Raw genomic sequence first — 72,089 nt, 5'->3', positions numbered from 1 at the left:
GCTGAGGATGAGTCCCCTGAGTGGCCCTCCCGGAACGTAGAGCCGGTCACGATAATACAAGAGTCCATCCGTGACCGTCCAAGGAGAATCTGGCCCCACCTCCTCCTTCTGCTGAGCCACCCACACCTCCTGCTGCTGTGCCTCCCGGATCCGAGCCCGTATATCAACCGGCTCCCGCACTGCAGCAAAAGACTCGACAGGGATCACTGTCCTGGGCAGAAGCTTGTCTTCCACTCGGGAATATTCGGGCTTCCTGGACAGAGCATCCGCTCTTTGATTGTGCCCGCTAGGTATGTACCGAACTCGGAATTCGAACCTCGCAAAGAAAAGAGACCACCGGATCTGGCGTTGGTTCAAATTCCGCGCGGTCTGCAGGCTTTCCGAATTCTTATGGTCCGTCCGGACCTCGATTTGATGCCGCGCTCCCTCCAGATGATGCCTCCAGGCCTCGAACGCCACTTTGATGGCCAGCAGCTCCTTCTCCCAGATTGTATAATTGTGCTCCGAAGGGTTCAGTTTTCGTGAATGGTACGTGCAAGGGAAGAGGGTACCGCTGGGCGTCGTTGCCTGGAGTAACACCGCCCCAATGGCAATGTCGGAGTCATCCGCCTCCATGACAAACCGCTGTTGCGGGTTAGGATGCTTCAAGATGGGCTCCTTCATGAAGGCTTCCTTCAAAGTCTGGAAAGCCCGTTGTTCTGGAGCGTTCCACTGGAACCGAGTCTTCTTCTGCAGGAGCCGGGTGAGGGGGGCTGTCAAGGCAGCAAACCCAGGGATGAAAGTTTGGTAATAGTTGGCGAACCCAAGAAGTCGCTGAACATCCTTCACGCGACGCGGGGGTTGCCAACTCTGCAAAGACTCAACCTTACTCGGCTCCATGGCGATGCCCTCAGGAGAAATGCGGTGACCCAGGAAATCGATGGTCACCCAGTAGAACTGGCACTTCTCCAACTTGGCAAACAGCCGATGTTCTCGGAGTCGCTGCAGGACCTGATGCTGATGGTGCACCTCACGTGACGGGGAGTAGATCAGGATGTCATCCAAGTAGATCACGACAAACTGATCCAACAAATCCCGGAAAATGTCATTCATGAAATGCTGAAACACAGCGGGGGCGTTGGTCAGGCCAAACGGCATCACCGTGTACTCAAAATGTCCATAGCGAGTACCAAACGCCGTCTTCCACTCATCACCCGGCCGAACCCTGATGAGGTTGTAAGCTCCACGCAGGTCCAGTTTCGTGAAGATCTTAGCCTCCCGGAGTCGGTCCAAGAGTTCGGGGATGAGGGACAGCGGGTAACAATTGCGCACCGTGATGGCGTTGAGTTTCCTATAATCGCAGCAAAGCCGCAATTCGCCCGACTTCTTTTTGACGAAGAGCACGGGTGCAAACACTGGCGAGGACGAGGGCTGGATGAAACCGTGAGCCAAATTCTTCTCCAGAAAGTCCCGCAATGCAGCCAACTCGGGGTCCGACATGGAGTACAAACGCCCCACTGGGAGAGGCGCATCAGGGACTAAATCAATGGGGCAGTCATAGGGCCTGTGCGGGGGTAATTGATCCGCCTCTGTCTCGCTGAACACATCAGCAAAGTCAGACAGTTCGGGAGGCAAGGAAACCCCTGGGGAACCCTCCACCTGGCCGGCACAGATATGGCGGGAGTGGTCCACACACTGCAAGCTTGGGAAGGTGACCAAGTTCTGTGACCAATAGATCTGTGGGTCATGCGCCTGGAGCCACGCCAGTCCCAAGACCACGGGGAAATGCAGATCTGAGGTGATATAGAACTGGATGGCCTCCACATGGGAACTGATGGCCATACATAATGGTTGCGTGGCGGCCGGAGGCTGGAATTACGCCTGCCAAATTTATTGCTACAAAAACAAATAGAACAAGACACGAACCAAGAAACAGGAGCTTTTCAAGCGGTTGCCTTCAGCAAACCAGCCGTCCCACGCATTCCCCCTTAAATACAGTTCAGGGCGTGGCTTCTCTCTGCCTCCTTCCGAGGTGCCCCATTGCCTTCCTCTGTTTACTCCTGATTGACTGCCTCCTGCATCGGGCGTCCTTGAACAGGGCCAGCTGTGGGTCATCTTCATCCACGCTGTCAGGCTCACACAGCTGGGTCTGCGTCCTTACCACATGAGAGGGGCCTGGCTGAGGGCTCTCATCAAGCTGTCCAATCCCCTCAGCAAGCTCTTCAACACCCCCCTCCTCCTCCTCCTCTGAGTCGTCCGACCCAACTGCCGAACCCACAGGCTGACCCTGAATCACAACAGCATGTAATGAGTCTATCTCATATATTAGTTTCCCCTTTTAAGTTGCATTACTGAAATAAATGAACTTTTGCACGATATTTTAATTTTTCGAGTTTCACCTGTATAGGTTGTAAATTCAAAAACTAATAAAAATTGTTTAAAAAAATAGTCGCTGAACGAGTGGTTGTTAACCGAGGACTACCTCTATGTACATATCTTCACAACCACTTGTCTGCATTGATGGTCCCAGCAGTAGCATTGTCTGTATATACACACATGCAGACAGCTGGAGAAAGCCTTCAAAAAAGCAGGCACAGGAAATATATGTAGCTATTACTGTATAGCACTTCAAGGAGGGATGGTTTGCTCACACTCACACACTTTTTCAGTTGCTTGGCCCAACCTTATATATTTAGTTCTGTTATGTTAATGCTACTCCACTCCAAATGGCTCTGAGCCATATACAACAAAAAGAGAGATGAAATCAACAGAACAAGCAGAATACAGTGGAAACCATTATGCCATAATCTAACAGGTAAAGACTCCAAAGTTAGCATTCTCCAAATCCTCTTTCCCCAAACCAGGTTTTCACCTCTTTGTGGAAGTGCATTGGAGAAGTGGTGGTCCATATGTATGGAGTGGGAGTTATTCCAAAGGAGGATTACTACCATTGAGAAGGCCCTATCTTAGAGTTCCCACAGATGGAACTGGGACATGGGACTTTCGGTAGAGCCTCTCTCCCAGGTCTTAGAGGAGAGGAAAATTCATTTTGGAGCAGGCAGTTTTGAAACTAACTAGGCCCTGAGCCATGTAGGACTTTAAAAATGATAACCAGTGCCTTAAATTTGTATCCTGATGCTGACTGGAAGCCAGTGCAGATTCTGCAGTAGAGGTGTTATATGAGCAAATCTAGATATGCCTGGGCACTTGCATGCTGAGTCACTTTAAACTTCTGAATGGCTTTGCAGTAGTGCATTTATGAGATGGCAAGGGCATGAGTGTGGGCACCACCTCCTGGTCCAAGCAAGTTGAAACTGGCACAAAACACGTAACTATGCAAAGGCTTTCCTGGACATGATCTCCATCTGTGAGCCCAAGAAGACCTCACAGATTGCAAACTGGCTTTGTACGTGGGAGCACAACTCCATCCATTGGAAGATGATGGTATTGAATACCCACCCTCCTCAACCAAAGATTCTGACACAAAAGAGATGGGGACACAAACCAATCCACCCTATTTCAGTAGATCTCCAATGAAGGTTACATTGGATGAAATCCTACTTGGGTTGCAGAAGATCCAGATAGCTTTGGATTGCAGAAGTAAGCAAAAATGTTTTTAATATGATTTGATGAAGAATTTGAGGGCAAACATTGATTGTGCTGAAGGGGGATTTAAGGGCATTGGTTTTTAATTAAGTTTTTGTTCCATATTGACCTTTTTTGTCTCCTTCAAATTCACTTCAATCCTATATGAAATCAGCTAACATAATGTAGTATATATGCTAAAAACAATATTATGGTACATCTGTTCATTTAGTGACTATTCAAAGTTACAATGGCACTGAAAAAAGTGACTTATGACCGGTCCTTGCAGTTATGACCATCACAGCATCCCCACACTCACGTGATCTAACTTCAGGCTCTTGACAACCGGAATGTATTTACAGTGGTTGCAACATCCTGGGGTCATGTGATCACCATTTGTGACCTTCCCAAGCTGGCTTCCAAAAAGCAAAGTCCATAGGGGAAGTCGAGTTTGCTTAATAACTGCATGATTCCCTTAACAACTGCCAAGATTTGCTTAACAACCATAGCAAAAACAGGCAATAAAATTGGTGCAACTCATTTAACAACCCCCCTTCATGGATTACTGCCTTGTCGTGGCGAAGGGGCTTGCGTAATTCAATGAAGCTATGAGCTATGCCGTGCAGGGCCACCCAAGACGGACAGGTCATAGCTGAGAGTTCTGACAAAACGTGATCTACTGGAGAAGGAAATGGCAACCCACTCCAGTATCTTTGCCATGAAAACCCTATGGACAGTACCAAAAGGCAAAACGATATGACGCTGGAAGATGAGCCCCTCAGGTCGGAAGGCGTCCAATATGCTACTGGGGAAGAGCAGAGGGCTAGTACTAGTAGCGCCAGAAAGAATGAAGCGACTGGGCCAAAGCCGAAAGGACGCTCAGCTGTGGATGTGTCTGGTGATGAAAGGAAAGTCCGATGCTGTAAAGATTTTTTCTCCATAGGAACCTGGAATGTAAGATCCATGAATCAAGGAAAGCTGGACGTGGTCAAACAAGAGATGACAAGACTGAACATCGACATCTTAGGTATCAGTGAACTAAAATGGACAGGAATGGGTGAATTTAATTCAGATGACCATCAGGTATACTACTGCGGGCAAGAATCCCTCAGAAGAAATGGAGTAGCCTTCATAGTCAATAAAAGAGTAGGAAAATCAATACTGGGATACAATCCTCAAAATGACAGAATGATCTCAGTTCGAATCCAAGGCAAACCATTCAATATCACAGTAGTCCAAGTCTATGCCCCAACCACCAGTGCTGAAGAGGATGAAATTGACCGGTTCTATGAAGCCCTACAGCACCTTATAGAAGTAACACCCAAAAATGATGTCCTTATCATCATGGGGGATTGGAATGCTAAAGTAGGAAGCCAAAAGATAACTGGAATAACAGGCAAGTTTGGCCTTGGAGTACAAAATGAAGCAGGGCACAGGCTGATAGAATTTTGTCAAGAGAATACGATGGTCATAGCAAACACTCTTTTCCAACAACCCAAGAGACGGCTCTACACATGGACATCACCAGACGGTCAACACAGAAATCAGATTGACTACATGCTCTGCAGCCAAAGATGGAGAAGTTCTATACAGTCGGTAAAAACAAGACCAGGAGCTGACTGTGGCTCAGACCATGAGCTTCTCATTGCAAAGTTTAGGCTTAAACTGAAGAAAGTAGGGAAAAGCACTAGGCCACTCAGGTATGAATTAAATCATATCCCTGTTGAATATACAGTAGAGGTGACAAATAGATTTAAGGAATTAGATCTGATAGACAGAGTGCCTGAAGAACTATGGACAGAGGTTCGCGACATTGTACAACAGGTAGCAACCAAAACCATCCCAAAGAAAAAGAAATGCAAGAAAGCAAAATGGCTGTCTGAGGAAGCTTTGCAAATAGCTGAGGAAAGAAGGAAAGCGAAAGGCAAGGGAGAAAAACATAGATATGCCCAATTGAATGCAGAATTCCAGAGAATAGCTAGAAGAGATAAGAATGCCTTCTTAAATGAACAGTGCAAAGAAATAGAAGAAAACAATAGAATAGGGAGGACCAGAGATCTTTTCAAGAAAATTGGAGAGATGAAGGGAACATTCCATGCAAAAATGGGCATGATAAAGGATCAAAATGGCAGGGACCTAACAGAGGCAGAAGAGATTAAGAAGAGGTGGCAAAATTACACAGAAGAACTATACAAGAATGAGCTTAACGTCCCAGATAATCACAATGAGGTGGTCACTGACCTCGAGCCAGACATCTTAGAATGTGAAGTGAAGTGGGCCTTAGAAAAGCTGAGCAACAACAAAGCTAGTGGAGGTGACAGTATTCCAGCTGAGCTATTCAAAATCTTAAAAGACAGTGCAGTAAAAGTGCTACACTCAATTTGCCAGCAAATTTGGAAAACTCAACAGTGGCCACAGGATTGGAAAAGATCAGTTTACATTCCAATTCCAAAGAAAGGCAGTGCCAAAGAATGTTCAAACTATCGCACCATTGCACTCATTTCTCATGCTAGTAAAGTCATGCTTAAAATCCTACAAGCTAGACTTCAGCAGTATGTGGATCGAGAACTACCAGAAGTACAGGCAGGATTTCGAAGAGGCAGAGGAACTAGAGATCAAATTGCCAACATACGCTGGATCATGGAGAAAGCTAGGGAGTTCCAGAAAAACATCTACTTCTGCTTCATTGACTATGCTAAAGCCTTTGATTGTGTGGATCATAACAAACTGTGGCAAGTTCTTAAAGAGATGGGAGTACCAGACCATCTTATTTGTCTCTTGAGAAACCTATATGCGGGTCAAGAAGCAACAGTGAGAACTGGACACGGAACCACTGATTGGTTCAAAATTGGGAAAGGAGTCCGGCAAGGCTGTATACTGTCACCCTGCCTATTTAACTTGTATGCAGAGCACATCATGAGAAAGGCAGGGCTAGATGAATCAAAAGTTGGAATTAAGATTGCTGGAAGAAATATCAACAACCTAAGATACGCAGATGATACCACTCTAATGGCAGAAAGTGAAGAAGAACTAAAGAGCCTCTTGTTGCGGGTGAAGAAGGAGAGTGCAAAACTTGGGTTGAAACTTAACATTAAGAAAACCAAGATCATGGCATCTGGCCCTCTCAATTCCTGGCAAATAGATGGGGAAGAAATGGAGGTAGTGACAGATTTTGTTTTCCTGGGCTCCAAGATCACTGCAGATGGGGACTGTAGCCAAGAAATTAAAAGACGCTTGCTCCTGGGAAGGAAAGCCATGGCAAATCTAGACAGCACACTAAAAAGCAGAGACATCACCCTGTCAACAAAAGTGCGTATAGTCAAGGCTATGGTCTTCCCAGTTGCAATGTATGGCAGTGAAAGTTGGACCATAAGAAAGGCTGATCGCCAAAGAATTGAGGCCTTTGAACTATGGTGCTGGAGAAGACTCCTGCGAGTCCCTTGGACTGCAAGGCGATCAAACCGGTCGGTCCTAGAGGAGATCAATCCTGACTGCTCTTTAGAAGGCCAGATCCTGAAGCTAAAACTCAAATACTTTGGCCACCTAATGAGAAGGAAGGACTCACTGGAGAAGAGCCTAATGCTGGGAAAGATCGAAGGCAAGAGAAGAAGGGGACGACAGAGAATGAGGTGGCTGGATGGAGTCACTGAAGCAGTAGGCGTGAGCTTAAATGGACTCCAGAAGATGGTAGAAGACAGAAAGGCCTGGAGGAATGTTGTCCATAGGGTCGCGATGAGTCGGACACGACTTCGCAGCTAACAACAACAACAACATTTAACAACCACCTTGCTTAGCAACGGAAATGCTGGTCCCAATTGTGGTTGTAAGTTGAGGACTATTTGTACCTTAAAGATTTAATATATTTATTATTGTTACTACAAATATAAATATATTGGCTACCCAACATCAGTGCACTCTGGAGTTGGGAGGGCAATAAATTTAAATATAATAGGGTATAAATACATGTGGACTAGAGTCTTCATAAGATGTGTGAACTCTATTGAACAGGAAATCGAGCTGACTTTAAAGTAGTATTGAACAAAGGAATTTCAAAAGGAAACCAGCATGAAACTGAATTTTCAAGAAATTCTTCCACTAAGTCTAAACTGAGAGAATCAATGTTGTTCCACTTGATGTATTAACTCAGGGCTTTTCAACCTTTTCACCCATTGTACCACTTTTAGGATAAGGCAAGATCCAAGTGCCACCAGTTGCCCAGCAAGGTGTCAAAAACTTGACCAAAAAAAAGGGGGAAAATGATAAAGTACAGGTAGTCCTCGACTTACAATTCTCTTAGTGACTGTTTGAAGTTACAACGGCACTGAAAAAAGTGACTTATGACCATTTTTCACACTTATGACTGTTCCAGCATCCCTAGGGTCATGTGATTTACATTCAGATGCATGGCAACTGATTCATACTTATGATGTTCAGTGTCCCAGGGTCATGTGATCAACTTTTGCAACTTTTTGACAAGCGAAGTCAATGGCTGGGTGGGGGCGTGGCCAGGTCATCACTCAGGTTGCAGGGTGCCTGTGGGGGGGAAATCCGTGGGTCTCTGGTGGAGGGGGGTGGGTGCCTTCCTTCCCTCCCTCTCTCCCATTGTCCCTTCCTTTCTTCTTTCCTTCCTTTCTTCCTTCCTTCCCTCCCTCTTTGTTCCTTCCTCCTTTCCATTGTCCCTCCCTCCCTCTCATTGTCCCTCCCTCCTTTCCCTTTGTCCCTTTCTTCCTTCCCTGCCTTCCTCCCTCCCTCCCTTCCTTCCCTCTTTGTCCCTTCCTTCCTTCCCTACCTCCCTCCCTCCCATTGTCCTGCGCTATGCCGCCCAGACCCCAGCCTGGTTTTGGCACGCAGAGGCACATTCTCATCACACGGAGTAGCCGGGGGCGAAGTCCACATGCAGAGGCGGAGGAGAGCGCATGCTTAAAGGTGGCTGTGTGCACGCCCCTCCTTTGCCCAGGGTTCCTACTTGACCCGCTGTGGCCAGGCGTGTCACGTGGCTGGCAGCTTTGCGTGGCGCTGCCAGGGTGGCAGGTATGCAAGGGGGACTTCTCTCTCCAGGGGTGGGGGAGAAAGATGCATTCTCCAACTGGCTCTTCCTTCCCCTTCTCTGGGCTGGGCTGCAATCTCGCCCGCTGCTTCTGCGCCTCCTCCTTCCTCCTCCAACTTGCACAAAAAAAGAAGAAGGCAGGTGGTGGGGCAGGGGGTTTCCCCATCCTGGATGCTCTGAGAAGGGGTTTCCCTTCCTTGCCTGCAGCCCCACCCTGTATTGCTGGCATCCTCCACTGGAGAAATCCCTGTGTTTGCAAGAGAGGCAGAAGTGATCGCCCTTTTGCAAGCAGGAAATCTTGTACGGGAATTGCAGCCAGGGATTCCCCCTCACACACACACACAGTCTTTCCCTGGCTTACCCCACATCTGGGGTTTCCTTCCTTTCGAGGAGACCTGCAAGATTTCCTGCTTGCAAAAGGGCCATCACTTATGCCTCTTTTGCAAACACAGGGATTTCTCCAGAGGAACAAAGAAGAGAGGCGAAGAATGTGGAAGTATGGTAGGAAGGCAGTTCGTTAGCTTCGGTAACCATGCCTGAAGTCGAACATTTCCCATTTCCATTCCCAGCAGGGAAAAGCAGCCAGCTGCCTCTCCGCCTTCTTGCAAGGGGTGGGACTCTGGCCACTGTCAGCACGGCCTGCGGGAGGCTATGGGTATCCCTGGCGGCGCCTCTGTGGACTGGCGCCAAGCTCCTTGTTCTGGGCGGCCCTCCTGCTATGGTTGGAGGGAGAAGACTCTCATGCCTGGCTCTGTGTGAGGCCTGATCTCTGACTGTAAGCACAACTGGGAAAAGAGGGCCCCGTGTGCTGGGCTCGGATGCAAGAGCACAGGGCTGTTTGGGCCACCTGCACTTTGTTAGCAATCTTGGCTGAAGGACAGGGAGCGCGGGGCGCTCAGAAGCCAGGCTCGGTGTGTGCAGCTACAGCTGAGCTGTGCTCAGTAGCCGCCCGCATGGGGCGCTCAGAAGCCCCGTGCAGGGGACTCGGAAGGCGCTCAGAAGCTCTGCGCCGGGTGCTTGCACGGCGCTTGGAAGCCCTGCACGTAGTGTTCGGAATCCTCGTGCGGGGGGCTTAGAAGGGGCTCGAAAGCCCTGAGTCGGAGGCTTGGAAGGCGCTCGGAAACCCTGCACGGGGCGCTTGGAAGGTGCTCGAAAGCCCCACGCAGGGGGCTCGGAAGGCACTCGGAATCTGTCCCGCTCACGTGCATGTTCGCCTTCCGCGCTGCGCTGCCACCGCTGCCGGCATCCGCAATCTGCCTGGCCTCCCCTCCACCTGCTTTGCGCAGCTCCTCCTGGGGCCCCCTGCGCATGCCATTAACCCTCCCACCACCATGCAGGGTAAGGTTGGCACCCCTGCCCAGATGCCCTCACCTCCCCCAAGCATTTTTTTTACTAACCTGCTTTCAGCTGCATTCCGTTTCTCCGTTTGCTTCTCAGCCTTCGCCACATGTTTGTGGGAGTATCAGTAAAAAAGAAAAAAAAAGTTCCATGAGACTTTCTAACTTCTCGTGAGATCTCAGGAGAAGTTATAAAGTCTCATGGAACTTTTATTTTTTGTCCCACAAATGAGTGGCGAAGGCTGAGAAGCGAATGGAGAAAGGGAATGCAGCTGAAAGCAGGTTAGTAAAAAAACACGCTTTTTTACATTTTTTTACATTTTTTTTACATTTTTTTAAAAAGTGCTGTTCAACCCGTCCTACGCATACCACCAGCCAGGTGCTTGCGTACCACTAGTGGTACGCGTACAACCGGTTGAAAAGCCCTGTATTAACTCACCAATAATAATGAATTTGTGATAACTTTAACAGTACTTTATTAACAACTATTGTAACAATTGCAGACATTTAGACTTTTATATAATTATTACAGCTTGTATAAATGCAATTCATTTCCCTTGTTAAAACTTCAGCTCAAATATCTATGTCTTGTCAACCTAGAATGTTTCTGATAAAGTGGACTTTAGTTTAAACTATTAATAAAATTGTTAAAACTACAATCTTTGTATCTGATCCCTTGGCAATAAAAAAGCCACATGGAACTCAGGGTGATTTATTTCTGAGCTGACAAATATAAGGTTGTACTGTAAGTTTTAAAAAGATATTTTAAAACTGGTTTTCTACAATTTGCTAAATGATTGCCTCTTTGAAAATAGTTAAAAATAGTTCTGGCTACTAAAAAACCCCCTATTGTTGTTTTTTACAGTGAGAGATTTTGGGCAGTGTATATCCCACTTGGAGCGGATAGTTTTAACAATGAGTAATGCGTGGATCCATTACAGAAACTGCCATTTAAAAGGTCTGTAATATGATGAACAGGAAAAATCATTTTGAAACTGTATTTCTTACAGTTGGTTTTGTAATGGCTTCGTATGCTTGTAAATTAAAATCCTTTCCTGCCCCTAATCAACATTGTGTATTTAGGAATTCATGAGATTATACTTTTCTGTTAAAAAACATTGCATTCAGTAAAAAAATATTTATAATCTAATTAAAAAACAATGTTCTTAATAAACTATATTTCATTATTTGTCAGGATGACTTGTGATTGGTCTGGGATGTAGGTTGGATACAAGTAGTCGTTGCTTACCAACTGCCTCATGCTTAGGGACTTTCTTGTTGTGATATTGCTGACTAACTTTGGAGATGAGGCAGGTTGCAAGTCTTTAAAATCAAAACCAATAATATGAAACTTGAAATAAATGGGGAAAATCACAGGGGAATGAATGGAGTTGGGAAATGTGGTTTGCCCTGTCATGCTGAATTCTCAGTGCTGGAAGTAAAGCCAGGCTGAAGCAAGTATTATAATAAAGTTAGATCATGGTATTAACAATTTGGTGCCCAGTGGTAATTTGCAAGCTTGTCCTGGAATAATGCAAATGTGTTGTTTTGATAATTAGGGCTGTTAGTAGGCAAAATCTCAAGGACCCTTTAAGCTGGTCAGATGAAATTTACACTATATACAGTAGTTATATTAATTAGTGCTAGTAACACCAGTCATATATGTTCTGTGATAGCTACAGGATAGACCAGGGGTAGGCAACCTTGGCTCTTTTGTGACTCGTGGACTTCAACTCCCAGAGCATGGCTGGCTCAGGAATTCTCGGAGTTGAAATTCACAAGTCACAAAAGAGCCAAGGTTGCCTACCCTTGGGATAGACCAGGGGTGTCAAACTCAATTTCATGGAGGGCCGCATCAGCATTGCGGTTGCCCTCAGGGGGATGGGTGGGCGTGGCCTGAGTGGGCGTGGCCTACCGGGTGGGCGTGGCTAGAGCGCGTATGGCCTACTGGGTGGGCGTGGCCAGCTCTACATCGTTGGCATCAAGGGTGCCTATGGGGGCCCGGGCAGGAGTGGGACAGATCTGGGGGTCTCTGGCAGAAGGAGGGTCTCTGGGCCAGGGCCAAGGCAGTGGGGGCTGTTCCCTCACTGTTTCCAGGATGGCTTCGCGGGCCGCATGAAACCACTTCGCGGGCCGGATCCGGCCCCCGGGCCTTGTGTTTGACATGTCTGGGATAGACAGAGGTTTGTGAGCAGTTCTTTCTGGAGAGGCGGTGTAATGCTGTGGTTAAAACTATGTGTTTGGGTGTGAGGATGATCTGTGATATCTGTCCCCCAATGGATCACCAGGGTTGGTTTGTCTGACCCAGCTGACTACAGTTGCTTACATTTGAGGTAAAATAAGATTAGATAAAATAGATCAGATAGATCCGTAGTCTCTTGAGCACAGGGTCCTCTTAGTAACAATAGGCCAGGTGAGAGGCAGGCATAAGGGGAGCATAAGAAAAATCATTTGTGGTCAAAAGACTTATAGGTGCCAATTATTTAAGTATGGCAAAATCCCTCACTCAGGGGACTTGTGCTCTCTGATCAATCCATGAAAGGATGATCTGGATACCCCTTTCTCAACAGGTTGAGAATGGATCCAGAGACCTTTCCAACAACTGCCCTATCCCTGTGCAATATGCTGGCCTCTGAAATCTGTATGGACTCGATACTGTTAATTTTACAGGTGAAACTCGAAAAATTAGAATATTGTGCAAAAGTTCATTTATTTCAGTAATGCAACTTAAAAGGGGAAACTAATATATGAGATAGACTCATTACATGCAAAGCAAGATAGTTCAAGCCGTGATTTGTCATAATTGTGATGATTATGGCGTACAGCTCATGAAAACCCCAAATCCACAATCTCAGAAAATTAGAATATTACATGCAATCAATAAAACAAGGAGTGTACATACAACAATATCGGACCTCTGAAAAGTATAAGCATGCATATGTACTCAGTACTTGGTTTGGGCCCCTTTTGCAGCAATTACTGTCTCAATGCGGTGTGGCATGGAAGCTATCAGCCTGTGGCACTGCTGAGGTGTTATGGAAGACCAGGATGCTTCATAGCGGCCTTCAGCTCTTCTGCATTGTTCAGTCTCATGTCTCTCATCTTTCTCTTGGCAATGCCCCATAGATTCTCTATGGGGTTCAGGTCAGGTGAGTTTGCTGGCCAATCAAGCATAGTAATCCCACGGTCATTGAACCAGGTTTTGGCGCTTTTGGCAGTGTGGGCAGATGCCAAGTCCTGCTGGAAAATGAAGTCAGCATCCCCATAAAGCTCGTCTGAGGAAGGAAGCATGAAGTGCTCCAAAATCTCCTGGTAGACGGCTGCATTGACCCTGGACTTAATAAAGCACAGTGGACCAACACCAGCAGATGACATGGCTCCCCAAATCAACACGGACTGTGGAAACTTCACACTGGACTTCAAGCATCTTGCAGTGTGTGCCTCTCCATTCTTCCTCCAGACTCTGGGTCCTTGGTTTCCAAATGAGATGCAAAAGTTGCTCTCATCAGAAAAGAGGACTTTGGACCACTGAGCAACAGACCAGGTCTGTTTTTCTTTAGCCCAGGTAAGACGCTTCTGATGTTGTTTGTTGTTCAGGAGCGGCTTGACAAGAGGAATACGACATTTGAAGCCCATGTCCAGGATCCGTCTGTGTGTGGTGGCTCTTGATGCACTGACTCCAGCCTCAGTCCAACTCCTTGTGAAAGTCCCCAACACTTTTGAATGGCCTTTTCCTGACAATCCTCTCCAGGCTGCGGTCATCCCTGCTGCTTGTGCGCCTTTTTCTTCCACACTTTTCCCTTCCACATAACTTTCTATTAATGTGCTTTGATACAGCACTTTGGGAACATCCAACTTCTTTTGCAATTACCTTTTGAGGCTTTCCCTCCTTATGGAGGGTGTCAATGATGGTTTTCTGCACAACTGTCAGGTCAGCAGTCTTCCCCATGATTGTGATTCCTACTGAACCAGACTGAGAGACCATTTAAAGGCTCAGGAACCCTTTGCAGGTGTTATGGCTTAATTAGCTGATTAGAGTGGGACACTTTGAGCCTAGAATATTGCACCTTTTCACAATATTCTAATTTTCTGAGATTGTGGATTTGGTGTTTTCATGAGCTGTAAGCCATAATCATCACAATTATGACAAATCACGGCTTGAACTATCTTGCTTTGCTTGTAATGAGTCTATCTCATATATTAGTTTCCCCTTTTAAGTTGCATTACTGAAATAAATGAACTTTTGCACGATATTCTAATTTTTCAAGTTTCACCTGTATGTAGTATTGCTCCTTTATTAAGTATTTTGAGAGTAATATCAGCAGTATGGATTGTCTCTAACCCTCATATGTTCTCTTTTTCTTATCTTTGTATTATTGTGATATTTAGGTGATTTTATTTGGATGTTAGCCAGCTTGATTGTTGGAGCTGAATGAGATATGTTAACATATAAGTTCTTCAGCCATCCTTTCCTATAAATTAATACAGCCACCAAACACTACATTTTTACAGTGAGGGAAAAATATTTGATCCCCTGCTGATTTTGTATGTTTGCCCACTGACAAATGATCACTATATAATTTTAATGGTAGGTTTATTTTAACAGTGAGAGACAGAATAAGAAAAAAATCCAGAAAAAACATTTCAAAAAAGTTATAAATTGATTTGCATTTTAATGAGTGAAGTATTTGACCCCTTTGCAAAACATGACTTAGTACTTGGTGGCAAAACCCTTGTTGGCAATCACAGAGGTCAGATGTTTCTTGTAGTTGGCCACCAGGTTTGCACACATCTTAGGAGGGATTTTGTCCCACTCCTCTTTGCAGATCCTCTCCAAGTCATTAAGGTTTTGAGGCTGACATTTGGCAGCTCAAACCTTCAGCTCCCTCCACAGATTTTCTATGGGATTAAGGTCTGGAGACTGGCTAGGCCACTCCAGGACCTTAATGTGCTTCTTCTTGAGCCATTCCTTTGTTGCTTTGGCCATGTGTTTTGGGTCATTGTCATGCTGGAATACCCATCCATGACCCATTTTCAATGCCCTGGCTGAGGGAAGGAGGTTCTCACCCAAGATTTGACGGTACATGGCCCCATCTGTCAACGCTGTGACAATTAAGAAATTGCAGCCATTTTACCTTTTGCTTTCATTGTGCTTTTTTAAAAAGAGACTGGACAATCACCTGAGATGGTATAGGTCCTCCTGCTTGAGAAGGGTTAGGGTTAGGGTTAGAAGACCTCCAAGGTCCCTTCCAACTCTATTCTATTCATTGGCAAACTTCAGAGGGGCCTGTACAAGTGCTTTCTTGAGCAGGGGGACCTTGTGGGCACAGGAGGATTTCAGTCCTTCACAGTGTAGTGTGTTACCAATTGTTTTCTTGGTAACTATGGTCCCAGCTGCCTTGAGATCATTGACAAGATCCTCCCATGTAGTTCTGGGCTGATTCACCATTCTCATGATCATTGAAACTCCACGAGGTGAGATCTTGCATGGAGCCCCAGACCAAGGGAGATTGACAGTTATTTTGTTTCTTCCATTTGCAAATAATCATGCCAACTGTTGTCACCTTCTCACCAAGCTGCTTGGCCACAGTCTTGTAGCCCATTACAACCTTGTGTAGGTCTACAATCCTGTCCCTTACATCGCTGGACAGCTCTTTGGTCTTGGCCATGGTAGAGAGTTTGGAATTTGATTGATTGCTTCTGTGGACAGGTGTCTTTTATACAGGTAACCTGTATAAAAGAAACCTGGGAGCCAGAAATCTTGCTGATAGGGGATCAAATACTTATTTCACTCATTAAAATGCAAACCAATTTATAACATTTTTAAAATGCATTTTTCTGGATTTTTTTTGTTATTCTGTCTTTCACTGTTAAAATAAACCTACCATTAAAATTATAAATTGATCATTTCTTTGTCAGTGGTCAAACGTACAAAATCAGCAGGTGATCAGATATTCTTTCCCTCACTGTATGGTCTCAGGTCTTTAGCTTTTAATATTGTATTGGTTATACATAAGACAAGTTTCAAAACTGGAGCATAACAATATGGATTTTTCTTTCTTGCCTGCCTACTTAGATCACTGCTTTTTTACCAAGATGGGAGAAAATGTGTGAGAATCCCTGAGATGTTGAGGGTTTCAAGCTTTACAATGACAGTCAAAAGTGAGAATTGCATTATATATATTCTAAGTCCCCAAATAGAAGTTGGAAGATTTGACTTTCTGACAACAGCTTGTGTAAATGGTATATAAGGTATATATGTTTTACTTTTAAAAATCAAGGCAGCTTGAAATGGCATTCCATGATGATTCACTGTTACTATTTTATTTATTTATTTATTAGTTGAATTTATATACCGTCCTATTCCCGAAGGACTCAGGGCGGTTCACAGGGCAGTTAAAACAATACAAAAAAGAGAATAAAATGGAATTAAATTAGTACAAGCCCACAATTAATAATAACAGTAAAAATTAAAATTTTAAAATTAATTTAATTTAATTTAATATGATTTAATTAAAATAATTTAAAATTTAAAATCCCTCAGTCCAGGCCAGACAATTCAAACAACCAGGTTTTTAAGTCCCGGCGAGATGAGCGAAGGTCGGGGGCAGTCCGAAGCTCCATTGGCAGTTCGTTCCAAAGGGCGGGCGCACTCACAGAGAACGCCCTCCCCCTGGGAATCACCCGCCGGCAATCTCTAACCGGCGGAACCCTAAGGAGGCCCTCCCTGTGGGCACGCACAGGACGATGGGAAGCTGATGCTAGTAGCAGGTGCTCCCTAAGGTAATCCGGACCCATGCCATTTAGGGCTTTATAGGTCATCACCAGCACTTTGAATCTCACCTGGAGGGCAACTGGAAGCCAATGCAGCTTGCGGAGAAGAGGTGTTACATGAGAGTATCGGGACACTCCCATTACTACTCGCGCAGCTGCATTCTGCACCAGCTGAAGCCTCCAAGTGGTCCTCAAGGGCAGCCCCATGTAGAGAGCATTGCAGTAGTCTAACCGGGAGGTCACGAGCGCATGAGTGACTGTACATAGGGCATCCCGGTCCAGATAGGGCCGCAACTGGCGCACCAGGCGAACCTGGGCAAAAGCCCCCCTGGTCACGGCTCCTATATGATCTTCCAAACTGAGCCGTGAATCCAGGAGGACGCCCAGGTTACGAGCCCTATCGACGGGGGGTAACACCTCACCCCCCATCATTAAAGATGGAGAAGAATGATTCACTCGAGATGCCGATACGCACAGCCACTCAGTCTTGGCAGGATTGAGTCGGAGCCTGTTTCTCCCCATCCAAACCTGAACCGCCTCCAGGCAACGGGACATCACGTCGAGGGCATCACTGAGTTGGTTCGGGGTGGAAAGAAAAAGTTGGGTATCATCAGCATACTGATGATACCCCACCCCGAAACCACGAATGATCTCACCCAGCGGCTTCATATAGATGTTGAAGAGGAGGGGAGAGAGGACTGACCCCTGAGGAACTCCACAAACGAGAGGCCTCGCGGTGGACCTCTGCCCTCCCGTCAACACCGACTGCAAACATCCCAGGAGGTAGGAGGAGAACCGTAAAACAGTGCCCCCCACTCCCAACCCCCTGAGACGTTGCAGCAGGATACCATGGTTGATGGTATCAAAAGCTGCTGAGAGATCTAATAGGACTAGGACAGAGGAACAACCTGTCCTGAGCCCGCCAGAGATCATTCATCAGCGCGACCAATGCCGTCTCCGTGCTGTACCCGGGCCTGAAACCCAATTGGTACGGGTCAAGATAATCAGTTTCCTCCAGGAACAGAGGAAGCTGATGCGCTACCACACTCTCAACAACCTTCGCCAAAAAGTGGAGGTTGGAGACCGGACGATAGTTATTCAAAATGGCTGGGTCCAGGGCAGGCTTCTTGACAAGGGGTCTCACCACTGCCTCCTTCAATGTGGCAGGAAAGACACCCTCACTCAAAGAAGCAGATATCACTGCCTGGAACCAGCCTCGTGTCTCCTCCTGAGCTGAATAAACCAGCCAGGAGGGGCACGGGTCCAATAAACAGGTGGTAGAGCTCAGCCTCCCCATAATACTGTCCACTTCCTCGGGAGTCACAGGATCAAACTCAGTCCAGATAATACTACTCTCAAGACTGCTCGATTCCTCCCTGTCAGACTCTGCCCAGTTAGAGTCCAAACCGGTCATAATCTGAGCAATTTTGTCCGTCAGATGCTGGCTGAACTCCTCGGCCCGCCCCTGTAAGGGCTCCTCCCTCACCTCCTGATTAAGGAGGGAACAAGATTACCCTAAACAGGGCGGCCGGGCGATTATCTGTGGATGCGATGAGGGCCGCGAAGTAATTAGACTTCGCTGTCCTCATCGCCGCAAGATAAGACCTAGTAAAAGATCTTAGTCGCAATCGGTCAGATTCAGATCGGCTGGATCTCCAACAGCTCTCCAGACTCCGTCTCCGACGCTTCATCTCCCGTAGCTCCACAGAAAACCATGGAGCCCATCGGGATCTGCACCGGGTCAGGGGTCGCAAGGGTACAACACGGTCAAGTGCCTCAGTGGCGGCCCTCTCCCAAGCCTCCACCAAGGCATCGGCCGGGCTGTGAGTGAGGGAGATAGGTATAGACCCAAGTGCTGTCTGGAGCCGTTCTGGGTCCATCAGGCGCCTGGGTCGGCTCCGCAGCCCAGCAGCGAGGGGTAGCGTATTGGAAGACCAGCCGTAGGAGGTGATGATCGGACCATGACAGGGGGACAATATTTGGCGAGCCCCCTCCCAGATCATCAAACCACTGCCCAGATAGGAAAACCAGGTCGAGGTGTGACCCCCTCCATGGGTCGGACCCTGAATTATCTGGGTCAGGTCCATGGCCGTCATGGAGGCCATGAACTCCCGAGCTAACTCTGATGACCAGCCCAGGGATGGAAGGTTGAAATCACCCAGAACCTATGAATTAAGCATGACAACAACATTATGATCTACATTATAAACATAATAGCACTGCATGCTATGTAGTGAATATAACAGGTCAAAGATAATTATCATATACAAAGTTTGCAAGTGCGTTTTTTGAAAGTTACTTTTTTATGAAGGGAGTGAGGGGGTAATGAGACATATTAAAACCAAAACATTTTGACCAACTTTTTGTATTTGCATGAGAAAACAATCTGAGCATGAAAATGCCTCTGGGCAGTCTTTAATGAGTAAAAATTACTCATTACATCTTTATTGTCAGCAAGCCACCCATTTTTCCATTCTCATCCTCTTAAGAAAAATAATCTTTTGTTCCCAAATTATGATTGGGTGTGATTCTGACATTTCAATTCATCAAGAGATGGATGGTTCTCCCCCAACCTACCACACCCTTTTAGGCAAGCTACATGCAGCTCAGACATGTTATGGCATTAATTAAAAACAAGAATGATTTGCCATTTAAAGAAACATACTTCAAGCAGTTACAACTTTAAAAAAGTGGATTTTTGTTTTAATTTAAAAGCTCAAAACAAATGGCATATTTTTGAAACAAACACTTAAATGTATTATATAGTTTATGATACAATATACACTATAATACACAAAAGAAGCTGTATCAGATATAAAAAAGGGGAGGGGGTGAAGGGAAAAGAATTAAGACGAAGGGAAAGGAATTCAGACCCGGGTCGATAGAGTTGTCCTGAACCAGCAGGGCAGCCTCGTCTCCAAAAGAACTCTCTGGAGAGTCCACTGCCCGCTGAACTTTTATTCACCTCCAATAAAGATTACATCAGTCTCTCACAACCAGGATACACAGAAATAATTGGATACTCAGGTGCTTATGAGATCACACAAAAACAAGATAGCATAAGATGCATGTGAAGTCTTTATCATAGCGTTTCCCAAACCTCCCACATGCCAGGCCCCCCTCCTAGCCAGGAGAGTGTGCTCTGCACTGAAGCTACAGAGAGGCCCAACTAGGAAAGCACGGAAAGGCTGAAAGGTCAAAAGCCAAATTCTTGGGAGACCAAATTCTGGCCGTTCCCACATGTCCCCTTTTTTTGTGTAATGACAGAAGCAGAATGTTTGATATAAGCTTGCATAACATGTAAATCTTTGGCATTGAAGGTAGAGGTGTGAGATCGTTTAACAAAAAGCGAACGGCACAATGCCAGCAAAGAAGGAATACATTGGATACAGCAACACAAACTAATCAATATAACTATAGTTAAAATACCATAAACAAATAAATGCTTAAGCCAAGCAAAATCTGGTAGCCAAGATGTAAGCCACTGCCAAATACCCCATCCTTTATCCTGACGAATTTGGTGAACTAATGTGTGCAAAGCAGATATATGGTTACGAATGGCATTGGAATTATCAGTTATATTAAAACAGCACATTTCTTCCACTGCTTCACACCCTGTATTATGTAAAAGCATAAGATAATCTATAGCAGCTCTATTTTCTAAAATAGCATGGCGTAACTCCCTCTGTTCATCATTTAACTGTGCAATAGCAGAGGAAGTATGGTTCAAGGCTTTAGCTACAAGACATGCAAGAGAATTAATATTTCTGCTATTTCTAGCAGCCAAAGCACGAGGAACAAACAAAGCCAGGGCTAAAATTTCCTCCTTGTTGAAAAGACGTGTGGAAGAGTCACAGGTGGAGTCTAACTCATTGCCACTGTACGGACGCCTTTTACGATTGACCGGAGATGCTTGCCTGATGGTTTTACTGTCAGGCATGATGAGCGCTAGACGGCTCAAACAACAAAAGGTTGGACTGGACAGATTGGCCGGAATATAATTAAACGTTCTCTGTCCACATGAAAAAAAAACCATCCACTGGGAAGAGGAATGTGACCTAAAGTGAAGGATACATTAACAATCTGAACACAATTAGTTAAAGCTGAATTACCAAAATTATAACAGTTATGGGTACAATTAATGATTCTAGCACAAGTGATATTCTCGTGGTGAATAACATTTGGAGTAATAATAGAAAAAGCATTTTTCTTAAGTTTATAAGTGGGAGAGCCCCAAGAATACATAGTATCATAAGTAGTAGATATATTAAAATTGGCAAAAAGAGTATAATTTTGAATAACAGTAGCTGGAGCACAGACAGGAACAATGCAAGAGCTAGTGACTTCATGAGCAGAGGCAGACATTTTTAAGCAAAAGTTACTCTGACCAGAAATATTGGCCAGTTGCAGCCACAAATTGAATTGTCCTCTATCCGCTAAATCTTCATGAATTCCTACAGCTGAAGGAATAAAAATCAAAAAACACAGCAACAGTCCAAGTGCTGAATTGATGTTAAGTTGAGCGTGATAAATGCCGACAGGAATCCTGCTGGCCGTGAAGGTCTTTTACGCCTTCGTGGTGTTTCACCCACCGGGTTCAGGTTCAATGTCAGGGCTGGATTGAACTCTGGGAGTGGACTGCTCAGCTTCTGGTGCCAGCTCATGTTTGGCTCGGAATGGCTTCACACACCTGGCAGGCACCCACACCGATCCTGTAGGAGTAAGAATAGATGCAAAACCCCTTCCCCAAGTAATCAAGTCAGCTGGTCCCTTCCAGGTTGGTTCGGGCAGCTCCTTATATAGCACTTGTGGTCGCTCCAGGGAAAGCTCCTTCCTAAAATGTCTCTCTGCAGGAATATAAGCTTGATTAGTGATAGTTAAATGATTCAAAAGAAACAACAATACTGGAATCAAGGATTTAAGATCTGAGGGAGTAATTCCCCTTTCTTTTGAATGTTTAAACAACAAAGCTTTAAATGTACGATGTGCACGTTCCACTATAGCTTGGCCTGAGCTATTGCATGGAATGCCATGTTGGAGAGAAATATCCCAAGTTCTGCAAAATTGAGAAAAAGCATTAGAAGTATATGCAGGAGCATTGTCAGTCTTTAAAACAAGTGGTCGTCCCATGACAGCCATGGCAGCGAGAAGGTGCTGAATTACATGAGAGGTAGTTTCCCCGCGAAGGGGGGTAACCCACACATCTGTTCCTCTTGGATTAACAGCATCAAAGGGAAAAGAGAGGGGGGAGGAAGAGCAAGGAGGACAGGCTGAGATAATATCACAAGCTTGAGAAAGTGGAATGTTAAAGGTAGCACGAAGAGATTTAGCATTCTGGTGAAAAAAGGAATGGCTAGTTAAAGGGTCAGTAAAAAATGGAGCCACCTTAAGAGAATGTAAAGCAGCGTCTGCTCTGTGGTTGCCATCAGAAATAGTATCAGAAAAACCTGTATGGGAGCGAATGTGAGCAACAAAAAATGGAATAGTTCGGTCACGCAAAAGAGTTTGAAAAGTAAGGAATAAAGAAAGCAAATTACGATCCAAAAGTGGAGACAGGTAAGCGAATGCCATATGATTAAAAAGGTTATAAATATATTGTGAGTCTACAATAAGATGAAAGGGAATTGAATCATGCAATTGAAAGGCTAAAATCACTGCAGAAAGTTCAGCACGCTGGGCTGAGGTTTGAGAAGCTGTGAACTTAGTTTGCCATTTTCCATTAATTTGCCAAACAACCACCTCACGGGTATGAGATCCATCTGTAAATAATGTAATAGCATTAGGAAGAGGGGTAAAAACCTGTGCAGATTGAAAAACAAAAGGTAATTCCTGTAATAAAGTCAAACGTTGGTCCTTGGGGGGGTTAAACAATACAGCTCCCACATAATCTACAAAAGCAATCGCAAAAGCATTAGACATTTGCATAAAGAAATTATGCTGATCTTTGGTGCAAGGTAAATGAATGACTAAAGGATGAAAGCCAGAATATAAGACCTTGATGGGAAATACATTTTTAGCTGGTGTGTGTAGCAAATACAACCATTCTACAATGCAGATAGATTTAAGCGTTTCAGGAAAAAATAAGATAGCAGTTGGCTGCAAAGGAGTATGAAAAAGGGCTGCTGACATTAATCCTAAAACAGGGGCTCTGTTAACCATAACTTTGCGAAAGGCAGAATTGATTTGATGAAGGCAATGTTGCATCGCTGTGGAGACTGGAATCTGTGCGTCAGGGGTTAAATGACCTTGCAAAGCAATAAAAAGTGGACGCAACAAAGCAGTAGTTAACCCTAAAAATGGTCTAGCCCAGTTCAGATGTCCTAAAAAGCTTTGCAATTGTACCAGAGTAAAATGAGATGGAATGCGCAGAGCCGGAACAAAAGGAGAAAAAGAAGATTGAAGCATCCGAAGACCTAAATATAAAAAAGGAGGTTTATTTTGAACCTTCTCAGGGGCAATGACAAGTCCCGATTTAGCCAAGATTTCCTGTAAGGTTAATAAGCAGTTAACAGGCAAAGGCTTTCCAGTTAGCAAGTTATTATCCATAAAATGGTAAGCAAAGCATTTTTTGTCTTTGGCTGCAAGAGCTGTGGCCAAAAGTTCTGTCTTATGAGATTCAGTTTCAATGTTCTGACACAAATTAATCATTGGAGCAATGGTAGTCTCAGGTTTGGAATCATTTGCTTTCAGGGCTGTTTTGCAGTTCTGATTAGTATTTTCAAATGCCAATTGTTCCATCAGAACATCAGCAGCAGCTTCATTTTGAGCCTTCTCAGGGAGAAGCTCTTGGGTGAAACTGCTTTGCAACCCATTTTCTGTAACACTTCCTTCCAGCTCTTTGTGAACTGCAGATGGAACAGACTCATGGACTTGCTGATTTTGAGCATTTTGGACCACGGGGCAGACAGCCATTAATGGCAATGCCTCCTGGACGTCCTCTGAAGTTCCAGAGGCCAAAGCAGACTGTACCATTTGCTGAATAGCAGTCTATGCTTGAGGCTGAGGAGGGTCTGAATTTTGCTGACTCTCAGAGCTCCACTGCCGAGAAGAATTATTATGAGACAGTGGTGGCTGAGGGTCTGGGGGATACAGAATTGGTGCCTCAGGAATTATTAATTTTGGAGGATACAAGATTGGTGCCTCAGGAGTTATTAATTTTGGAGGGTACAAGAGAGGATTGGACCACTCAACAATAGCTTTACCACAAAGTTGCCAAGTGTGCAGTACTGATATTGGAGTGGTTGCAGCCCGATGCAAATTTTTCTCAATTTCTTGCCAATCTTTGGGATTAAGAGATCCATCTGCAGGATACCAAGGGCATAACTTACCAATAATCTTAACCAGCTCTTCTACATCCTCCTTATAAACTTTAACCGTTTGCGTAGTCCTTGTCAACAAATTCCAAAGATCAGATACCTGTTTTTTCTGTCCTGTTGAAAGAGAAGTCCCCATACTTACCTCGTTGATACCTCAGAGGGAATGAAAAGTTGAACACGTTCGTTTAGCTCCTGCCGAGCGAAGGTAAGCTAGAAGGTACAGTTGGCCTCACAGCCTCACACGGGGACACCAGAAGAAGGGAAAAGAATTAAGACGAAGGGAAAGGAATTCAGACCCGGGTCGATAGAGTTGTCCTGAACCAGCAGGGCAGCCTCGTCTCCAAAAGAACTCTCTGGAGAGTCCACTGCCCGCTGAACTTTTATTCACCTCCAATAAAGATTACATCAGTCTCTCACAACCAGGATACACAGAAATAATTGGATACTCAAGTGCTTATGAGATCACACAAAAACAAGATAGCATAAGATGCATGTGAAGTCTTTATCATAGCGTTTCCCAAACCTCCCACATGCCAGGCCCCCCTCCTAGCCAGGAGAGTGTGCTCTGCACTGAAGCTACAGAGAGGCCCAACTAGGAAAGCACGGAAAGGCTGAAAGGTCAAAAGCCAAATTCTTGGGAGACCAAATTCTGGCCGTTCCCACAAGGGGGGAAATCCAGTGAAGTAAACATAATATAAAAAATGGGGAAAGACTGAGAATATTCCATTTTTTGAAAAGGGTTCTTGCATTTCAGCCACATCATTAATGATGTCTAACAGAGCTTGACTGTACAAATCTGCATTGGACTGTAATTCCAATTCATCTATGTAACCGAACAATGCAAAATTGCAGATTGCCCTAGATCAGACATGTCAAACACAAGGCCCGGGGGCCGGATCCGGCCCGCGAAGTGGTTTCATGCGGCCCGTGAAGCCATCCTGGAAACAGTGAGGGAACGGCCCCCACTGCCTTGGCCCTGGCCCAGAGACCCTCCTTCTGCCAGAGACCCTCAGATCTGTCCCACTCCTGCCCAGGCCCCCATAGGCACCCTTGATGCGAATGATGTAGAGCTGGCCATGCCCACCCATTAGGCCATACGCACTCTAGCCACGCCCACCCTGTAGGCCATGCCCACCCAGGCCATACCCACCCGGCCCCTTGAGGGCAACCGCAATGCTGATGCGGCCCTCAATGAAATTGAGTTTGACACCCCTGCCCTAGATTTTCCATATGGCTTATACATTGCTTTTTGCTTGCACTTTTTATTGTCTACATCAGAATATATGGCTACAATCCCACAGCTCTGCAACACATATATATGTGAGTGCCTTTTCATATATGAACATCTTCCACTTCCTTGAACAAAGTGCGGCTGCTACTACACATACCCTAGAAATCTGTTATGTCTACAAACACACCTAGTTTGTAGACCACCATAAGATCACAGAACTGCTTTTTGATAGTGAGAGAAAAAAATTATTTGATCCCCTGCTGATTTTGTATGTTTGCCCACTGACAAATGATCACTATATAATTTTAATGGTAGGTTTATTTTAACAGTGAGAGACAGAATAAGAAAAAATCCAGAAAAAACATTTCAAAAAAGTTATAAATTGATTTGCATTTTAATGAGTGAAGTATTTGACCCCTTTGCAAAACATGACTTAGTACTTGGTGGCAAAACCCTTGTTGGCAATCACAGAGGTCAGATGTTTCTTGTAGTTGGCCACCAGGTTTGCACACATCTCAGGAGGGATTTTGTCCCACTCCTCTTTGCAGATCCTCTCCAAGTCATTAAGGTTTTGAGGCTGACATTTGGCAGCTCAAACCTTCAGCTCCCTCCACAGATTTTCTATGGGATTAAGGTCTGGAGACTGGCTAGGCCACTCCAGGACCTTAATGTGCTTCTTCTTGAGCCATTCCTTTGTTGCTTTGGCCATGTGTTTTGGGTCATTGTCATGCTGGAATACCCATCCATGACCCATTTTCAATGCCCTGGCTGAGGGAAGGAGGTTCTCACCCAAGATTTGACGGTACATGGCCCCATCTGTCAACGCTGTGACAATTAAGAAATTGCAGCCATTTTACCTTTTGCTTTCATTGTGCTTTTTTAAAAAGAGACTGGACAATCACCTGAGATGGTATAGGTCCTCCTGCTTGAAAAGGGTTAGGGTTAGGGTTAGAAGACCTCCAAGGTCCCTTCCAACTCTATTCTATTCATTGGCAAACTTCAGAGGGGCCTGTACAAGTGCTTTCTTGAGCAGGGGGACCTTGTGGGCACAGGAGGATTTCAGTCCTTCACAGTGTAGTGTGTTACCAATTGTTTTCTTGGTAACTATGGTCCCAGCTGCCTTGAGATCATTGACAAGATCCTCCCATGTAGTTCTGGGCTGATTCACCATTCTCATGATCATTGAAACTCCACGAGGTGAGATCTTGCATGGAGCCCCAGACCAAGGGAGATTGACAGTTATTTTGTTTCTTCCATTTGCAAATAATCATGCCAACTGTTGTCACCTTCTCACCAAGCTGCTTGGCCACAGTCTTGTAGCCCATTACAACCTTGTGTAGGTCTACAATCCTGTCCCTTACATCGCTGGACAGCTCTTTGGTCTTGGCCATGGTGGAGAGTTTGGAATCTGATTGATTGATTCCTTCTGTGGACAGGTGTCTTTTATACAGGTAACAAGCTGAGATTAGCACTCGCTTTAAGAGAATGCTCCTAATCTCAGCTTGTTACCTGTATAAAGGACACCTGGGAGCCAGAAATCTTGCTGATTGATAGGGGATCAAATACTTATTTCACTCATTAAAATTCAAATCAATTTATAACTTTTTTGAAATGTGTTTTTTCTGGATTTTTTTGTTGTTATTCTGTCTCTGTTAAAATAAACCTACCATTAAAATTATAGACAGACCATTTCTTTGTCAGTGGGCAAATGTACAAAATCAGCAGGGGATCAAATAATTTTCCCTCACTGTAGGGGTTTTAGGCTGTTCCTGCACTGTTAGGTAGGGCAAAGGATTGTTTTGTTTATAAAGAAATTATCAAATTTTTAAAATGTTTACAATACATAATTTGCAATGCGTGTGCATGCGTTTTTGTGTCTGTATTTATGTATATATTTTTAAATAAAAAATAGGAATGTGCCAGGGGGACAGAGTCCCATTTTGGATGGTTTCCCTGTCTCTCATTCAAAAGCTTCACAAGTACAGTGGGAAAAGGAACCAAAATTACAAAAGTGGGGTATATTTTCACTGGTGCTACTCTCAAACCCATAAGGAGTTCCTTTGGTGCAGCAGAGGACGACACTGGCTCTGCAAGCTCCTGAGGAAGGTGCATAAATGAGTTTTGCCTTGAATTTCCAGGTCTGCTAATGGGCTTGTGCTGATGATAGCTTATTTGGAGATGGAGTTGCTCCTCCATCTGAGGTTCAAGCCTTGAAGTCTGATGCATTCTCCAAGAAGTTCCAAAGGAATGTGCCAGTGTGAAGGCAGTTTGATTGACGGAGCAGCAGCCACTACATTTTTCCTTGGGCAGATATGACTGGGAAAGCTTTCACACAGCCAGGACAATTATTTGGGCATTTTTTTCTGTCCTTCGCAGAGAACATCTCTCATGATGAGGGGTGAAAAACCTCACATCACCCTACCGTTTCCTCACTTTTCCTGCTTGCATCCAGCCCTACAAGTTCTTAGTGACCAAGTGGGTTTTATAGTGCTTTGTCAGATGATCACTCCTAATGAAGCGCTTTTGGCACTGGGCACACTCAAAACGTTTGTCACCTGGGCAGAGAAAGGAAGAACAGTGAGCACACATGACAAGGGCCATACACATGAAAGTCACTGACAAAATACAGTGGATATAGAAAGTCTACACACCCGTTAAAATGCCAGGTTTTTGAGATGTAAAAAAACCAGACCAAGATAAATCACTTCAGAATTTTTTTCCACCTATAATATAACATATAAATTGTACAATTCAATTGAAAAACTGAAATCTTTAAGGGGGGAAAATTAACAATGAAAAAGTACAATAACATGTATTGTACCCATGTTATCTACAAGTGTGACGAAGACTATCTCTGTACTAAATTCTGGCCTAAAACCCAACTGAAATGGTTCCAGATACTCTGCTTCCTCCAGGGTCCTCTGCAACTAAAGTCTGACCACCATTTCAACAACCTTCCTTAAAAAGGAAAGATTGGGAGACAAGACAATAGCTGTCTTAAACTGTTGTGTCCAAGGCTGGCCTGTTGAGGAGGGGGACACCACATTGCCCACTTCAAGGTTGAAGGTACCACCCCTAGCCTTGTTGTCATAGAATGGACTCAACTACAACTCAACCTGGTTCTAACAAACAACTGGCTGAACTAACAGCATGGAAACCCCTGCATCATACCAGTCCACAAGGGATATCTCATAGTGATGTACTCCTCCACACAAAAAATGCAAATACCAACACAACAAATGTAAACACAGACGACTAATCTGGTACCTCACTTCCTACATGGAACATTTAAAAATTATTGGGAAAATACTAATTGAATATATTAAGTAGTATGATATGCCACTGTTAGACCTGCACTCTGTGAGGTGCAATAGCTTCTAGTGTGCTTCCAAGTACAATTGAAGGTGCTGATTATAAAGCCCTTTACGGCATAGGACAATATTTGCAAGACTGCCTCTGATTATTTCTACCCACCCCCATTAAAACAAAAGAAGGGGCATGCTCCAGGTCCTGTTTATTAAAGAATGTCATTGAATGAGACCAGGAAGCAGGCACTTTTGTTGCAGCATATGCCCCATGGAACATCACACTTTCCATGATCCAACTCTGCCAGTATCCCTTAAAAACATGACCATTTTCCCAAGTGGGGAGGTTAAAAGGCCCATGGGACTGATGCAATTGTTGCTTTCTTGATTTTATGTATATTATGATGACTGGTTGTTTTTATTGTACTTTCAATTCTGTTAGACACCCAGAATCACTGTTTGAGAAAGAAGTGGCCATATAAATTGATATACCCGTATATACTTGAGTATAAGCCGACTCGAATATAAGCCGAGACCCCTAATTTTACCCCCCAAAAAATGGGAAAAGTTAGTGACTCGAGTATAAGCCGAGGCTGGGAAATGCAGCAGCTCACCTTATGCTCCTCTCCAGAGATCTTCCCTCAACCTGGTGGTTGTAGCGGCATGCAAGGTCTGCGAAGCAGCCACCCACACTCTCCAAGCCGCCATCGGACCCGAAAAGTCCCGTGAGGCCCGTGCGACCGTCGGCGGCTGTTTCTAGCTGCCGCTCAGTTGATCGCGCTGCGTGACCACCGGTAGACGTCCCCGGCTGCCCCTTAGCTGTTTGTGCCGGCGCGGAACCTCCGCAGCCGCTCGCAGTCTCCTTCAGCCGCCGATCAGCTGTCTGTGCTGACGCGGACCCTCTGCGCCCGTCCACAATCTCCGGCCGCCGATCAGCTGTTGATGCGGCCGCGGAACCTCTGCAGCCGCTCGCAGTCTCCTTCAGCCGCCGATTAGCTGTTTGTGCCGGCGCGGAACCTCCGCAGCCGCTCGCAATCTCCTCCAGCCACCGATCAGCTGTAAGTGCGGCAGCGGGTCTGGCGTTCGCACGCCGAACAGTTGGGGGATGCGGGTGCCAATGGGCCTTCGGTGCTGCGCGGGCATTGTTGGAAGTGCTCCCCTGGTCCCCGTAGGGCTTGACACCCCCATTTCGGCTGCTTCGCAAACTGCTTCCTCCACCCCACCCCACCCCACCTCACCCCTTCCCGCAAAAGATGCCGGGGTCGACAGCGTTTTTTCTACCCGGAACAAGCAAACACGCAGGCAACCCTGCACTATTCAGCTCAGTGAAGTCACGCTTGAAACGGCTTGAAATGCCCGATCAGCTGATTTTCGGGGCGGAAAGCATGCGGTGTTGTTGTGTTTTTTTTTCCTCCCCCCGAAAGTGAACGGCAGCTTTCCGTACTAGTGAATTTGTACTGCCGCGAGTGACAACTGACAAAGCTTGCCGGTGTGATCTTGATTTTGGAACTGATGAAGTCTGTTAACTAATTGATTGGCACTCCGGTCGCTCATCGCCGTGAAACTAGACCTTGTTTTTGGGGGGTTTTTTTTTTACTTTGGGCTGATCAAATGGAATAAATGGAATAAATAAAAACACTGGCATGTCAAGACACCAGCACAAAGACCAAGGTACAAGCAGCTCTCCTTCAGTCATTATTGAAACATTTGATCAGCCCAACTTCTTCTTCTTATTATTATTATTATTAAATCTGTTTTTTAACCAAGCGTGACTTCACTGAGCTGAATAGTGCAGGGTTGCCTGCGTGTTTGCTTGTTCCGGGTAGAAAAAACGCTGTCGACCCCAGCATCTTTTGCGGGAAGGGGTGAGGTGGGGTGGGGTGGGGTGGAGGAAGCAGTTTGCGAAGCAGCCGAAATGGGGGTATATAGAGGATGGGAGGTTCCCACCGAGAGAGCCAGCAGAGTTGTTGTCGAAGCACGTCACACGCCTTTCCAACCACCAGAGAAGGGAGGAATAAGAAAGAAACACACACACACACACACCAGGAAATCGAGGAAGCTTGCGTAAGATCTGAAGGAGACACGATCGTGGGAAAGGCACCGAGCGTGCCGTGGAAAAAAAAGAAAGGGTGGACTTGGGCTCGGCTGGTTTCGCAACGGGAAATGGGAAATCCCCGCAAAAGATGCCGGGGTCGACAGCGTTTTTTCTACCCAGAACAAGCAAACGCTGCCCCAAAACTGGGGCGTTTCAAGCCATGGCTCCTCCGGCAACAGTCGCTTAAGCTGCAGTTCATCCGGTTCCCCCAGCCTTTCCAAATATTCCAGGCTGGAGCATTCACTCCCTCCGCAGTTCCTCCAGCCATTACGAGCCATTTCTGGTTAAGTTCAAACAAATACAAGCAGATTCAAGCCGTGGCTCTTTCCGCCCCGAAAATCAGCTGATCGGGCGTTTCAAGCCGCGGCGTTTCAAAACGGCCACAATCTCCCGGCAAGACCTCCTCTGCAGTTCCTCCAGCCATTACAAAGCAACTCTGGTCAAATTCAGGCCGTTTCGGTCTAATTCAGGCAGATGCAAACAGATATTTTTTTTTTTGAAGATGGCGGACGTGTCGGGCTGAGCTCCGTGAGCTCCGGCTGTTGGGCGTCCCTTTGGAGTCCCTCAGGGGTCTTTTGGGCCCGCTGGGTAGGGGATGTGGATTGTTAAATCCATGAAGTTGAATTTATGAGGCAAATAAGGAGGTAGTTTTGCTATTTGCCTGTTCCATCTGCGTGTTACCTTTTCCTTCGCCTGTTCGTCTCCCGCGGTGTTGCTGGGTTCGGCTTCTTCGGCCTGCCGGTTCCTGCTGCCCTGGTGTCTCCGGGCCTCTCCTGGGAGGCTGCAGTCGGCGGCGGGGGTGTTTCCAGCTGTTCTGGGCTGCCGTGGGCCGTCGGGTCGGCGCTGCTGTTCTGGACGGTTTTCGGCCGTTTTCGGCGGTGTTCTCGGCGTTTCTGGAGTTTTCGGCGTCCTCGGAGCCCCAGCTGATCGGCGCTTCCGTGAGAGGGGAGGAGAGCCTGTGCGAGATGCCTGCAGACCATTCTGGCGGCAGCGGCAGCGGCGGCGGCAATGGCGGCAATGGCGGCAGCGGCGGCGGAGACACTTTGTTGTTGGACCTGCCTGTGCTGTTTCTTCGGTGGCTGCGGCGTCTTCGGGCCGTTTGGCAGCGGAGAAGACGGCCGCTTGTTACTTTATTGACAAGGCTGCCCTTTGTGCTGGTTTTGAGCTGCTGCCGGCGATAGAGGTGGTTATGGCGACGGCGTCCTCGGGCTGCTCTGGGCGGTGGAGAGGACGACCATGGCGACAGCGACTCGTTGGGTTCCAGCTGCTTGAGGTGATGGCGGCGACGGTGATGGCGATGGTGGCGTCTTCGAGGCCCACTGGCCTGTTTTACCGGCAGCGACGATGTCTGTGGCAACGGCGGCGACATAGCGGACTACCAACTTATTTATTAACTTATTTATTAACTTATTTATTAATTTTCCATCTGCCTCCTTTTCTCCCCTTTGGACTGGGACGGACCTGGGTACAGGCCACAGTGGGAGAGTGGCTTGTTTTACATCGGCAGCCCCATAGAGGTGGGAGCTCTGTGGGTGCTGCCCCACCCAGGGTGGGCATTTTGGACCATCCCCGGGAGCAGACTCGCGGCCCGTTGTGAGAGGACGGGTTGTGGTCTGCCCCTGGGAGTATCCAACCGAGTGGCAGTAGGTTGGTGGATGGCCCAAATGTTCCACTCCTTACCTTCGAACCTCCTGTTGGATTTTTAATCATTGGACTGCCCTCCCTGGACTTGCTCGGACTGTATGCATCGATATTCTGATACGGACTTGCTCGCCCTTAGGGGCGCCCCCCTCTCCTGGGTGCGTCCCGCCTTCTTCTCTATCCCCAGTCTCGATGAGGGGCCCAATTATTGGGACCCTGAGAGATGGCCGGGTAAGGCCAGGGGCTCTCGATATAAATTTAATAAGAGGCCCCTGGTTAATTTTTTAGTCAAATTTTTTAGGGGGTTGGGGAGGGGGGTGGGGGGTAGTGGTTGTCTGGCTGTGGGGGGTAGCCAAACAACTGTGTTGCAGGCCAGGCCTGGGTCTGACGGCGTTCGGTGAGAGCGGGGTGTGGTTACATCTGGGGCTCCGGAGCGGGTCGTGGGATTGCCGATTCCCACGACATTGGGGTATGGCAGCAGGCGTATGGACAGAGGGCCGTATCGTTACTGGGAGGGCCGTCTCCGCTGTTTACAAGCGGTGAGGCGCTCCGACCCTCTGGTTCTTCCCCGAGGTGCCGGGAGCGAGGATGTGCAGCCTCCTGAGCTCCGGCTGGTGTACCTGAATGCTAGGTCCGTGGTTAATAAAGCTCCCCTCGTTAGGGATTTAGTTGAGGGTGAGCATGCGGACCTGGCCTGCATCACGGAGACTTGGTTGGGCCCAGAGGGTGGGGTCCCTTTGGTTGACCTCTGCCCACCAGGCTTCCGGGTGCTACACCGGCCACGAGCTCATGGCAGGGGTGGGGGAGTGGCGGTTACCATTAGGGAGACCTTATGTCCGCGGGAGACCACCGTTTCTCAGATAGTCGGGTGTGAGTCTCTCTTTATGAGATTTGGTCCTGGGGCGCAGTTGGGCTTGCTGCTGGTGTACATTTCGCCTAGTCGCACAGCGGCAGCCCTGCCCGAGCTGCTCGATATCCTCTCGGGTTTGGTGGTTGAGTTTCCCAAACTTATAGTTTTGGGAGACTTCAATCTACCATCCCTGGGAGGTTCATCTGAGCTAGCTCGGGAGTTCATGGCTTCCATGGCGGCCATGGACCTGACGCAAGTAATTTCAGAGCCAACTCATGAGGGAGGCCACACCCTTGACCTGATTTTTTTATCTAGACGGTGGTTGGATGATCTAGGTGGGGGCTCTCCATTTATTATGCCCCTGTCATGGACCGATCATCATCTCCTGCGGCTGGTCTTCCGTTTTGCCACCCCCCGCCGTGGGGGTACGGAGCCAATTAGATGGTACCGCCCCAGACGCTTAATGGATCCTGATAGATTCCAAGCGGCGCTGGGGTCCCCACCTGCCTCCACTGCTCACAGCTCGGCGGATGCCTTAGTGGAAGCCTGGGAAAGGGCAGCCACTGAGGCACTTGACCGGGTTGTACCCTTGCGGCCCCTGACCCGGCGCAGATCCCAGCGAGCTCCATGGTTTTCCGCGGAGCTCCGGGAGATGAAGCGTCGGAAACGGGGCCTAGAGAGCTGCTGGAGGTCTAGCCGATCCGAACCCGACCGGTTGCGGTTAAGAACCTATATTAGGTCTTATCTCGCAGCGATGAGGGTGGCGAGGTGCAATTACTTCTCCACCCTCATCGCGTCCGCAGATAATCGCCCGGCCGCCTTGTTTAGGGTGACTCGCTCACTTCTTAATCAGGAGGTGAGGGAGGATCCCTTGCAGGGTCGTGCCGAGGAATTTAGTCAACATCTGTCGGATAAAATCGCTCGGATTCGGACCAGTTTGGACTCCAGCTGGGCAGAGTCAGGCGATCAGGACACGGGCGGTCTTGTCAATGTTATCTGGGAAGAGTTTGATTCTGTGACCCCTGATGAAGTGGACAGGATTATGGGGAGGCTGAGCTCCTCCACATGTTTGTTGGACCCGTGCCCTTCCTGGCTGGTTTATTCAGCTAGGGAGAGGACACGAGGCTGGCTCCAGGCGGTTATATCTGCTTCTTTGAGTGAGGGTTATTTCCCCACCGTCTTGAAGGAGGCGGTGGTGAGACCTCTCCTCAAGAAGCCTGCCTTGGACCCAGCTGTTTTGAACAACTTTCGTCCAGTCTCCAACCTTCGCTTTCTTGCGAAGGTTGTCGAGAGTGTGGTGGCGCATCAGCTCCCTCTGGTCCTGGATGAAGCGGATTATCTGGACCCCTACCAATCGGGTTTCAGGCCCGGGTACAGCACGGAGACGGCATTGGTCGCTCTGGTGAATGATCTCTGGAGGGCTCGGGATAGGGGATATTCCTCTGTCCTAGTCCTATTAGACCTCTCGGCGGCTTTCGATACCATCGACCATGGTATCTTGCTGCGGCGTCTCAGGGGATTGGGAGTGGGAGGCACAGTTCTTCAGTGGTTCTCCTCGTATCTCCTGGGACGCACGCAGTCGGTGTTGGCAGGGGGACAGAGATCGGCCCCTAGGTCTCTCGTTTGTGGAGTTCCTCAGGGGTCGGTTCTCTCGCCTCTCCTGTTCAACATCTATATGAAACCGCTGGGTGAGATCATTCGTGGTTTTGGAGTTGGGTATCATCAGTATGCCGATGATACCCAACTTTTCTTTTCGACCCCAAACCACCCCAGTGATGCCCTCGCTGTGATGTCCCGTTGCCTGGAGGCGGTTCGGGTATGGATGGGGAGGAACAGACTTCAACTCAACCCGGACAAGACTGAGTGGCTGTACATTCCGGCATCCCGGGACATTCAAAATGTTCCATCTCTTTCTATGGGGGGTGAGCTCTTACCCCCCGTGGATAGGGCTCGCAACTTGGGAGTCCTCCTAGATTCACGGCTTACCCTGGAAGATCATATAGTGGCCGTGACTAGGGGGGCTTTCGCCCAGGTTCGCCTGGTGCGCCAGTTGCGGCCCTATCTGAACCGGGATGCCCTGTGTACGGTCACTCATGCGCTCGTGACCTCTCGCCTTGACTACTGTAATGCTCTCTACATGGGGCTTCCCTTGAAGACCACTCGGAGGCTCCAACTGGTACAGAATGCGGCCGCGAGAGTTGTCTTGGGAGTTTCCCGGTACTCCCATGTTACACCTTTGCTCCGCGAGCTGCATTGGTTACCAGTTGTCTTTCGGGTGAGGTTCAAGGTTTTGGTTACGATCTTTAAGTCCTTACATGGCATGGGTCCGGGATACCTCAGGGACCACCTGCTGCCGGCGTCAACTCCCCTCCGCCCTGTGCGTTCCCACAGAGAGGGCCTCCTCAGGGTGCCGCCAGTCAGGGAATGCCGACTGGTGGCCCCCAGGGGGAGGGCCTTCTCTGTGGGCGCTCCGGCATTATGGAACCAACTGCCGGTGGAGCTCCGGATGGCACCAGACCTCCGAACTTTCCGTCGTGACCTGAAGACCCACCTATTTGAAATAGCTGGTCTGGCCTGACGGGGATGGGTTTTAATAGTTGTTTTAGATTTGTTCACTGTTTTTAACTGGGCATGGGTTTAATCTTTTTTTAATTTTTGTATTGTCTTTTTTGTATATGCCCTGTGAACCGCCCTGAGTCCCCACCAAGGAGAAGGGCGGTATATAAATTAAATAAAACTGAAACTGAAACTGATTCAAGCCGCGGCTCTTCCACCCGAAAATCAGCTGATCGGGCGTTTCAAGACGCGGCGTTTCAAAACGGCTACAATCTCCCGGCCAGACCTCCAGCTGCCTCACCTGACAATCGGGGAGGGGAGGGGAGGGGGGGAGGAAGGAGGAAGAAACCACCGCACCCTTCACCCTTTTATTGTCGCAATCGAAGAGGCAGGAGAATGCGGGGTGGGGAGGGGAGAGAGAGAGAGAGAGAGAGTAGAAATCCCTATTTTCGGAGCCGAGAAGAGAAGCGCGGCTACAGCAGTCGCTAGAGTTCCCCCCAAGGGGGCGGAGAAAGAAGAGCATTCACTCCCTCCGCAGTTCCTCCAGCCATTACGAGCCGTTTCTGGTTAAGTTCAAACAAATACAAGCAGATTCAAGCCGTGGCTCTTTCCGCCCCGAAAATCAGCTGATCGGGCGTTTCAAGCCGTGGCGTTTCAAAACGGCCACAATCTCCCAGCAAGACCTCCTCTGCAGTTCCTCCAGCCATTACAAAGCAACTCTGGTCAAATTCAGGCCGTTTCGGTCTAATTCAGGCAGATGCAAACAGATTCAAGCCGCGGCTCTTCCACCCGAAAATCAGCTGATCGGGCGTTTCAAGACGCGGCGTTTCAAAACGGCTACAATCTCCCGGCCAGACCTCCAGCTGCCTCACCTGACAATCGGGGAGGGGAGGGGAGGGGGGGAGGAAGAAACCAGCGCACCCTTCGCCCTTTTATTGTCGCAATAGAAGAGGCAGGAGAATGCGGGGTGGGGAGGGGAGAGAGAGAGAGAGAGAGAGTAGAAATCCCTATTTTCGGAGCCGAGAAGAGAAGCGCGGCTACAGCAGTCGCTAGAGTTCCCCCCAAGGGGGCGGAGAAAGAAGAACTCTCGGAGCGTTTCTTTCGTAAATACGCGCGCAGGCACACACTCGCCCAGCCGCGCGTTTCGCCCAGCTTCTCGCGGGGAGTTTGCAAGCCCTTCGTTTCTCTTCAGGGCCGTCAGAAGGGCGAGCAAGTCTCTGCCCTGCCCTGCCCTGCCGTGGGTGTGGGGAGCCAAGCGCGCTTGACGTTCCTGGAAACGAGAAGGGCCTGCGGAGACTGACACCAACCCGAGTGCCCAAGCGGGTCTTCTCAGCGTCAGGCAAAGTAGCTCACATGCAAAACAAGCCCGGCAGAGGAACCGGAGCAGCTCCGCTGCTGGGGGCATGTCTCGGCCGGGCCTTGCAGGATCTGGGCCGGGCGCCTCTGCTCGCCGCTCCGGCTCCTCTGCCGGGCTTGTTTCCCATGTGATTCCGGGCCAGGTGCTGCTGAGGGCGAGCAGAGGCGCCCGGGCGACCCCAGCAACGTCAGGCAAAGTAGCTCGGCCGCGCGCAAGTCCTTGGTAAGTTCTTTTTTTTTTGTTGACTGGAGTATAAGCCGAAGTGGATTTTTCAGCCCAAAAAGTGGGCTGAAAAATTCGGCTTATACTCAAGTATATACGGTACATAAATTTCATCCTTTTTGAAATCAAGTCTTTCAACATTAAATCAGCTCAACATATCTATATTGTAAAGATGACTGAGATGAAATTGAGATGTGTTTGATGAAATGCCCTTTGAGTACTTAGTTTTTATACTTGTTCTATCCATCATATGAGTAGAACTACAGCTGAGATGCAGCAGAAGAGAGAAGCAATGACTTGACAGACCTGTATGCGTCCGGGCATGCCGTTGCAGTTCATCACTGCGTGTGAATCTCTTTCCACAAAAGACCCAGTTGCAGACAAAAGGCCTCTCGCCTGTGTGTAGACGTACATGAGCCCGCAGAAGGGAAGTCTTACGGAAGGTCTTCCCACATTCAGGTATGTGGCAGATGTGCCTCTTCTTCCCTTGATCCCCCAACCTACAAAGAATGAAAAATGGGAAAGGGGGGTTCTAAGTCTAGGTTATGGATGCCTTTGTGGATTTTACTGTGGTGACATCTCAGGGGTCAGATCAATTACTGTATCCTCCACCGATAATTTAAGAAGTAGCTTCATACCAAATTGTTCAAAACAGCAAACTAATTTCATATTGACTACCCCTTATGGTTTCTGAAAAAGGATCCAACAAGGATTCACAAGTACTTTTTATAAAAATACAGCAGACATTGGCTATACTGGCATTTACCAAGAATCCTCTTCATTGTGCCAAGCAAAGACCCAAGCCTGCTCAAGTAATTCAACTCCCTCCCACATCCCCAGTCCGTTAACCTTTCAACAGTTCCAGACCTGCTGCCTAGTTTATCAAGGAAGCTGCAGCCTTTTCAACCCTGAGGGTCACATTAATTGTTAGTATTGCACATGTGCATATGGATGCAAATTTACGCCTATTCAAACATCACCCACAGAAAGAATCACAGAATTTCTGAATGCAGTTTCATTCCTCTCAATTCAACCTGTTCAAGATTGCTACCAAGAGCAGTGAGAAAGGAGCAATTTACAGGTGAAACTTGAAAAATTAGAATATCGTGCAAAAGTTCATTTATTTCAGTAATGCAACTTAAAAGGGGAAACTAATATATGAGATAGACTCATTACAAGCAAAGCAAGATAATTCAAGGCGTGATTTGTCATAATTGTGATGATTATGGCATACAGCTCATGAAAACCCCAAATCCACAATCTCAGAAAATTAGAATATTACATGCAATCAATAAAACAAGGAGTGTACATAGAACAATATCGGACCTCTGAAAAGTATAAGCATGCATATGTACTCAGTACTTGGTTTGGGCCCCTTTTGCAGCAATTACTGCCTCAATGTGGCGTGGCATGGAAGCTATCAGCCTGTGGCACTGCTGAGGTGTTATGGAAGACCAGGATGCTTCAATAGCGGCCTTCAGCTCTTCTGCATTGTTCGGTCTCATGTTTCTCAACTTTCTCTTGGCAATGCCCCATAGATTCTCTATGGGGTTCAGGTCAGGAGAGTTTGCTGGCCAATCAAGCACAGTAATCCCACGGTCATTGAACCAGGTTTTGGTGCTTTTGGCAGTGTGGGCAGGTGCCCAGTCCTGCTGGAAAATGACGTCAGCATCCCCATAAAGTTCGTCTGCGGAAGGAAGCATGAAGTGCTCCAAAATCTCCTGGTAGACGGCTGCGTTGACCCTGGACTTAATGAAGCACAGTGGACCAACACCAGCAGATGACATGGCTCCCCAAATCAACACAGACTGTTTGAAGGATGATTTGGAGTTGCGAGACATTTGGAGAGAAATACATTTACATGAAAAGGATTACACTTTTTTTTCTGATAGACACCAATCTTTTTCCAGGATTGATTTTATATTACTGACTAATGATTTTTTTTCTAGGATTAAGAAGATAAAGATTTGTCCAAGAACTATGTCTGACCATAGTCCAGTTTGGTTAGAGATTGATAAGGATAATAGAGATAGGCGCTCTTGGCGCTTAAATGAGAACTTGTTTAGAAATCAGAGTAACGTGGAAGAATGTAAAAAACAGATGAAGGACTTTTTTGAAACTAACATGAATAAGGGCACTCCTGTGGACATGGTTTGGGATGCTAGTAAAGCCTATATGAGAGGGGTGTTAATATATATGAACAATAAATACAGACGTAACTTGGAATTTAGGAGGAAAGAATTGGAGAATGAAATTAGGGAAAAAGAAAAGGCCCTAATTCTGAATCCATCGGATGTGAATATCAAAGAGGTTATTAATTTGCTAAGAGGACAATTTGATAAGTTGATGGCTGATCAGGTGGCAACTAACGTACGGTTTGCTAGACATAACACTTTTTGCAATGCCAATAAACCAGGCAGATGGTTAGCTTACACTTTAAGGAAGAAGCAAAGGGCTTCTAACATAGATAAAATAGAACATACAGGGAGTGCAGAATTATTAGGCAAATGAGTATTTTGACCACATCATCCTCTTTATGCATGTTGTCTTACTCCAAGCTGTATAGGCTCGAAAGCCTACTACCAATTAAGCATATTAGGTGATGTGCATCTCTGTAATGAGAAGGGGTGTGGTCTAATGACATCAACACCCTGTATCAGGTGTGCATAATTATTAGGCAACTTCCTTTCCTTTGGCAAAATGGGTCAAAAGAAGGACTTGACAGGCTCAGAAAAGTCAAAAATAGTGAGATATCTTGCAGAGGGATGCAGCACTCTTAAAATTGCAAAGCTTCTGAAGCGTGATCATCGAACAATCAAGCGTTTCATTCAAAATAGTCAACAGGGTCGCAAGAAGCGTGTGGAGAAACCAAGGCGCAAAATAACTGCCCATGAACTGAGAAAAGTCAAGCGTGCAGCTGCCAAGATGCCACTTGCCACCAGTTTGGCCATATTTCAGAGCTGCAACATCACTGGAGTGCCCAAAAGCACAAGGTGTGCAATACTCAGAGACATGGCCAAGGTAAGAAAGGCTGAAAGACGACCACCACTGAACAAGACACACAAGCTGAAACGTCAAGACTGGGCCAAGAAATATCTCAAGACTGATTTTTCTAAGGTTTTATGGACTGATGAAATGAGAGTGAGTCTTGATGGGCCAGATGGATGGGCCCGTGGCTGGATTGGTAAAGGGCAGAGAGCTCCAGTCCGACTCAGACGCCAGCAAGGTGGAGGTGGAGTACTGGTTTGGGCTGGTATCATCAAAGATGAGCTTGTGGGGCCTTTTCGGGTTGAGGATGGAGTCAAGCTCAACTCCCAGTCCTACTGCCAGTTTCTGGAAGACACCTTCTTCAAGCAGTGGTACAGGAAGAAGTCTGCATCCTTCAAGAAAAACATGATTTTCATGCAGGACAATGCTCCATCACACGCGTCCAAGTACTCCACAGCGTGGCTGGCAAGAAAGGGTATAAAAGAAGGAAATCTAATGACATGGCCTCCTTGTTCACCTGATCTGAACCCCATTGAGAACCTGTGGTCCATCATCAAATGTGAGATTTACAAGGAGGGAAAACAGTACACCTCTCTGAACAGTGTCTGGGAGGCTGTGGTTGCTGCTGCACGCAATGTTGATGGTGAACAGATCAAAACACTGACAGAATCCATGGATGGCAGGCTTTTGAGTGTCCTTGCAAAGAAAGGTGGCTATATTGGTCACTGATTTGTTTTTGTTATGTTTTTGAATGTCAGAAATGTATATTTGTGAATGTTGAGATGTTATATTGGTTTCACTGGTAAAAATAAATAATTGAAATGGGTATATATTTGTTTTTTGTTAAGTTGCCTAATAATTATGCACAGTAATAGTCACCTGCACACACAGATATCCCCCTAAAATAGCTATAACTAAAAACAAACTAAAAACTACTTCCAAAAATATTCAGCTTTGATATTAATGAGTTTTTTGGGTTCATTGAGAACATGGTTGTTGTTCGATAATAAAATTAATCCTCAAAAATACAACTTGCCTAATAATTCTGCACTCCCTGTAAAGGCAAGGTTGTGTATCAGCAGGACCTTATTAAGGAAGCCTTTGTGGACTTTTATTCCAAATTATATGCTAAAGATAAGATCAATGAAGTAGATATTGACGTATATCTGAAGAATGCCAACATCCCGGTTCTTACACAAGAACAAAAGGAGGAGATTAATCAATTGATAACAGAAGAAGAAATTCTTTTAGCAATTAAACAACTAAAGGTGGATAAAGCGCCAGGCACGTATGGACTGACTGCGGTGTATTACAAAAATTTACAATCGGAGGTGTTAAAGCCATTAAGGGAATTGTTTCAGACAATTCAAAGGGGAGGAAGGGTGCCTCCGTCTTGGAGAACTGCTTTTATTTCCCTGATTCCGAAGGAAGATCAGGATGTTACTCAAGTAAGAAATTACAGACCAATATCACTTTTGAATACGGACTACAAGATATTTGCTAAGGTTTTAGCTAATAGGTTTTGCAACAGATGATTCATGGGGACCAAACAGGGTTTATTAGTGGTAGACAAATGAAAAATAATGTGAGGCATATAGTAGACTTGGTGGAATTTTTGGAAAGGAACAACCAGATCCCTGCGGCGTTGATCTTTTTAGATGCTGAAAAAGCTTTTGATCAATTGGATTGACAATTTTTGATGAAAGTTTTAGATAAAATGAATTTTGGGGATAAATTTTTACAACCAATTAGGGCATTATATCAAAAACAAACTGCCCGAATAATACTAAATAATAGTTTGACTGAAGTATGTAATATTGAAAAGGGCACAAGACAAGGGTGTCCGTTATCACCTTTATTATTTGTCTTAACATTGGAGATATTATTGATTAAAATAAGGAATTCAGAAAAAATTAAGGGAATCCAAATTAGAGATCAGGATTATAGACTGAGGGCGTTTGCAGACGATCTGGTTGTTACAGTGACCCAGCCAGAAAATTCTGTTGTGGACCTGATGGAGATAATAACGCAATATGGGAAGGTTTCTGGATTTAAGGTTAATGTACAAAAAACTAAAATATTAGCCAAAAATATGACAGTATCGCAAAAGGCCCTTTTAGAAGGGTTAACTGGATTTGAGATTGTTAAAAGGGTTAAATATTTGGGGGTGTATTTGTTACCCTGAAATGCAAAGTTATATAAAAATAATTATGAAAAGCTATGGGGGAAAATTCAAAAAGAATTGGAGAGTTGGAAAAAATTGCAATTGTCTTTACTGGGAAGAATTGCAGCGGTGAAAATGAATGTTTTGCCTAAATTTCTATTTTTATTTCAAATGATACCTATTCTTAAAAAAGATTCAAATTTGGAGGAATGGCAACAGGGTATCAATAAATTTGTATGGGCAGGGAAAAGGCCACGAGTTAAATTTAAGATTATGCAGGATACGCGCGAAAGAGGTGGTCTTAAAATGCCCAACTTTAAATTATATTATGAAGCCGCTGCGTTGTCAGCAATAAGTGATTGGATCAATTTAACACAAGGGAGATTATTAAATCTTGAGGGCCACGACTTGTTATTTGGCTGGCATGCATATTTATTGTATGATAAGAAGGTAGATAATGTGTTTAAAGTGCATATTTTAAGACAGGCATTGCTGAGAGTTTGGAAAAAGTATAGACATAAGCTAAATTACAAGATACCTTTATGGGCAATTCCGAAACATGCAATAGAAAACATAAATGTTGGCTTCAAACATGATGTGACTACATACAAGGAGATCTTAAGTTTGAAGAGGAACGTATGGTGTTTGAAGCTGTATAATTTTTTACGAGATGAGAAGATTGTTCAAACTTGGTTTCAATATGGTCAATTACGGGCCAGGTGGAAAGAAGATCAGAAAATTGGTTTCTCAATGACTGATGAAAATTTGGTAAAGCAAATTAGAAATCAGGGTCCAGCACATATCAAACGGATATATCTTGCATTGATAGAAATTGACTCAGAAACAGAACTTGTTAAAGATTGTATGATAAAGTGGGCTCAGAATATTCAAGAAATTATCACAATGGACACTTGGGAAAAGATTTGGGTGAGGAACGTAAAATTTACACAAGCTCAAAATTTAAGAGACAACTTTTACAAAATGTTTTATAGGTGGCATTTAGATCCTAAAAAGCTTGCAAGTATGTATCCGAATTACCAACCTAAATGTTGGAGATGTGGTGGCGAAGACGCAACATATTTTCATATATGGTGGACCTGTAAAAAGGTTAAAGCTTTTTGGATTAAAATCTGGTGGAATATGCAGAAGATATTTAAGCAAAGGATAAAGTTTTGTCCGCAATTGTTCTTATTGGGCATAATTACAGATACTACTGTTGTGGACACCAAGTTGATGCTGAACTTAATTACGGCAGCAAGACTTTTAGTAGGTCAATATTGGAAGAAGGTGGAACTGCCGACTATAGAAGAATGGACTCTAAAAGTTTCTGACCTGGCGGAAATGGCAAAGATTTCGGCTTATTTGAAAGACCATTCGCAACAACGTTATATTATGGAGTGGAAAAAGTGGATTGATTATATCCAGAACAAATATGGGACCAAAAAGTTTCATTTAGCATTTGTATAAGTTTTTTATGTGATATTAGTATTGCTTGTAGTCATTTCATATGAGCTAGAGTGCGTTAGACTTAATAGTTTATTGTTGTTAACATATGGTTATGATTGTTTTTACTTTTATACCTTGTATTTAGCTCTGGGAAGTCGGGGAGGGGGGAGGGGGGAAGGGGGGGAGGGTTAGGGAGGGTTAGGAAGGGCTGGGTGGAAGGAGGGGGGAGGGATTGTTAAAGATAAAATGTATTGTAAAACTTTTCAATAAAAAAAAACAGACTGTGGAAACTTCACACTGGACTTCAAGCATCTTGCAGTGTGTGCCTCTCCATGCACAATATTCTAATTTTTCGAGTTTCACCTGTATTTTCTGCCACTGAGATGATCCTTTTTAATAAGCTGATCATCTTGGTTGTGAAAAAAGCAAAGCTCCAAGCCTTTCTGTTCAATAAAAAAACAGATGTCTAAAGCCTTTATGAATTGTCCACCCACGAAGGTATCTCTATAGTCTGAGCAACAATTCAATACTGTTTCAATTCTCTCAGAGATCAGTAACTTGGGAACAATCCTGTCTCTTCATACACTTTTATTTGTTCAAAAACACTGCAAAAAGTATTATAGGAGACAACATACACATATTCAAAAATTAATGCTCTATTTCTAAAAGAATGAAGACACTGTATGAACTCTTGTTCTTAAAAATGGTTTTATAAGCTCAACAGCTTCAACTAAACATGCACTTATTTGTTGAATCTGGTCACTTAATAAACTTCTGACCAGAAAAAAATCCCATAAATCCAAACAATTTCTGGACAAGAGAAGAATACCTTTTCCTGTAAACAGCTTTCTACAGATCATAGCTTAACAACTGGGTAACCAAATACCATTGTTATAGAATCTCTTTCATGTTTAAATATTTGTTTCTTGCTTGATGAAGTATCCATCTTTTCATCATCCACACATCAATCACTGTACAACAAACTACTATCCAAAAGTATGCAGTTTTTATAGGCAATAAGTGAAACAGGGAAATATGCACTAACAATATCCATTTTTTATCTTTTACATGTAAAGGGTGAATGCATCATAAATCATTTTTATGGAGCTTTCTCTTCGCATTTTAAAATCCTGATTTCACAAGGTTCAAAATTTTAGTAAGAACTTCTATAAAGGAGGTCCTCAGATGCACTAGAAAGCAGTGACAATGATGGAAGAAGATGAAGTTAGTGTGCTTATATTCATTTGAACTCTTCCATATAGAGCCTTGGTGGAGCAGTGGGCTAATGCCTCCTTAAGTAACACCAGCTGCCTGCAATTAGTGCAGGTTCGCATCCCACCAGGCTCAAGGTTGACTCAGCCTTCCATCCTTCCGAGGTAGGTAAAATGAGGACCCAGATTGTTGGGGGCAATTAAGCTGACTTTGTAATAATGCCGCTTGGGGTGTGTGTGTGAAAGCCCTAACAAGCAGGCATATACATAGAATGAAGGCTACTGCTAAGCTTGTAAGCCGCCCTGAGTCTTTGGAGAAGGGCGGGATATAAATGGAATTAAAATAAAATAAAAATAAAATAGTGTCTATACACTTTTGAATGCCTGAACACAGTAGTATTAATACTGTATTACTTTTAATATTTAAATATATTCACCTCCTCCCAATTATTTGTAATATCTTTAAAGTAAACTCTTCAACTTTCATTCATCTTAAATAAAAGAGAAGCAGGGCTTCTGCTAAATAAATTGGTTTGTTCAATGGGGGCTATTTTCATATCTTATTCATGTTTAACTGTTTAAATTTCTGCTTTTATTATTATAAGTCCCAGAATACAATTTGATAGCAAGAGGGGAAAGCGTATGAATTAATTAGACAAAGCAGGAACTGAAGCTGTTGGCAGCCTTAAGGCTTTAACACTCTTTTGCTCCCAATCCCCATACTTTACCTTTTCTCCCCATCCTTGCAATTTGGACAGGTGCAAGCCATCCGCCGTCTCTTTTCCCCAAGCTGCAGGTCCCCCAAGAGTGCTTGTTCCATTTGTAATTGGATTTGGGTAGGACTCAGGCCACTGATGGTTAGATTGTTGCCTGAAACATTCTGCACTGTTAACTGCTGTTGGCCTGCAAAAAGAAGAATGCAGAAAATATGGCTTGGGAATTTCTACTGTTAAACTATGGAGACTCTATTTCAGTAAAACTCCATGCAAACTCAGGCTGAAATTATCATGTAATATGAGTTCCATTTTCTCCCCTTGCTTTTGGATGTCATAATTGCACAGGGCTTGAAATAACACCCAGGTTCACAAGGTTCCAAAATGTCATTCCTGCTTGGGTTCAGACACCCAATCTCTCCTCTCACATTTATATTGCTCCTATAGTTTCAAGCCTTCATTGCTCCTGTTTACAACATTACTACCCAACTCCAATGCACATTTTCAAATTTTGCTACATTATGAAAACTAAGGCTTTTATACCTTTTCCACCCTCATGAAGATAGGAAGCATGGAATCCTTTACTGCCATCTCCCCCACAACCAACAATACACAGAACAGAAAGAATGCAATGCTTATAGCTACAAATTCTAATTCTAGTCAGCCTCTGAAAGCCAGGAAGCCATGTACAGGTGAAACTCAAAAAAATTAGAATATCGTGCAAAAGTTTATTTATTTCAGTAATGCAACTTAAAAGGGGAAACTAATATATGAGATACTCATTACATACAAAGCAAGATAGTTCAAGCCGCGATTTCTCATAATTGTGATGATTATGGCGTACAGCTCATGAAAACCCCAAATCCACAATCTCAGAAAATTAAATATTACATGCAATCAATAAAACAAGGTGTGTACATACAACAATATCGAACCTCTGAAAAGTATAAGCATGCATATGTACTCAGTACTTGGTTTGGGCCCCTTTTGCAGCAATTACTGCCTCAATGCGGCGTGGCATGGAAGCTGTCAGCCTGTGGCACTGCTGAGGTGTTATGGAAGACCAGGATGCTTCAATAGCGGCCTTCAGCTCTTCTGCATTGTTCGGTCTCATGTCTCTCAACTTTCTCTTGGCAATGCCCCATAGATTCTCTATGGGGTTCAGGTCAGGCGAGTTTGCTGGCCAATCAAGCAAAATAATCCCACGGTCATTGAACCAGGTTTTGGTGCTTTTGGCAGTGTGGGCAGGTGCCAGGTCCTGCTGGAAAATGACGTCAGCATCCCTATAAAGCTTGTCTGCGGAAGGAAGCATGAAGTGCTCCAAAATCTCCTGGTAGACGGCTGCGTTGACCCTGGACTTAATGAAGCACAGTGGACCAACACCAGCAGATGACATGGCTCCCCAAATCAACACGGACTGTGGAAACTTCACACTGGACCTCAAGCATCTTGCAGTGTGTGCCTCTCCATTCTTCCTCCAGACTCTGGGTCCTTGGTTTCCAAATGAGATGCAAAAGAGCCTTGGTGGAGCAGTGGGCTGATGCCTCCTTAAGTAACACCAGCTGCCTGCAATTAGTGCAGGTTCGCATCCCACCAGGCTCAAGGTTGACTCAGCCTTCCATCCTTCCGAGGTAGGTAAAATGAGGACCCAGATTGTTGGGGGCAATTAAGCTGACTTTGTAATAATGCCGCTTGGGGGGGTGTGAAAGCCCTAATAAGCAGGCATATACATAGAATGAAGGCTACTGCTAAGCTTGTAAAGCCGCCCTGAGTCTTCGGAGAAGGGCGGGATATAAATGTAATAAAAATAAATAAAAAAATAAATAAATAAAAGTTGCTCTCATCAAAAAAGAGGGCTTTGGACCACTGAGCAACAGAGCAGGTGTTTTTCTTTAGCCCAGGTAAGACGATTTTGACGTTGTTTGTTGTTCAGGAGCAGCTTGACAAGAGGAATACGACATTTGAAGCCATGTCCAGGATCCGTCTGTGTGTGGTGGCTCTTGATGCACTGACTCCAGCCTCAGTCCACTCCTTGTGAAAGTCCCCAACACTTTTGAATGGCCTTTTCCTGACAATCCTCTCCAGGCTGCGGTCATCCCTGCTGCTTGTGCACCTTTTTCTTCCACACTTTTCCCTTCCACATACCTTTCTATTAATGTGCTTTGATACAGCACTTTGGGAACATCCAACTTTTTTTGCAATTACCTTTTGAGGCTTTCCCTCCTTATGGAGGGTGTCAGTGATGGTTTTCTGCACAACTGTCAGGTCAGCAGTCTTCCCCATGATTGTGATTCCTACTGAACCAGACTGAGAGGCCATTTAAAGGCTCAGGAACCCTTTGCAGGTGTTATGGCTTAATTAGCTGATTAGAGTGGGACACTTTGAGCCTAGAATATTGCACCTTTTCACAATATTCTAATTTTCTGATTGTGGATTTGGGGTTTTCATGAGCTGTAAGCCATAATCATCACAATTATGACAAATCACGGCTTGAACTATCTTGCTTTGCATGTAATGAGTCTATCTCATATATTAGTTTCCCCTTTTAAGTTGCATTACTGAAATAAATGAACTTTTGCACAATATTCTAATTTTTTGAGTTTCACCTGTACCAAGCTATGATAGCATAACAATATAAATATGTCATTATATTTAGGCATACCCACCTATTACTAGAATAAAACAAAAATAAAATGGTCTTTGGGGAGTGCAAAAATTAAAATGAACATAAAATGCTTTTTCCTTAGGTGTGTCCATTCCTCAAGGCATGGCTCTTTGCTGAAGCACCTTAGCATTGTGCTAAGATGGAAGTTGAACTTGGAGGTTGTTTGGTCTGGCACCTGTAGGGCAGGGTACTTCTGTTTTTGTGTTTTTTATTGTTAGAATTATATGAGATACATGACCATATACTGTAATTCCTGTAAATATATACATAGATAACTCTACTTATATTTTTCTGTGCTGCTGATAACATTCCAAGCAATTTAAAAAACCAAGATACTGTATCACAAATTAAAATATTGCACATCACAGGAACATTGCATCATATATCCCACCTCCAGTATTGGTGAGGGTAACAGGAACACCTTGAATTTGCACACCATTGATGCTGATTGTTTGCATTGCCTGAGCAGCAGCAGCAAGCTGTGCTGCATTAAGGCTGATGCCTCCAGCAGGGGCAATCTTTGGCAGAGCACGCTCTTTACAAGCCCCTGTCTTTTTGGTACTTCCTCCTGACTGGGAACTGCGGGGTACAGAACTGCTGCAGGTTGTGGCTGAGGCGACCGCAAGGGAAGGGGCCACAGTTACGCCTGGAGCTTCTTGGAGTAGTACTGTCTGTAGCTCACCAGAAGGCATCTTGAAATAGACCTGAAAGAATGACACAAAAATGAATCACAGGATGCACCTTAGTGTGGAAGTAAAGTAGAACCTGACCTCCAAGTATAGTTCCCCCCACCAAGTTTTCAGATTACAAATCACTGGATCATAATAGATGCATGCCAAATTTTTTATACCTCATGAATGCTTTTATAGGAAACTGGTGCTTAAATAATGTATTTATATGAAAACAATCAGACAAGTATTTTTTTTCTATTAGAAGAACTGGAGTTTTTTCCTAGCCTCTTTGCACCCAAGAATTCTAGTCATTATGTAACTGAGGCTCTTTTGTCAATGATAGTTTGAATTTATATCTGTAAAACAAAAGCAAAAAAGGGGGGGGACTTTCAATGAAATACCTGAGTGGGAATTGGCTCCATTGTCTGGATCTGGAAGTTTTGTTGGGACTTTTGGGGAACTGTAGGGAGTGTGGCTGAGGCTGCCTGGACTACCCGCAGGGCTTGCTGGGGTATCTGAACTGCCTGTTGCTCTTGTTTGGGCTGAACTACTTGCACCTGTTGGACCACAGCTGGCTGCCCAGAGCCAGGACTCTGTACAATCAACAGATTGTTCCCTGCCTGGATGATGTTGTCAGCTGTAGTCTCTATTAAGACTGTTTCAACTTGCTCTGTCACAGCCACTGCAGTTGTTTGAGCTTGTGGTACCATTTTCTTTCGAGCTTTTCTGCTTGGCTTAGAGGGGCTGTCAGGCACAATTTGAGTCTGAGTACTAGTCTCCCCAGCAGTTACAAGATTGCTCACTGGAAGAGTAAGTGTAACATTGCCACTGGTGCCAGTTAACTTGACAACACTACTTGTGTTGTGGAGAGCAGCTGCTGATGACTTATGAGCTGGAGCTGGCTTTATTGGCACAGGCCTATGAGCTGATGATGAAGAAGAAGAAGGGGTGAAGTTGCTGGGAATAATCTGTATTTGATTGCCCAAATTTTGCTGCACCTGAATCATCTGTCCTGATGCTGTTTGGTTCTGTGGTACCGCCCGATACTTGATATTGGCAGAGGAGCGGGCTCCTTTGCTGCTTACAGCTGGGTTCTGGATTGTAAATACCAGCTGTCCACCAGGATATGAGGTGCCCAATTGAGAACCTTGAATTTGGAAGAGGTTTCCTTTTGATAAGATTCCAATGCTGTTCTTGTTAGAACCTAGTGGGAGTGGAGCAGGCTTAATAGGAACCAATTTCCGAGGGGCAGGTTGAAGAGGAGCAGAAGAAACAATAGCTGCTTCTACAGCTGGAGGGCCAATCTTGCTACATGTGGCTGCAAGCAGGGCTAGCGGAGATGGCTGAGAATCCTACAGAAATGGAAGAGAAAAAGCTTGTGTCAAAGGCAGTGGAGACAAAGTAGTGTGTTCTAGAGATAATATAACACAGCTGAAGAATTAGAAAATCCCAGAGTTTTATAACACAGAGTTTGGGCCTTGTATTAAGTTACTACATCAGATTCTTAAATCAGCAAGTATCAACAGAGTTGGATCCAAACTTAATGAGGAGTGCTTCAGGCTCATGAAGTGCAAAGAACAAAAACCTGATTAATTTAGGATCTATTCCAATGAATTTGAGTTCATCAAACATTCCAGCTAACATGTATTCAAAATATGAATTATTATGAATGTATACACGGTGGCTCAGTGGGTTGGGACGCTGAGCTTGTTGATCAGATGGTCAGCAGTTTGGCGGGTTGAATCCTGAGTGCCACGTAACAGAGTGAGCGCCTGTTACTCGTCCCAGCTTCTGCCAACCTAGCAGTTCGAAAGTACGTAAAAATGCAAGTAGAAAAATAGTGACCACTACAGTGGGAAGGTAACAGCGTTCCGTGCGACTTTGGCGTTTAGTCATGCCAGCCACATGACCAAGGAGACATCCTCGGACAAGCACTGGCTCTTCGGCTTTGAAACAGAGATGAGCACCGGCCCCTAGAGTTGGAAACGACTAGCATGCATGTGCGGGGGAACCTTTACCTTTACCTATATAATAGAGACCCACAGTGTTCTGTACATAATAGCCACAAACAGTAGAAACAAAGCATCTAATACCTTAAAAAGTAACATTATTTATTCTTATTTATCTTATTCATTCCTCATTGAAAACCTTTTACCATTTTTGTCAAGCAACACCCAAAACTGAATTATCACAATAAACATTTTGCAAACAAATTAGTATTGTGTTAGAATCATATGCAGTAAGAACTTACGTTGGTATCATACACAATGAGGGTGATTCATTGACTCTGAATGGAGCTCAGGTGCCAAGGGAGTTTGGAATTATTTAGAAGAGAGCCCCCTCCCCCAGGAACAAATGATCAGAACCTCCTTTTTATCAAAAAGAAAAAAAGAACACCATTCATTTACATGAAATACCAAGCGGAAGTAAATAAGGAGCATTCAGACTTATAATATTGTCCACCTCCTTTGTTGCAAGGATAGAGGATCTTTTTTTCCCCTTATGAATAGATGAGGTAGCCCTTTCATAACTTAAGTAGAGAAACCTTTTTTTTTTATTGAGACCTGGCCTTCTGCATACTGCTCTATTTTATCCTTTATCCACTCTGACCTGTCCAGTTTCACACTGGAAGTATGTAAAAGGATGCTTAGTAGAAGTATCAAGGGAATAGTCTGTAGATAACAAAAAATGTTAGGGAAAGCAAATTGATCATGGCTTGACTTTTTTTTTTTACAAAGATGTAGGGAAATTATTGCAGGCTGCAGAAGCGCAGCTGAAACAATTGTTTTTCAGTCTCCTGAAACAAGCCATGATAAACCACCTGTTCAGCACAAGGTGAATCAGCTAATTGTTGGCTATTAAAATACAGCTGACATAACCAAGCCAGGGGAGTATCTTGCAGGTTCAGAGCCAATGGGAAGTGGGATTCTTTGTTATACACGAGCTCAATCCAATGAGTGTTTTTCCTTGTGAATAAAAGAGAGCTTTGGATATTGCTCTGGGCTCTCATCCTGAGGCAGGAAAGACTCTGTCTTTTTTTCATGAGAGACCACCACATGTGGTGACCCCGACGTGATTCTTTGAGACCCTCAGACTTACGCCTGGCATAGGCATAGTGCACTTCATCGGATCTTGCAGGACGGGACCGAATATTCAGTAAGTATGGGGAATGATTTTTCAGCGTCACAAACACTCCATGCGAAGGAGTTACGCCAGATCTTAAAGAATACGTTTCCTGCTTTTTCTCAAGTAGGTTTAGAAGACATAGAAAACTTACTCAGGGTTATTTCAGCTCAATGTCCCTGGTATCCTGAACAAGGTACTTTAGAAGTTCAGGATTGGAAAAGGATAGGGAAAATTTTACATGAGGAACCAAGAGCCTCAATTAATCATTTACTTCTTTGGGAGAAAATTTTGGAAGCTTTAATAGCACATTCTAATCCTTTGTTCCTTTCACCAGAACCTTCTGCCCCACTACCTCATGTGTTAACTCCAATGCCTCGTTTAGTAACCCCAAAGGCTGCGGAGGACATTAAGTTAATATCCAAGTCATATACATCATTACCTGAAATTAACAATTTGGAGGGTTCCAAAAAAGTTGATGAAGCAAGTACAAAAAGTTTAAAGAGTCAAGGGGCAGTTGGGGTAGTTAGAGCAGGATTTGATGAAGCCCAAGGGAAAGGGTTATTGTCACCGGAGGAATTAGTAGAAGGTTTGGAGGCTTTTCCTCTAACAGTGGATATAGATGGTCAAGGAAATAGGCAATATCGTTGGCAGCCATTGACTTTTTCTATTTTGAGAGAAATTAGGAAAAGTATAACTGAGACAGGATTGCATTCCTCCTTTGTGCAAGGAACCATAGAAGGGATAGCTACAGGATATAATATGGTTCCACAAGATTGGAAGGATTTGTGGAGAACGCTTTTAACACCGGCACAGTATGTAGTTTGGGATTCTGAATATCAGCGTAACGCTATTGTAGCTGGAAACAACTCTGGAGGGGCTTACACTACAGATCAACTTTATGGTTCTGGTCGATTTACCACTGTTTTACAACAAGTAGGAGGAATTCCTGATGCTGCTTATCCTGTAATTGGCCGTTGTGTGATAAGCGCGTATAAAAAAGTACCTCAGTCAGGCAAACCCACTAAGTCTTTTACTAATGTCCGACAGGGGTCAACTGAGCCTTATCCAGAATTCATTGATAAATTGAAAGAGGCTATTGAGAAACAAATTGATAATGCAGAAGCAGTTCAAGAACTTTTGTTGAAATTGGCTTATGAAGCTGCAAACGCAGACTGTAAAAAAGCTCTAACTAATATAGTGAGTCAACCAACTTATGGAATAGCAGATATGTTAAGAGCATGTTCCTCTGTGGGAACAGGGGTGTGGAATATGAGTGCTTTAGCTAACGCTTTGCAAAAAGGAAAATTTGGTCAACAAACGGGTAATTGTTTCAACTGTGGGAAACCTGGTCATTTTAAGGCACAATGTCGAGCTCCAGGAGGAGGGAATAGTGTTGGAAGCAGACAGGGAAATAATAAATCTGGAGTTCGCCCGAAACAACCTTGTCCTAGATGCAAGAAGGGATTTCATTGGGCAAACCAATGTAGAAATGTTAAGACTTCGGGAAACTGGGATGCGGGCTAGCAGCTAGCCCAGGAAGTAAAGCTGCTTGTTGCCAAAATGAACAAAGTTATAAGGGCAACATTATTTGTGAAAAATTGTCTGTTCAGAACGTTCCCACAGCCACCAAGGGTAGTGCAGGTATAGATTTGATTAATCAGCAAGATATTAATTTGGATTTTCCTGACGTTGTGACTTGTATGCCAACTCAACTTTGGGGACCATTGCCTAAAGGAACAGTAGGTTTAGTCCTTCCTCGTTCCTCAGCAGCGAAAAAAATGTTTCACATAATTCCTGGAGTAATTGATTCGGACTATTTAGGACAAATTATGATTCAAATAATGGTGAAAGTTCCTCAATTAGCAAGTAAAGGGGACTCCGTGGCTCAATTAATACTACTTCCTTATGTAACACCTGGGGGAAATTCTGAGCGGATTCGAGGAACCGGAGGGTTTGGCTCTACAGATACTGTGGATCCTCAAATCTTAGCTATTATAAAAAATTTACAAAAGGAGAAACCTAGGCAAATTTGTTTTATTAATGGGAGGCCTTTTTCTGGAATTTTAGATTCTGGAGCTGATGTGTCAGTCATAGCTTCATCTGACTGGCCCCCGGAGTGGCCAGCCATTTCTGCACCGTCTGTGTGGGGTGTGGGTGGCTCTCAAGCTGCTCGCCAAAGTCAGCGTTGGTTGCAAGTGACAATGGAAAGAGGACACAGAACAGCCAAATTAAGACCAGTGACTTTGCCAATTCATGTTAATTTGTGGGGAAGAGATTTGGTAGAACAGTTTGATGCAGTTATAAAATTACAAGATTAAAATGAACATCACAAAAACAGCTTTACCACTAGAATGGGACAAAACACAAACAGTATGGGTTGAACAATGGCCTCTTCCAAGGGAAAAATTGGAAGCTCTTTATCACTTAGTAGCAGAGCAATTATCAAATTAGAATAATTGATCTTAAAGACTGCTTCTATACTATTCCTTTGTGTAAAGTAGATAGGAAGTTATTTGCATTTACAGTACCAGTGTTGAATGCAGAGAAACCCACCAGCAGATATCAATGAAAAGTACTACCCCAAGGAATGCTTAATAGTCCTGCCATGTGTCATTTATATGTAAATCAAGCTTTGGAAGGATTTAGAAATGCATTTCCTAAGGCTACCGTTGTTTAGTGCCTTGAAACTGGGTAGACAACCAACAGATCAGATAGTTCTAGATAAAGCTCAACTACAGGTGTTTCAAACAGTTTCTAATTCTTTGAGTCAAATTTGGGTTGACCGATGTCAAGATAATATTCCTTTGTCTTTAAAAAGAAGATAACCCCTCCTCAGAAGTCTGCGCAAAGGGCAGAGTTAGCTGCAGTAATTTTGTCTTTGCAATTATTTAAAGATCAAGCATTTAATTTAATTACTGATAGTTTATATGTTGCTAATGTTATTCAGAATCTTTCTCATGCTTATGTTTCTCCCAGTGTGGAGGACAATTTATTGTCTCTTTTTCTTACACTGCAGCAGTTATTAGCTAGCCGAAGATATTATTTACATGTGTCTCATATTAAAAGTCATCAACCATTTCCTGGATGGCTCTCAGAAGGCAATGCAGTGGCAGATGCGGCTACAGCAGGAGTTGCTTTGGTGGCCACAATTACACCATGGGAGAGTCACTCTTATTTCCATCAAAATGCGAAAGGCTTGTGTAAGCAATTTGGAATCTCTATGTCAGAAGCCACAGCCATCATCAAGCAGTGTACATCCTGTGGTCAGAATGTTTTTGGTCCTTCTATGGGTGTCAATCCCAGAGGATTGAAAGCAAATGAAATTTGGCAAATGGATGTTACTCAATATCCTCCTTTTGCTCCTTGGAAATATTTAAATTTGGTATTCCTTACAATTCTCAGGGTCAAGCAATATTAGAAAGAGCAAATAGGACATTAAAGGAGGCTCTTGACAAACATAAAAACAAAAAAGAAGGAAATGTGACTAATTTACCAGTGTTGCAGGAATGGTTATCTTTAACTCTATTTACTTTAAATCATTTAAATATTTCAAAATTAGATTCAGTTTTGGACTCCACAGCTGTGGACCGACATTTTGGTCAACAGTTAGAGGTGCAAAAGGCTAAAGTTTGGTATAGAACTCCACCTGATCCCATTTGGCATGGTCCTGTGCCTTTGTTAACATGGGGGCGAGGATATGCTGCTGTGCTTGCTCCAACAGGTCCAGTCTGGATTCCAGCCAAGTGTGTAAGACCATATCATGAACCCATGGCATCAAGGGTTATACGATCCTATTCCGGATTTCCGAAAGAATCAAAGGATAACAATCAAAATGCCAAAGGAAATTCCACCTCAGAATGAACAATCTGTATCGCATAAGGAGAAAACTCTTGGAAATGATGTGGAGAAGGAAATTAAAATTGAAATGTTTGTTAATTTTATATGTATAATATTTGGGATTTGTTTGGGTATATTGTGTAATGAAGTCAATGTTTATTCAGTTCAATTGGAAAAAAAAAAGAACCAGAGCAAGGAGCCTGGAGAAATAATGTATATGTGTTGCACCTTCAATCTACATAATGAATGAGTTGCCATTTGGTCGTTTAAGAAACAGAAGAAACGTGAACTTTGATCAAAGTCCAATAAGCTGAAGGATTGGAATGCAAATGGCAAGAGGACTTACACCACCATCAGAAGTTGCCATGAATTATAGAGATTTGCATATGTTTGAATCATTGGATTGTAGCTATGTTTAATCAAACTATCAAGACTTTAAATTGTTAGAACAAAAAGTTTCAGACATTAGAGATGTTGTATTGTGGAATCACATGGCTTTAGATATTATGTTAGCCACAAAAAGAGGGGTGTGTGCTTTAATTCATAGTCACTGTTGTGTTTATATTTCTGATTTTCATGTTAATATTGCTCATACAATTGATGTTATGGAAAAGATGGTTAAAGAAAAATTATTTAGTTTATACTGGCTCTGCAGTGACAAATCCATGGGATTGGTTATGGTCTTGGCTACCTGATTTTGGATGGGTGCGACAAATTGTCCCCATCATAATTGGAGTTATATGTTTGCTGATTGGTTTCTGCTGTTGTATACAATGCTTACCAAACTTATGGTTTATGATCACCCTAGAAAGAGGTGTTATACGCCTACAAAGTAACTTTAAGATCTGTATGGCAGTTAAACAAAAAAGGAGGAGATGTAGGGAAATTATTGCAGGCTGCAGAAGCGCAGCTGAAACAATTGTTTTTCAGTCTCCTGAAACAAGCCATGATAAACCACCTGTTCAGCACAAGGTGAATCAGCTAATTGTTGGCTATTAAAATACAGCTGACATAACCAAGCCAGGGGAGTATCTTGCAGGTTCAGAGCCAATGGGAAGTGGGATTCTTTGTTATACACGAGCTCAATCCAATGAGTTTGTTTTCCTTGTGAATAAAAGAGAGCTTTGGACATTGCTCTGGGCTCTCATCCCGAGGCAGGAAAGACTCTGTCTTTTTTCATGAGAGACCACCACACAAATCCTTTACCAGCAGAAGGCATCTGTGTTTCCTTTTATGTAATGAAGTAATGCGTTCTATTTTTGTGCTTTTCTGCTTTTCTTTGCATCTATGTGCACTCAGAAACATAGAAAAGGCTGTATATGCTCTATTTCAGGGGTTCCCAACCCCCGGTCCGTGGACCGGTACTGGGCTGCGGCATGCCAGCAACCGGTCTGCACAAACAAGCAAAGCCCCATCTGTGGGATGCAGGCAGCACACAAAACCACGCACTCTCTGGTCCGTGGAAAAACCTTTCTCCACGGAACCGGTTCCTAGTGCCCAAAAGGTTGGAGACCTCTGCTCTATTCCAAGTCACAAGATCAGGAGGAATTAGAGCTTAGAATGGAGCAGTCAGTAACATTCATAGTTGCTGCTCAACTGCCTCTCCAACAGGGTTAAGGGGTATATCTTTTTGAAATTCTCTCTGCAGCTCCAAGCCAGATATGGCTCATTTTTGAATTTGATCTTTCTTTTATGGTTTCTCCTACCACATCAATTTTAGTTTCTTTCTGTTCAGTTTTTAGAGATTTATCTTGTGGATGGATAGACCATCTATTCAACCCAGGAAAATAGGGAATGCCTGATGAAGGTCCTCTCCTATCAGGAGTTATGATGGACACTGAGCTCCTCATTCTTAATGGCTGCTTCCCTTTTATGACCTTCCAAAGAATAGTTAAAACCTGATTTTTCTGAATGATTTCTGATTAAGCAGAGAAGGTCTGCACTATTGTCTGTTACTGCTTACAGTTTTGTTGTTTTTAATTTGGTTTGATTTTGTACATGCTTAAAGCCTCTGGAATGAGGAAATTTATGAAATAGATTTAGGATTGACAGAGTTGTAAGCCACTTTATATAATTTCTTTCCAATATTCCAAAAATATAGAACAGAGCACAGCTTCTTACTATCTTTGCATTCTAAAAGGGAGACAGAAGGACACATGTATGTACCAAAAATTTTGTACATACTTCTACTATGTCACCCAGGAAAAGGGAGGATATACCTAAATGTTGCATGTTGTTTAATGAAAGTTGGCTTAGATATCATTCCAAGGTTCTTAATGGAACCCAAAAGTCTATGAAGATTCTCAATCATCCAGGTCATGGTTGTCCCAAAGATGCTTTTCAAAAGGCAACTGGACTTTCTTGTGGTTTTTTCTCCTTGAAAACGTTTTGCTTCTCATCCAAGAAGCGTCTTCAGTTCAGAACTGAAGAAGCTTCTTGGATGAGAAGCAAAATGTTTTCAAGGAAAAAAAAATCAAGAAAGTCCAGTTTCCTTTTGAAAAGCACCTTTGGGTTAACAGAACCCAGTGTTTCTTAGGTCCTTGGGAAGGGTTGAAGGAGCGATGCATTTTTTAATTGAACTTTAGACCAGTACTGGTTTCAGATGCATTTTCTGCTTCTCTTCTCTGATAATTAGTAGCTTATAAAAGAAAGTATTTTTCTGCTAGATTCCATAGCCAACCACACTTTCTCATATAGTTGACACCAAGGTCCCTCTGGAAAATTCATAATTGAGTTATTGGCATAGTAAAATGAAATACAAAATAAATATTTTGTTAGACTCAAATGAAGTCTCCAGTTAAAATAACTCTTCCTTATATGGAAAAAAGCAAAGAAACATTTTTCATTACAATGCTTTATTAACTTGATTACTTATAAAAGGGAGAGTTCTGTTATTACAAGAGTTCATAATCTTATTGTACTGACCTTGTGAATCTTTTTGCATGTTTTCAATGTTGGTAAATCATTAAAGCTGTGCATAATTCTTGCTTCAAAAATGATATGGAAGAAGTGCTTCAGATTGTGTAGCATAGCATCTCTTTAAACTTTCAGACTTCTGCACAAGCCTGAAAACAAATGTGGCTACTTTAAGGAGTTGCATTAAGGATGCAGTCCTTAAGTCAGCTGTGTCTCTTTTCAAATCCATGTGGAAGCCAAAGAAGGCACAGCTACTTCAAAGAGATAGTAAGTTCATGCTCCAATACATTTGGAAGTATATCTTCTAAATCATTTTCAAAGCATGCACACACTTACCAGTTATTCCTCTGGAAATTCCATTTATATAAATACTGATAGCGGCCATACATTTTTCCTCTGTGTAGTTCTCCAGCAAATATCTAAAATCTTCATTCTATACTACTAGCCAACACAATTAGTGAATTATACAACGTATTGATCCTAAAGTAAATACTTAGGTTGAGTTCAATCCCAGCTGAATCTTTGGACATGCTAATAATAGTTTTCTTGAATGTGAAACAGAAGTGGTTTGCCACTACCTTTTTTCTGGATGTTTTTTCAATTTTCTAGTCTAACCTACAGCCCTGGGAATGCCTTATGGACTCCCATCTATGTAATAACTAAGTCTAAACTTTTTTCCCCAATAGATGCTGCCACTTGGGAGTATTGGTCCCAAACACACAGTGAAAAGCTCAATTTTTCTCTCATACTTTTTTCACTTCTGCCACATGTACTTTGTCACTTGCTCTGCCAAATTAAATATAATTCTAAGTGCAAGAAATCTTGAAAAATCAAGAAATTGCTTAGACCACCAAATACTTGTTGAATCATTTCTAGACAAAATTTTTAACTAACTGGCAAGTATCACAACACGTTGCTCTAAATGTGAATATTTACAGATTAGTATTATGAGTCTAATAACGCAAACTGGAATATAAATCCAACAACCTAAAATATTGACTATGGCAGGGGTCCCCAACCCCCAGTCCGTGGACCAGCACCAGGCCACAGCATGCCAGAAACCGGGCAGCACAAACAAGCGAAGCCCCATCTGCAGGATGCAGGGAGCACATGAAACCACACCCTCTCCGGTCCATGGAAAAACCTCTCTCCACAGAAATGGTCCCTGGTGCCCAAAAGGTTGGGGGGCTGCTGGACTGTGGTATGCAAGTATCTAATACAGTAATATAATATAAAGTTCAACAACAACACGAATTTGAAATATTTGAAATTTGAAATACTAATTTGAAATAGCATTACTTGCAATAATCCCTGAGATTTTAGGTAAACTAAAATCTGCCTCTGGCCTAATTTTCTAAACAAATAAATAAAATCAGCAAACATATTTGTAGGCTAGTAGGAGTCTTCTCTACTGTAAACACCTCCACCAGAAAGCTTTCAACAGTGCAAGATTCCAAGCCAAACATTCACATTTTTATGCAGTAACACCATGGACAGAAATGACCCACCTGAGCTGCTGAAGCAGCAGGCTGTAAGTATTCCCTGGGGCTAACTGCAGCAGTGGCAGACATACTGTCTCCAAATCTGCAAAAAAAGTGATTAATTTGAATTTTTCAATATTGATAGCAATATTTTCAACGTGCACAAGATATTGGTACTGAATTTGTCATAATACATCAGTCTGTTAAAATTACTCACAGCATAAAACTGGATAATTATATCCACAACTTAAGTATTTATTTAAATGAACTGTAATCCATTTTATTGTTGGAAGAAAAATCAGGTCCAGTTCCAAGCCAGGAGAAAGATGCTGGCAATAAAATGGAGGCAGGCTGCAGGAAAGGAAGTCTTTGTTTATTTGGTAGCCAGAAACTAGTGACAGCAGCATATTTCTGGGGTGGCTGACAAAATGGAGAGCAGGTGGGTTTTTATACATTCTTTGGAGCTTTGTATTTGAGGTGCCTGTTCATTTGAAACATGCTTTGACGTATGCTTGAGTGTGCCCTTTTAGTATCTAATTATTGTTGCCTGACTGCCGTTGTGGCTGGGAGGTCATGCCCTGTCCTTGGAGCTGGGTGGGGAATGTAGATTTTAGGAGTCCGGGGGTTCTGGCCATGGGTGGCTGTCCTGCCCTGCTGGGTGCCCCTCCACAGCCTCGGTCAGGAAGCCTCCAATGGGTCTCCATCCTCCGTGCAGAGCAAGGCTGCAGGCCAAAACCATGTGGAGAAAAGAAGGTTAGAGTCAAGGAAGTGGTTGGATTTATCTGCTACATGCGCGCCTTACTGGGAGGGGAAAATCTGCGCCTCCAAAGGGAAAAAAAGAAAGAAAAAGCTCCAACTAAGTGGAAGGCAGGAGGGAGAAGCGAATGTGCTGCAGCAAGCTTGCTTCGCGACAAGCGGCTGCTCCTTTCTGGTTGTTTTTTTCCACCCCCCTCTGAAGTCGTTCGCCCCTTAGGAGCGACCCTCTCTCGGGTTGTGTGGATGTGGCGTGTGATGGAAAAGCTGTAGCTCGAATTTGCAAAACCAGTTCAGCCTTGGCTTCTCGGATCAGACGACAGCTGGAGAGCAAAGGTTGGGGGGGTGGTTTTGCCCTCTGGAATGGGTTTTCTGGCACTTTAAGACTTCTCTGAGCCTCCCACGCTACCTTATTAATCAAACTTAGCAGGGAGGTGCCTTCACACGGATATCCCATTCAAAAATGTAAGTTTGTGCCCATCCCCTTTCTTGTCCTAAATGCAAAATGGAGTCTATTTGCGCTTTGCAGAAGCTTGTGAGCGGGGGTGTGGGGGTGTGTGGGGGGGGTGAGGAGGAGGACACATGTGTTTGCACCTTGGAGAAAGGGAGAGAGAGAGGAATGAAGGAGGGGAGGGGGAAAGAAGGAAGGAGTGAAGGAAGGAAAGCAGGAAGGAGATAGGAATGAGAAGGAGGGGGAGGCACATGACCCTGGGGATGCTGCAACAATCATAAGTGAAAAATGGTCATAAGCCACTTTATTCAGTGACTTTGTAACTTCGAACAGTCACTAAGGTAACTGTTGTAAGTCGAGGACTACTGTACTTTATCACTTTTTTCCTTTTTGGGGAGGGGGTGGTCAGGTTTTTGACCCCTTGCTAGGCAACTGGAAAAGCCCCGAGCTAGAGTACTCAGATTGCAGCAGGTATGTGGAATGGCATGGGACCCACAGGTTGTGCAAAGTTAAGTGAGGAAGTTGGTTACACCTTATTAGGAAAGATAAAATAGACAACCAAGAATGCTTTATTGACCATTCTTCATCCAGATTTTATATCAGTTTCATCTGCTAGTAGAGGCATTCTGCTTCAGATTTCTGTTATTTTCAGCATCTGGTAAAATGAATGAGTACTTTTCCATCAACCTATAAAATCAAAGACACTTGTTTCATTGTTTATTTCCCCCCCTCATACAGTAGTGGCCAAAATTGTGGAAACCTTTTGGGAAAAGTGTACAGTAGAAATGCCACCTTTGGTTAAGTTTCCACCAATTTTCCTTCTAATTTCTTTATAACTGTAGCCTTGTTCACTTAATAATTCTATTTTACATTGCTTTCTGGGCGACCAGTCAACTCTTTGCACCATTACTTTAATTTTATTACTTTTTACAAGCTCACTAAATGAAAGAACACAAAAAACCCCAACCAACTTGATAGCAATCACATAACACACTGACAAATGTCCTCCTGTCAGCTTCCATACATGACAACAATAATTGAATCCTACTGTGATCTAATTGGCTCATTGCCAAAACAAGATGATGAGCCTCCTGCCCACTGTCCCACCCGCCAGAGACCCCATGGATCTCCCTCAACCCTGCCCAGCCCCCACAGGCATCCCTCCCCAGGAGCGACATCGAGGTGGCCACGCCCACCCTGGCCATGCCCAACCATGCTGCCATGACTACCATAGCCATGCCCACTCAGTGGCCACACCCCCAGCACCCAGCGATGCTTAAGTGGGTTTTGGGTTGCAGTTTGGGCACTCAAGTTTCAAAAAGGTTTGTCACCACTGGTCTAGAAGAAACAATCTTTTAGCCTTTTCTAAGCAATGTTTTGTGCATCCTGCATAGTCCTGTGACTAAAATTCCAAAGGGAAAAGGTCATTCAGAGCATATATGGAAGCATGTTATACCTGTCAGTGCTTCTCAAACCAATCTTTTCAAGCCTAAGAAAAGATACAGCTTAAGGATTTGCCACTAGGTGTAACACAAGTGTCCCTGTGCATTCAGAATTACTTCTTCCTTTGCACCACCCTAATAAGACCATATGCAGAGTACATCATGCAAAATGCCAGGCTGAATGAATGAATCACAAACTGCAATTAAAATTGCCAGGAGAAATATCAACAACCTCCGATATGCAGATAATGCCACTCTAACAGTAGAAAGTGAAGAGGAAGTAAAGAGCCTCTTGATGAGGGTGAAAGAGGCGAGTACAAAAGTTGGCTTCAAACTCAACATTAAAAAAACTAAGATCATGATAATGTTAACTGGCAATTTATGGTACAACTAAACTATATAGATTTTGGAGAAAACTTCAAAAATATAATCAAAACAATTTATCATAGACAAACGGCTAAAGTAATAGTAAATGGAGATTTCACAAAGAACTTTAATATTAAAAAAGGCACAAGACAAGGGTGTCCACTACCTCCATTATTATTAATTTTAACGTTGGAAGTGCTGAATAGAAATGTCAGACAGGACCCAGAAATTAAAGGAATGGAGATAAAAGACGAAAAATATAAACTACAAGCATTTGCAGATGATTTGGTATTTATATTAGAAGACCTATTGGAGACAAGCCCTAAATTATTGACAAAAGATTGAAGCATAATTTAGAGAAGTAGCAAGAGTGAAAATAAACAGAGAAAAGACTAAAGTGATAGTCAAAAACCTTACAAACAAAAAAACCAACTGTCAAAAAAAACAGACCTCCAGGTAGTCAGGAAAGTTAAATACCTGGGGATATAATTAACACCAAGGTGTGCAAAATAAAAGAAAATATATTATGTAAAACTATTAAAACGAATAAAACTAGACCTGGAAAAATGGAAAAATCTACAGCTATCAATATTGGAAAAATAGCGACGGACAAAATGAACATTTTACCAAAACTACTTTTTTTATTCCAAACAATACCTACAGGTGAAACTCGAAAAATTAGAATATTGTGCAAAAGTTCATTTATTTCAGTAATGCAACTTAAAAGGGGAAACTAATATATGAGATACTCATTACATGCAAAGCAAGATAGTTCAAGCCGTGATTTCTCATAATTGTGATGATTATGGTGTACAGCTCATGAAAACCCCAAATCCACAATCTCAGAAAATTAGAATATTGTGAAAAGGTGCAATATTCTAGGCTCAAAGTGTCCCACTCTAATCAGCTAATTAAGCCATAACACCTACAAAGGGGTCCTGAGCCTTTAAATGGTCTCTCAGTCTGGTTCAGTAGGAATCACAATCATGGGGAAGACTGCTGATCTGACATTTGTGCAGAAAACCATCATTGACACTCTCCATAAGGAGGGAAAGCCTCAAAAGGTAATTGCAAAAGAAGGTGGATGTTCCCAAAGTGCTGTATCAAAGCACATTAATAGAAAGTTAAGTGGAAGGGAAAAGTGTGGAAGAAAAAGGTGCACAAACAGCAGGGATGACCGCAGCCTGGAGAGGATTGTCAGGAAAAGGCCATTCAAAAGTGTTGGGGACTTTCACAAGGAGTGGACTGAGGCTGGAGTCAGTGCATCAAGAGCCACCACACACACACGGATCCTGGACATGGGCTTCAAATGTCGTATTCCTCTTGTCAAGCCGCTCCTGAACAACAAACAACGTCAGAAGCGTCTTACCTGGGCTAAAGAAAACCAGACCTGGTCTGTTGCTCACTGGTCCAAAGTTCTCTTTTTTGATGAGAGCAACTTTTGGATCTCATTTGGAAACCAAGGACCCAGAGTCTGGAGGAAGAATGGAGAGGCACACACTGCAAGATGCTTGAAGTCCAGTGTGAAGTTTCCACAGTCTGTGTTGATTTGGGGAGCCATGTCATCTGCTGGTGGTGGTCCACTGTGCTTCATTAAGTCCAGGGTCAACGCAGCCGTCTACCAGGAGATTTTGGAGCACTTCATGCTTCCATCCGCAGACGAACTTTATGGGGATGCTGACTTCATTTTCCAGCAGGACTGGGCACCTGCCCACACTGCCAAAAGCACCAAAACCTGGTTCAATGACCGTGCGATTACTGTGCTTGATTGGCCAGCAAACTCGCCTGACCTGAACCCCATAGAGAATCTATGGGGCATTGCCAAGAGAAAGATGAGAGACATGAGACCGAACAATGCAGAAGAGCTGAAGGCCGCTATGAAGCATCCTGGTCTTCCATAACACCTCAGCAGTGCCACAGGCTGATAGCTTCCATGCCACGCCGCATTAAGGCAGTAATTGCTGCAAAAGGGGCCCAAACCAAGTACTGAGTACATATGCATGCTTATACTTTTCAGAGGTCCGATATTGTTCTATGTACTCTCCTTGTTTTATTGATTGTATGTAATATTCTAATTTTCTGAGATTGTGGATTTGGGGTTTTCATGAGCTGTATGCCATAATCATCACAATTATGAGAAATCACGGCTTGAACTATCTTGCTTTGCATGTAATGAGTCTATCTCATATATTAGTTTCCCCTTTTAAGTTGCATTACTGAAATAAATGAACTTTTGCACGATATTCTAATTTTTCGAGTTTCACCTGTATCTGGCAAGGGAAAAAAGCCAGAATCAGACTGAAAATGTTACAAGAAGCAAAATAAAATGGAGGATTTGGGTTACCAGACTGGGTTCTATATTATCAAACAGCTGCATTTACATGGCTAAAAACATGGATAAACCTTAGACACAAAAGATTACTATACTTAGAAGGACACGACTTACAACTCGGATGGCATGCCTTCCTATGGCATGGGAAGAACAAAATCCATAAACACTTTCAAAATCACTATGTAAGAAATGCTTTGCTTCTAACATGGGAAAAGATAAAAAAAAATTATATGAAAATACCAGGATGGATCTTGACAATAGAAGCGTTTGTGCACCCAAATTTAATTAACTTAAGAGAAACCTGTGACTTATAGAGACATTTTGAATACTGAAGGGAAATTACAAACTAAACAAGAATTGGAAGAACAGGGCATTGAGCTATCATGGTGGCCGTACCAGCAAATGCAAATGGGATATGAGAAAGATGTCAAAACATATGTTTTTTATAAAGACCAGACCACTGGCTGAGCCTCTCCTCCTTCAGTAGGAACCACCGGCTCAGCAACCTCAGCCGGACTGCTTTCTGCAGCCACTGGTGTGGCCTCTTGTGTAAGGGTAAGGAAGCAGATAAGTGCTAACTTTAATCTGTTAGGTCCGTAACGGTCCTGGATTCTTTCCCCACCAAACACAGAACAAAAACCCAGGAAACCAGTAAACAGGAACACAGAATTTAACAGAAGCTAGAAAAGCAAACAAAGTTAGCACTGAGAGTGGTTTGCTCTCAGTGCTCTATATATCCTGCCCCTGCAGTCCCACCCAGTTCCACCCTTCCCTTCCCAACAAGCCAGCATCCTGGTGGTAGTGTATAAATCCCTCCCCCCTCCTCAGATACAGCCTTTGGCTGTCCCTTGCTGTCCGTGGAGCTGTCTGTCCTGCTGTCCACTCTGCCACCCGGTGAGGTCCTTCACTGTCCTTGCAAGCATGGCCAGTTCCAAAAGGGAGGGAGGCTTTCCAGGAAAATCACCTCCAGCCTGCCTACAATGAGCTGGGAGCTGTCACCCGGCTCCCCAGCTGTTCAGCGGCCGTTGAGCACAGGCGCCAGCGTTTCCAGCAGGTCAGCAGCTCCCAGCTGAGAGGTGAGGCTCTCCAATGGCTGGCTTTGACATCCTGGTCTCCCAGCTGCTTGGCAGGCTGCCTGGCTGCTAGCGTTGACGGCTCCGGCTCTCAGCTGCTCGGTGGGCTGCCCAGTGGCTGGCAGTAATGGTACCGGCTCTCAGCTGAGCAGCAGAGCTCCACGTGGCTGGCAGGTCAGTGAGGCAGCGCAATGGAGTATTTCCCCCCCTACCCGGCTGTGTGTCGAGCCTAGGGGCTTGACAGTTTGACCAGTTACTATTGTCATCAGATGAAAAATTGATTAAGAAGCTGTATAACTTTTTGTTAAATTTAAAGATAGAAGATTAACAAGTCAAAGAAACAATGATAATAACATGGGATGTTGTGACTTTAAGATGTTAATTGGCCAATGGGTGTGTAAATGTTCTCATGGCCATAAGAGGGAGCTAGGAACGTAGCTTCTTTCTCTCTGAATTCACTGCTCTCTCTACTATTACTGTTTACTACTGTTTACTACTGTGATAAACCTGAACTGTGTATTTGACCTCTGGACCGGTAAGAAGACTTAGTATTTGGAATACTCCTTGGACTGTTACTATTGTGTATGACCTGGACTGTTTTTCTTTTTGACCGTGCATTTTTGTTTTTACACCACCTCAAAAGTAAAATACTTTCTGTTTTCACAACTCAGTGTACTCTTTTGGTTACTGTGTGACTCTTACTGCTCTCAGTACCCTTCCTTGTTTGTGCAACCCTTTGCTAGCACAAGGAGACCTCTGCACAACAATTTCTAACAGGGAATTTGGGCATTCCGGTGAGGAGACTAAAGCAACCAATCTCCTTTGGCCAGTTAGACGGTTCCATAGCGGGGGGGGGGGTACCAGCTACCCTAGCCACCTTACCAGTTCACCTGTCCCTGGGGACCCATGAGGAAGACATAACATTTGTACTGACCCCAGGCATGGAATGCCCAATGATTTTAGGGCTGGAATGATTGAAGAAATGGAACCCCTGGGAAAATTGGAGGACAGCAGACCTCAACTTCCTGGAGGGGGAGCATAGGAACTTAAAACCCCAAAGGACCCCCCCCCAACCCAAGGAGAGGAGACAGCATTAGTGGAGGAAGAGAAGGGGTTACCAGAAATACCGGAAGAACACCAGGACCTTGCTGAAGTTTTCAGTGAGGAATGGGCAGCTGAGCTTCCCCCTCACCGACCCACAGACTGTGCTATAGAATTCAAACCCGGGGCAAAACTCCCAAAGCCCAGGCTGTACTCCATGAGCCCCAAAGTGTTCTGTACCAGCCTGCTACCGGCCCTGCAGAAAAGGCAGGGACAACCCCTTTTACAAGAAGGCAAGAGGCTGGAACTAAGCCTGCCAAATGGATACAAAAGCAAACAGAACAAGACACGAACCATGAAACAGGAGCTATTCAAGCGGTTGCCTTCAGCAAACCAGCCCTCCCACGCATTCCCCTTTTATACAGTTCAGGGCGTGGCTTCCGAGGAGCCCCATTGCCTTCCTCTGTTTACTCCTGATTGACTGCCTCCTGCGTCGGGCGTCCTTGAACAGGGCCAGCTGTGGGTCATCTTCATCCACGCTGTCAGGCTCACACAGCTTGGTCTGCATCGTGACCAGGTGGGAGGGGCCTGGCTGAGGGCTCTGTGGAGCCTCAATATTATTCTCAGCAAGCTCTTCAACACCCCCCTCCTCCTCCTCTGAGTCGTCCGACCCAACTGCCGAACCCACAGGCTGACCCTGAATCACAACACTATCCCGCACCGCAGGGCCCTTCCCCCGGGTCTGCCGATCCGGATGCAGTCAGGATGGAAATTGTTTATGAAAAGCGGTCACCAACGCAGGGGCATGAACGGCGGTCGCGTCTTCCCAGGTGAAGTCCTCTGGTCCGTAACCTTTCCATTCAATCAGGTACTGGAAACGACCTTTCAGCCAACGGGAGTCCCTGATGCTGGCAACGTCGTACTCAGGGGTGCTGTCTCCATCACGAGGTCCTGGTGGGGGAGGTTCCGTTCGGCGGAGTGGACAGGCCGGTTGCTCGGGGACCAACAGAGACCGATGAAGGACTGGGTGCACGCGCAGGGAACGTGGCAGAGTTAAGCGATAGGCGACTGGATTGATGACAGCCTCGACTGGGAACGGTCCTAAATATCGGTGATCTAACTTTCTCACCGGCCGTGTTGACGGTAGGTTCCTGGTGGACAACCAGACCCGATCTCCCACCGATAGTGGAGGCGTATCTCATCTTGACCGATCAGCAAACCTTTTGTAATCGGCCTTGGCCTTCTCTAACTGACGTCGCACCAATCGATGGATCGCCTGTAACTCTGCCATGAAGTCGTTCACTGCCGGCTCCGGTGAGTCCACGGGAGAAAGGGCGAAAAACCGGGGGTGATATCCCACATTGGCCAAGAACGGTGTCATTTGTGTGGAGGTGTGCTGCGAATTGTTAAATGCAAACTCAGCTATGGCCAGATAGTCCACCCAATTGTTTTGCTGCAGATTAACGTAGCAGCGCAGATATTGTTCCAGGATACCGATGACCTTCTCGGTTCCCCCGTCAGTTTGAGGATGATGCGCGGACGAGAGGCAAATCTTGATATCCAACGCATGCATCAACTCCTGCCAGAAGCGGGCTGTAAACTGGGCCCCCCTATCAGAGACGACTATCAGGGAGGCCGTGCAGCCAAAACACCTGCTGAATGAACATACGACTAGTGGCGCGGGCTGACGGTAAGCCGCGACAGGGGATGAAGTGCGCCATCTTGGTCAGCATGTCCACCACCACATACACTGTCGTAAAACCAGAGGATGGGGGTAAATCCGTCAGAAAGTCCATGGACACAGCCCCCCAGGGTCTTTTAGCTGTCGGCAAGGTCTGCAGTAATCCAGGCGGGGCCCGTCGCTAACTTGGCCTGCCTGCATGGGATGCAGGAAGTGACATAGGACTGGACATCGTGTCGGACTCGGGGCCACCAGAAGGTATGGGAGACCAGGTTCAGGGTCTTGAACAGGCCAAAATGCCCTGCTGCCGGGTTATCGTGACACTGGCTGAGGATAAGTCCCCTGAGTGGCCCTCCCGGAACGTAGAGCCGGTCACGATAATACAAGAGTCCATCCGTGACCGTCCAAGGAGAATCTGGCCCCACCTCCTCCTTCCGCTGAGCCACCCACACCTCCTGCTGCTGTGCCTCCCGGATCCGAGCCCGTATATCAACCAGCTCCCGCACCGCAGCAAAAGACTCTACGGGGATCACTGTCCTGGGCAGAAGCTTGTCTTCCACTCGGGAATATTCGGGCTTCCTGGACAGAGCATCCGCTCTTTGATTGTGCCCACTAGGTATGTACCGAACTCGGAAGTCAAACCTCGCAAAGAAAAGAGACCACCGGATCTGGCGTTGGTTCAAATTCCGAGCGGTCTGCAGGCTTTCCAAATTCTTATGGTCCGTCCGGACCTCGATTTGATGCCGCGCTCCCTCCAGATGATGCCTCCAGGCCTCGAACGCCACTTTGATGGCCAGCAGCTCCTTCTCCCAGATTGTATAATTGCGCTCCGAAGGGTTCAGTTTTCGTGAATGGTACGCGCAAGGGAAGAGGGTACCGCTGGGTGTCGTTGCCTGGAGTAACACCGCCCCAATGGCAATGTCGGAGGCGTCCGCCTCCACAACAAACGGCCGTTGCGGGTCAGGATGCTTCAAGATGGGCTCCTTCATGAAGGCTTCCTTCAAAGTCTGGAAAGCCCGTTGTTCTGGAGCGTTCCACTGGAAACGAGTCTTCTTCTGCAGGAGCCGGGTGAGGGGGGCTGTCAAGGCAGCAAACCCAGGGATGAAAGTTCGGTAATAGTTGGCGAACCCAAGAAGTCGCTGAACATCCTTCATGCGACGCGGGGCTTGCCAACTCTGCAAAGACTCAACCTTACTCGGCTCCATGGCGATGCCCTCAGGAGAAATGCGGTGACCCAGGAAATCGATGGTCACCCGGTAGAACTGGCACTTCTCCAACTTGGCAAACAGCCGATGTTCTCAGAGTCGCTGCAGGACCTGATGGAGATGCTGATGGTGCACCTCACGCGACGGGGAGTAGATCAGGATGTCGTCCAAGTAGATCACGACAAACTGCTCCAACAAATCCCGGAAAATGTCATTCATGAAATGCTGAAACACAGTGGGGGCGTTGGTCAGGCCAAACGGCATCACTGTGTACTCAAAATGTCCATAACGAGTACCAAACGCCGTCTTCCACTCATCACCCGGCTGAACCCTGACGAGGTTGTAAGCTCCACGCAGGTCCAGTTTCGTGAAGATCTTAGCCTCCCAGAGTCGGTCCAAGAGTTCAGGGATGAGGGGCAGCGGGTAACGATTGCGCACCGTGATGGCGTTGAGTTTCCTATAATCGCAGCAAAGCCGCAATTCGCCCGACTTCTTTTTGACGAAGAGCATGGGTGCAGACACTGGCGAGGACGAGGGCCGGATGAAACCACGAGCCAAATTCCTCTCCAGAAAGTCCCGCAATGCAGCCAACTCGGGGTCCGACATGGAGTACAAACGCCCCACTGGGAGAGGCGCATCAGGGACTAAATCAATGGGGCAGTCATAGGGCCTGTGCAGGGGTAATTGATCCGCCTTTGTCTCGCTGAACACATCAGCAAAGTCGGACAGTTCGCGAGGCAAGGAAACCCCTGGGGAACCCTCCACCTGGCCGGCACAGATATGGCGGGAGTGGTCCATGCACTGCAAGCTTGGGAAGGTGACCAAGTTCTGTGACCAATAGATCTGTGGGTCATGCGCCCGGAGCCACGCCAGTCCCAAGACCACGGGGAAATGCAGATCTGAGGTGATATAGAACTGGATGGCCTCCACATGGGAACTGATGGCCATACATAATGGTTACGTGGCGGCCGTAATTGGCCCAGACAGGAGCACTCGACCATCGATAGTCTCCACTAACATGGGCGGATCCACCGGGCACTGGGGAAGAGCCCATTTGGCCACAAATGCTGAGTCCATAAAATTTGTGGTGGCCCCAGAGTCAATTAAGGCATGGACTGGAATCCCCTCTGGCTTGCCAGGAAGGATCAGACGTGCCTTCAAAATCAGATGCCGTGGAGGTCCACAGGCAGCATCGGAAAGACGTCGCTCAGTGTTGTTGTGGGACGCCCGAT

At 45.0% G+C, this 72,089-nt stretch overlaps 1 protein-coding gene across 1 annotated transcript; it reads right to left on the bottom strand.

The window, feature by feature from the left end:
* Positions 1–27,193: 27,193 nt before the first annotated feature.
* LOC310648294 (transcription factor Sp2-like) lies at positions 27,194–60,613 on the bottom strand. Its single transcript, XM_083376061.1, has 6 exons — positions 60,541–60,613; positions 49,555–50,505; positions 48,874–49,186; positions 45,833–46,007; positions 37,602–37,795; positions 27,194–27,824 (listed from the first exon to the last, which is right to left on the bottom strand). Exons 1-6 carry the CDS (start codon positions 60,601–60,603, stop codon positions 27,724–27,726), a joined length of 1,797 nt encoding a protein of 598 aa, XP_083232187.1. The 5' UTR covers positions 60,604–60,613; the 3' UTR covers positions 27,194–27,723.
* Positions 60,614–72,089: the final 11,476 nt, after the last annotated feature.

The sequence above is a fragment of the Vipera ursinii genome (assembly GCF_947247035.1).
Source record: "Vipera ursinii genome assembly, chromosome: W".
In the NCBI taxonomy this organism is placed as follows: Eukaryota; Metazoa; Chordata; class Lepidosauria; order Squamata; family Viperidae; genus Vipera; species Vipera ursinii.
Note: the sequence above shows the minus strand (reverse complement) of the source record. Positions and strands in the feature narration are given on the sequence as shown.

Bases quoted from the DNA above. Each gene is read 5' to 3' on its own strand.
- LOC310648294 (XM_083376061.1), bottom strand. From the start codon at position 60,603: ATGTCTGCCACTGCTGCAGTTAGCCCCAGGGAATACTTACAGCCTGCT. The intron at 49,187-49,554 runs GTATTTCATTGA...TCATTCTTTCAG, and splicing joins TGGAGCCAATTCCCACTCAG to GTCTATTTCAAGATGCCTTC. The intron at 37,796-45,832 runs GTAAAGTATGGG...CATTCTTTGTAG, and splicing joins TGCAAGGATGGGGAGAAAAG to GTTGGGGGATCAAGGGAAGA.